This window comes from Eleutherodactylus coqui, chromosome 10 (assembly GCF_035609145.1).
Source record: "Eleutherodactylus coqui strain aEleCoq1 chromosome 10, aEleCoq1.hap1, whole genome shotgun sequence".
NCBI classification, from domain to species: Eukaryota; Metazoa; Chordata; class Amphibia; order Anura; family Eleutherodactylidae; genus Eleutherodactylus; species Eleutherodactylus coqui.
In genome coordinates this window covers 75,103,211-75,174,651 of record NC_089846.1, presented here as the reverse complement: position 1 = coordinate 75,174,651, position 71,441 = coordinate 75,103,211, and the positions used below count along the sequence as shown (strand labels likewise).

Below are 71,441 nucleotides of genomic sequence, written 5' to 3'. Positions count from 1 at the left end.
ACAGCAGTCTGACACGGCCTCCCCTGCTGCACTTACAATGGCCTGCAGTTGTCCCATACCCAGAGACCAGATGACAGGCATGGTGGAGGAGTAGGTGCTCTTCTCTCCCCGAAATGTACCTACCAGGTCATCCCCCCTGTACCCTCACTCACTTTTCCATCATTTGAAGTACATATGCTATGGCTTTTCGGCCCGCTGTCCGTGCGAGCAGCAGTTATCTACCGCCCCCCAGGTGCTCCTCGCCTGGTTTTGGACCACTTTGCTGCCTGGCTCACCCACTTCCTATCCTGCGAAATTCCAACCTTCATCTTAGGTGATTTTAACATCCCCACTAATGAACCCATCTCCTCATCTGCCGCTCAGCTTCTTTCGCTCCCCTCCTTCCTTGGTCTCTCTCAACTCACAGCCTCTCCCACTCACAGGGATGGCAACACTGTTGATCTGGTCTTCCTCCGTCTCTGCTCTGCTTCCAACTTCACTAACTCCCCTCTCCCGCTCTCAGATCATAACCTCCTCTCTTTCTATGTCACGCTCCCTAACATCTCTCCAGACCCACCTACCTACTGTACCTACAGGAACCTTAAGGCCATTCACACCCAGGACTTTGCCGAGTCCCTATGTGGTGGAAGTCCAGTATTTCTATATTTTGGATCGGTGGGCCTTGGCAGTAGACAGTTGTCAATTTAACATTCTGTATACATATTTGCTTTCTGTCTTGCTACAAATATAATGTTCATACAGTTGTGCAATAGGGACTTCCGCTCATATGAAAGTATCCGTTTTATAACTCTGCTGACATGGGCAAGCCAACATGAAACTTCTGTACTCAAAACGCTGACAAGATAATATATAGTATAAACACGTTACATTTTCCATCTGTTTCGCAATTTTGGAGGACAGTAACTCAGACATGGACAACCGCAGAAATTACCCAAGCAATTTTACTGGAAACGTATGCAAATAACATGGGAGGTTTGTGCAATTTATAGTTCATGATGTACCATCCAATCATATCGAAGGAACCCCACGTGGCTCCAAGACAACCCACTCATTTCATCCACCACCTGATGGCCAATCACAGATGACCGGAGGATGGAAGAATTGCAAGATGCTTATCCAATAATTAAACAATGCGTTGTATCTATGTAATCTTTGACCTGCCCAGATGGGCGGATTTGTTAAACTCTTAAAACAGGCTACACGCCGATCATTAAAGTTAGAATTGAGGAAGCTATGCATGCTGAACCTCGTGTCAGTGTGGAAACTTCTTATGCGCATTATCAATTCAGAAATAATATGGAAGGGTGTAAACATTCCAAATTGAGTAAGCCGTGATTCCGCAAAGGAATTCTACGACAGTGGTGGCCCGTACGGGGAGTGATCGACAGGTTCCATAGAATTCGGACAGAAGACACGGACATATGCGACCTTGGACTTGGTGGGCCCAAAATATCATCAGAACACGGTAAGATAAATTAATTATCTATACCTGTGTGGCTAAGTTCCGGCTCGCCTATGTGTCGTGTCAAGGCCGAATGATTTGGACCCGATCGACAGGTACTTCTTTAAGTCTCGATCCCTCGATAAGAACCTGTCATAAGATATAAAGGAATGTTTGCATGCCTGTTGTCTTGAGAGTACTAGTTAATTGGTGACATCAATAGCTGCCTCTAGGGAGGGCCTGTACGGGGTGTTTCCACTCCTGAGGGAGGAGGGAGCCGTTCAGGTGGCCTGTCGCAGAGACTCAACAGTCCTGAGGCCTGTTTGGAGGGCCCAGGGAGGGAGAGACTGCCAGAGAAAAGTCTGATATGGGATTTCCGCTCCTGCTAGGCCTGCTTGTAGGGTCCGGGAGAAGGGAGCTGTCAGACACGTATCCCGAGGGGCAGTGAGACTAAGCCAGCGGTACTGGTGCTCTGTCTATTTGTGTGTGTCCACAAATATTTGTTTATCGTTTAAATGTCTACGAGTAGATCCCTCCGTCTGAGGGTAAATTGATAAACTGTGTAGCGACAGAAATGCTAGAGACTCTAGGGCGGGGCATATTATGTCCGGCGTCTGAGGAGACTTTTATAATCATGAATCTGGCAGGCATGATTGAAATTGAAAGGCAGCAAACAATGTACCAAGGTGAATTCTTACACCCTCCAGAAAAGTGTGGAAGGGGTGGAGAGTCAAGTTATCATTGATTAATCAAGCAATCTTTCTGTGTGTTTAAAACGTCCTACTTGTCCTTTATATAAAGTTAGTGTGCTTGTCTGTTGTGTAGAGCTAATCCTGCTGAGTTGTTATATAGAAGTAGTATCAGCCCTGCTCAACTGTAAGAAGGGATTGTTCATTGGCTGGGTTGTAGCCAAGATAATGCACCGTACACAGCGGCGCGCTGTGGGTTTGGACTTTATAGGTTGCATTATTGGATCCCTTCTAGTAAAGGACAGACTACTAAACTGTGTTGCTTTTGAATTGTTAAACGTTAATAATAGCATAGAAGTATAGGCTTGTGCCCGTAAGTGTGTTTGGAGGAGGAAAAAAAAAGCTGCTAACTTCATTTAAAAAGAGGAAGTGGAACTCTTAATAGAAGCGGAGCAATTCTTGTGCTGTAACATTTGTTAGTTATTTAACTAATATTGGATGTTAAAACTACTAGTATGTCTTGTTATGTAATCTAATCTTTGTCATACGCCCGTCATAAATGTAAAAAGTTATATGCCACTCACATCCTGAGGGGGCTCTTAAGAATACAGACTGCGTAGCCCACCATGCCCACAAGAAAATACGTCTATGTTTGCCAAGTCCCCAGCAGCGTACATGTTGGCTTCCCCCCCAGGGGTTAGCAGTCCCCAATTCAATTGTAACCACATACAATGTTAGGTGGTCACCGATGTGACAGTAAAGATACAACATAAGATTTATGCATTAGACGTTAGAATTTCCCTGAGTGTCAGAAAAGAGGAAGAGAAGGTGGGCTGCAATGGCGTCTGTATTAATACACGCCAAAGACACCAGTTTAGTGAATAGAGAGAATTGCAGTACATTACCAATCAGATGGAGATGCCCGGCATCTAAGACTGCATCTGCCCAGTCGCCGGAAGTCTGGGACAAAACTGTTGTAAAAGTAAAAATTAGCCTTATAATCCTGTCGCTGGGCTGTCACATGAGCGAGAGACTTAAAAAGAGGAAGTTACTTGCCCTGTAGTCCCAGCACAAGTAACGTATATTCACAGACAATATAAAATAAATAAATAAACTACAGGGGGTAAGAGAAACTGTAGAGAGACGGTAGAGTAGCCAAGGAATAGGAAACAAGCAGGTAACGATAAGGCCAGGTATCCACAGGAGGAACGGGGCAGATTGACCCGTAATTTGTAAAATGTAAATTGTGTGATGCATAAGGACTGCTAACGTTGAATGAGGGAATAAGGAAGTAAGTGATTAGCCACACTCAGAGGGGTGGAGCTAGATGATGCAAGAACACGTCTCTTATCCAAGGAGGGGGTAAGAATCATAGATAGCCAGAAGAAAAAGTTTTGTTTTTTCTCCTGTCCCAAACTCAGCTTTCCACGGTTCCTGACAAATTATGGGACACCTACAAGACAGGCATAGGGAAATTGAATGTATCGACCATGATAATATATACGAGACCCAGATACACACCCCTGGGTCAAACAGTACCCCCCTAGTTAAAAAAAAAAAAAAAAAAGGGTGAAGGGTCAGCCACACATGTTAGGTGCTGTGTGCTGATGCTTTGGAAAAACTGCCAACCGGCCACAATTTCACTGTTAATTTCTCTTGCAGAAGGCTGTAAGGCCTGGAGGCCTCCAAAGACTAACCAAGTTCTGCAGGCCATACCTGTACATACACCCGTTGCCAAATTCCCCACCTTTCTGGGCCTTGTTTCATACTGCCGGCCATATGACAGTAGTGACACAAAAGCACGGAGGACAACCACAGCCATGAGGGTGGATCCAGTGACTTGAGGAGCTCCCTCATCTGCTTTTGCGGTGGCAGCAGTACAGGCAATGGTTGACAAATCTTCTAAGTTGGTATTGGACTACCCCCTAGTGGTCCACACCCCAAATGACACCCAGAACATACTCATGCAAGTGCAACCCAAGCACTTATCTCTGGCCTATTAGATCCGGCTACAATGTGCTCTTTCCATGCCTCCCCCAAGATTGCTCTGAGCTTCCCAATGTTGTAATACCTTGAATCCGGCTACTCTTCTTTTAATCAGGTATTCCTGGGGGGAGGGGAGGCATAGGTGATTTGAGTATGGCAGATCAGCTATTTTTTAAATAGCATTATTGTAGCGATGTACACACTGTTAATGATGCATATTTTGAGTTTTCTTTTGTAGATGGTATCAGGGTGAGGATTGATGATTCCGAACCAGATATGCAGAGGTCACACAACAAGATGTCCTAAACGCAGAAGCTCTGCCTCCGCATGTCTCAGGGCAAGAAGCGGAACCGGAGGCCCTCACTGAGGCGTGTGGAGTGGTAGAAGCTAAGTCGGCAACTTTTTACACTGACTCCTGGAATGCATTTGGCATAGCTCATGATTATGGCCCAATATGGAAGGCCAGACAGCTTGTTATCTCAGTAGGACAGCCAATTAAGAATGGTGCAGCGGTGCAGAGTCTCATGGAAACCCTACTACTACTACCTGGCAATGGAGAATCCACACCGATTTCTACAACGGAGAAGCGAGAGATGACACCCTCGCCGACAACACAGCAAAGGCAGCGGCCCTCAAGCCGTGGAAGAAAGAAGAATAGATACTGACAGCATGAGTCAGTGATAAGACTTTGGACTTTGATAAAACCTTTGGACTTTGATAAAACCTTTGGACTTTGATATGTCAAGGACTTTACAGTTACAAGTCAACGAGGAAAGAAAGCAGATGGGCTAAAATACGGGAGCGACAGAACAGGACGGCGTATGGCGAACAATCAACAGAACTTGCCTACAGAGGTCCCTGTTCCCCATGATGGCCCAACTGGTACACAGAATCAAAAGCAGCGATGACGGCGACACTGAACAAGAATGGGTGACACCTGGGTTCTCTGTAGCTGCTGCATCATTTGTCCAGTTAGCATGATCTTTGCCATATGCGAGTCCGGACAGAAGTAAGGTGGCCATATAACACTTGTCTTGACCACTCTACCCATTTCAGGGATTGCCAATTTGACCACATTCAGCTCACACCTGTTGGGGAGTATGAATATGTGCTTGTTGTTGCTCGAGTCTTTTTCAGGTTGGAGGCCCACCCAGATACTAAGGTAAATGAGCAGATAACCACACAGAAGCTCATGAATGAGGTAATCTGCAGATACAGGTTACCGGAAGTGAATGAGGTAAACGAAGGTACACAGGTGTTCTCTTCCAGACTCAGAGGCAGACACTGGGACACATATCTTGCAGCCTGGGGGTTGGGTGCGCATCAAGAAGTTCCCCAGGAAGCACCCTCCTGAGCCCCGATTTGATGGCCCCTACCAGGTGCTTCTGACTACTGCCACAGCTGTGAAACTAGCCGAAAGACTTACATGGATCCATCCATGCTTCATACTGTAAGAAAGCTTCAGATCCGGGAGACCAGTCTTAGTTGTGCCAAGGACATTACTCTGGATAGGGCTAGTGAGAGAGGGGGGTGGCAACTGGAATCCTTAGTCGGAAGAATATGGGGGTATGGTTACCTTCTAGTATAACTCGTTCAATGCTCAAGTAGCCGCATATTCCTTCGACTATTGTACTGTGGTCCCGTGTCTTGAACTTAGAATGTTGCTTGGTTTTAATGCGGTTTTTTCATTAACCATGGGAGATCCAAGCCCGGGGGACGGGGGGACTTACAGTCTGGGGACATACCGGTACGGGAGGACAGGTCCCTTAGGGAAGTTAAAAATAAGGGGTATGGTAGATGCAGCCGAATGGAAGCCTTCACTTAGTCCCATGCCCATAATTAACCCCCTCCGCCGTAAGATAGACCTTGACGAACATGATGATTATAGCCGACCCTACCTTTTGAGGACACCTTGACAGTAGCGACTGGCTACTCTGACCAGAATCTCTGGTTGGAGTTGATGAGGTACAATGCTAACAGGAGCAACAAGTCTAACTGTTGCGTGTGCGGTAGTGCCTGACTACACTCGGGGATGGTCCCCCTAAATCTCCCTGTAGATGCTGAAGGGTGGTCTATTGGTCTCTTCACGAACATTTCCGCTAATTACACTGTTCGTGAGAAATGGAAGAAGGAATACTCTATAACTACTTAAGTGTTTTGCACCGGAGAGAGTATTACTGACTACTGACTACCCTGGAAACTACACCTGCCAGGCAATTAGGCAGGGTAGAGGGAGATTTTTGGGGAACTCACCAATATTTCCCTTGTTTAAAAAAGATGAAGAGCCAGTTCCGATAATGCCAACCACATACGCTACCAAAGAAAAGGAGAAATGTACTAGTACTGTGCCTGCCCCAATCTCCTAAGATGGATTGTCAGTGGAATTCCCATTTGCCAAGGGATAGTGCAGAAGACCTTAGGTTCCGGCGAGGGCACACCCTGTGGGGTGTTAACTTGTACAGATAGAGGGTATGGATGCCCGGAAATGAGCCCAGGGAATCCATGGCCTCCCTCTGAGGTGAGGTAGGGATTCCCCCCCCCCTAGGAGTAGGGACTTACGGGCAGTGGGAAAACCCTGACGCAAGGGTGAGGCGACCTGGACGTGTTCACCATTAGGACTATCTCCAGGAGGGACATTGGTGTGAGTGAAGATTAGGGAGTCCCACGCCGTGCGTACCTGTGCACGCTATTAGTATTGTAACATTATGCTAGAGCGAGAAGAGAGACCCCTGGTGGTAGTTTTGATCTACACGTATACATTGACATCATAGAATAGCCAAGGGGGGTACCTGACAAGTTTTAAAAAATTAGAGACCAAGTTAAAACTAGATTCGAGTCCATTTTCCCGATCATTAGGGTAAATAAATGTTGACTGGATTAATTATGTTTATTATAATTAGCAGCGGTTTATAAATTATACTAGAGACGCCTTATAGGGACTAGTCGACCAATAGGACCTACCTCGACTATGACTTTTCAAAATAGAATGGCACTAGGTACGATTTTAGCCAAAAAAGGGAGTGTCTGTAAGATGATAGGGTTGACTTGTACCTACATCCCAGACAACACGTGACCCGCAGGTAAAGACGCAGTTGCCATTAAGAAGCTGACCGCACTAACTAAAAAGAGCTAACCTTAGTCTGTTTTCCTCAGTAAGGTACCTAACGGGAGAAGGAAAAAAATATAGAAAAATAAGTTTTAAAACATTGTGTATTTAGAACACTGTGATAGGTTTTCGCTAAAATTTTACTTTATTTTATCTGCAGTGCACTCTGCTTATGTCCACGCAACATGCCGGTGTTACAACGCCCCTGGTCCTGTTACCTTGCCGCCTCTGGAAAAGGGAAGTGGGAATAATCAGCTTGTAGCTCTTTCCTTCCAGACTAATATATATGATCATGCACTTACTAATGAGACAGGGGTTTAGTCATATTGATCAGTAATTAGATAGTCCTGATTTTGCACTCTTGTTGATGAATCGAGGTAACGTCAAGAAGGCGGGGTTCTATACAAGTTATGCAGTGTTTACCTGAGATAGTAAAAGTCGCACCTCTCCTAACCTAATTATGGTTGTCACCTTTATAGTCATTCTAATTTCTGTCTGTTGTTGCATACAGTGTATTCCGACCCTGATGACTGCCTGGTCCACCTGTCCCACTACGACGTCCAACAAAAAGCCCACGGTCAGCGCAACCGTCGTCATCATGGATCCATAATGTGATGATGTCGAACCATCCTATACCCCCATGGCAGTAATAGGCCCAGTCGTCTACAACACAATGCGAGTCTAGGGTCAGCGGTGGGGGATTGGGGTGGGACGGAGCAGGGCGAGTTTAGTGAAACAGATAGTTTCAAGGGGGGTCTGTGGTGGAAGTCCAGTATTTCTATATTTTGGATCGGTGGGCCTTGGCAGTAGACAGTTGTCAATTTAACATTCTGTATACATATTTGCTTTCTGTCTTGCTACAAATATAATGTTCATACAGTTGTGCAATAGGGACTTCCGCTCATATGAAAGTATCTGTTTTATAACTCTGCTGACATGGGGAAGCCAACATGAAACTTCTGTACTCAAAACGCTGACAAGATAATATATAGTATTGTGGGAGATATCCTATATGTTCACCATTCTGTATGTATTTTCTGTTATCAACTGTGAATATACTGTATTTTGTCTATAATGGTCTGAACTTCTAGAGGAAGTGAAGATCACCCCCCCACCACCTCCACAAGAATTTAAGGAGCAGTGCCTATTGTCCCAAATACTGGTTAAACCAGTTCTAACTGGCCAAGCCTTTTTAGGAATGTCTCTGTCCTTGGCAAACAGAGAGGAGATACAGGATGTTTCTCTCATGAAGCTAAATTCAAGAATGAACTGAGCGTGCTCACTGAAGTTCCTCCCAGATGGATGACATCACAAGCTACCTCACAAACACCTCCCTCTGAGAACGACCAATCGGCTCGCTATATACTGTAACTGTAAATTACTTCATTTCCTGTGTTAAACTTATTTAAATTTTACGCGCGCTGAAGAAAGACAGAGTTTGATTTCGGGGGCACATGATGTAGACGTGTGGTCTTTGAAAGGCTCTCCAGGCCTGCACATGTTATCTTAATTTGGAAACGCACAGTATATCGAAATAGCGAATTTTGCGCTAACAGTATAAACACGTTACATTTTCCATCTGTTTCGCAATTTTGGAGGACAGTAACTCAGACATGGACAACCGCAGAAATTACCCAAGCAATTTTACTGGAAACGTATGCAAATAACATGGGAGGTTTGTGCAATTTATAGTTCATGATGTACCATCCAATCATATCGAAGGAACCCCACGTGGCTCCAAGACAACCCACTCATTTCATCCACCACCTGATGGCCAATCACAGATGACCGGAGGATGGAAGAATTGCAAGATGCTTATCCAATAATTAAACATTGCGTTGTATCTATGTAATCTTTGACCTGCCCAGATGGGCGGATTTGTTAAACTCTTAAAACAGGCTACACGCTGATCATTAAAGTTAGAATTGAGGAAGCTATGCATGCTGAACCTCGTGTCAGTGTGGAAACTTCTTATGCGCATTATCAATTCAGAAATAATATGGAAGGGTGTAAACATTCCAAATTGAGTAAGCCGTGATTCCGCAAAGGAATTCTACGACACCTACAGTCCTCTTTGTCCCCTATCTCTCTCCTCTCCTGCCCCAACCTGGCTGCCGCTCACTACAACACCGCTCTCAAACATGCCCTGGATGAAGCGGCGCCCCCCAGAACCCGACCCATCCGATGTAGAATGCGGCAACCCTGGCTCACGCCTCAAACGCGCTTCATCCGGCGATGTTCTAGAAGTGCTGAATGGCTGTGGAGGAAGTCGCAAACGTCTGTAGACTTCCTCCACTACAAATTCATGCTCAGAACCTACAACCTTGCCCTCCACCACACCAACAAGTCTATTTCACCTCTCCAGTCTTCTCACTATCGCACAACCCTAAACGGCTCTTGGATACTTTTCACTCCCTTCTCAGCCCTAAACCGCAGCCCCCGGTGACGGATCTAAGTGCTGAAGAGCTGGCTGCTTACTTCAAAAAGAAAATTGATGACATCCGTCAGGAAATAACTTCCCAATCCCAGACTAGCCCTGACCCTTTTCTTGTCAGCACTGTATCTAGCTTCTGATCACTGTCTGTACTCAGACCAGCGACAGAGGATCAAGTCTCCAAATTGCTCCTCTGCTCGCCCCACCACCTGTGCTAGCGACCCTCTCCCCAGTGGTCATCTCCTATCTCACCACTATATTCAACCTCTCTCTGACCTCTGGCATCTTTCCCTCTTCTTTCAAACCCGCCATCATATCCCCACTGCTAAAGAATCCGACTCTTTAGCGACTGATGCTGCCAACTACCGACCCTTCTCTAATCTCCCCTTCATCTCCAAACTACTAGAACGCGTTCAGCGTGCACTTGTGAGCTGTATGCTTTATTTTATTCAATAAAGAAGGAAATTTTTAACGGTAGCAGCTCCCCTCCATCTCTATTTTCTGCTCATACTAGAACGCCTGGTTTACTCCTGCCTTGTAAGCTATCTATCAGAGCACTCTCTCCTAGACCCACTACAGTCTGGCTTTCGACCTGAACACTCGACAGAAACTGCCCTTACAAGGGTATTCAATGACCTACTGACAGCCAAATTGAGGGGCGATTACTCCCTACTGATCCTCCTCGACCTTTCCGCAGCCTTTGACACTGTTGACCCCAAACTCCTCCTCAGTATGCATCGCTCCATTGGCTTAAAGGACACAGCTCTCTCCTGGTTCTCCTCCTACTTATCTGACCGCTCTTTCAGTGTCTCCTTTGCTGGCTCTACCTCCCCTCCTCTTCCCCTTGCTGTTAGGGTCCCCCAGGGCTTGGTCCTCGGCCCCCTTTTTTCTCTATCTGCACAGCCCCTATTGGACAAACCATCAGGAGATTTGGCCTCCAATACCACCTGTATGCTGATGACACCCAGCTATATACCTCTTCCCGTGACATCTCTGCACCTTTCCTCCAAAACATCACCGACTGTCTGTCCGCTGTCTCTAACATTATGTCTAACAAACTGACTTACTAGTATTTCCACCCTCCACTAACCGACCTCATCCTGACATTTCCATCTCAGTGTTTGGCGCCACCATAACTCCTACACAACATGCCCGCTGCCTTGGGGTCATATTCGACTCTGATCTATTATTTACCCCCTACATCCAATCTCTGGCCCGAACATGTCAGCTGCACCTCAATAACATCGCAAGAATCCGCTCTTTTCTCACTAGACACGCTAAAAACGCTTACTGTTGCCCTCATCCACTCTCGGCTCGATTATTGCAACTCGTAGCTGATCGGCCTCCCCTGCACCAAACTCTACCCTCTCCAATCCATCCTGAATGCGGTAGCCAGGCTCATCTTCCTGTCCAGCCGCTATTCGGATGCCTCTGCCCTGTGCCAGTCACTGCACTGGCTGCCCGTTAAATAAAGAATTAAATTTAAACTCGCTACCTTCATCCACAAAGCCCTCCACAGCGTAGCGCCCCCTATATTGCCTCCCTCATCTCAATCCATCACCTAGCCCGGGCTCTCCGCTCTGCTAACGAAACTAGACTGAGCACCCCTCCAATTCGAACTTCTCATTCCCGCCTCCAAGACTTCTCCAGAGCAGCATCGGTCCTCTGGAACGCACTACCAAAGGCTATCCGAGCAATCCAGGACTCGCAGAACTTCAGGCGTGCTCTAAAAATGCACCTCTTCAGGGAGGCATACCGCATTCCCTAAACAAACCCCTCTGTACTCCGCCTGATAACATGCTCCCTGACCTACTGACTGCAATCCCTGTTAGCCATGATAAACCGCTCCTGCAGTCATACCGATTCTGCCGTCACACGGCTAAATGTCCGACCATTGTCTATGTGTATAGCATCACTCTCCGCCTCGCCATACCATGCACATCTCCGCCATACAGTGCGCATCTCCAGCGCCTTTACCTTCTGTATCACCCCATTACTTGTAGTATGTAAGCTCGTTGGAGCAGGACCCTCACCCCTATTGTTTCCATCAATTGATTACTAGGTAACTGTGGTTCTGAAATTTTTGTATATTGTCTTTCTGTATTCCCCCATGTCTATGTAAGCGCTGTGGAATATGTTGGCGCTATACAAATGAAGTTTTTTATATATATATATGCATTGAATGTTGTTGTCATATATGCCTGAGAAAGGCAATACTGTGATTGCCGAAACACGTCACATTTGAATAAAGAAGTATCCACGGATTTACATCATCATCATTAATCCCTATGGGTTCCTGTGCGCGGGGGATTTTTTATTGTATCCACCACATTAGAAATGTGATATTCATTAAGCAATTCATTATTAATCTGATTCTGCCTGCAATGTCTCCTCAAATTTAAGACAAACCAAAACAAAAAAAACCCTTGTCATTGTTATGTTTTTTAATCTATATATATAAAATTGAATGTATGTATGTCTGTCTGTGTGTCTGTCTGCGTGTCTGTGTGTCTGTCTGTCCTTCATGCGCTACTACACCATTCAACCGATCGCCATGAAACTTTGGGAAGTTGTTGAGTACACTCCTAGGAAGATTATAGGCATAGTACATTTATGCTTTGATAAATGGCGCGCGTGCGAGCGTCGTCAACAGTTACGCCCCCCCCTCACATAGAGCGTTCGATTTCCATCATTGCCACTAATTCACTTCCCAATGTCATAGAAACTTGAAATTTGGCACGAGCATTGATTATGTCATAAATAGGAAAAGTTAATGGGTCCCAACTCGATAATTCAATTCTAAGCGCAAAAGAATAAGCGTCCAAATTTTACGTACGGAATCTAATTCTCTCACTTCCCAATGTCCTAAAAACTTGAAATTTGGCACGAGCATTCATTATGCCTAAATAGGAAAAGTTAATGGGTCCCAACTCGATTATTCAATTCTAGCGCAAAAGAATTAGCGTCTAAATTTTACGTACAGAATCTAATTCTCTCACTTCCCGATGTCATGGAAACTTGAAATTTGGCACGAGCATTGATTATGTCATAAATAGGAAAAGTTAATGGGTCCCAACTCGATTATTAAATTCTAAGCGCAAAAGAATTAGCGTCCAAATTTAATGTACGGAATCTAATTCTCTCACTTCCCGATGTCATTAAAACTTGAAATTTGGCACGAGCATTGATTATGTCATAAATAGGAAAAGCTAATGGGTCCCAACTCAAACATTCAATTCTAAGCGCAAAAGAATTAGCGTCCAAATTTTACGTATGGAATCTAATTCTCTCACTTCCTGATGTCATCTCTATCTATAAAAGTCTGTCTGTCTGTGCTTTATGCATTACTACACCATTCATCGAATCGCCATGAAACTTTGGGAAGTTGTTGAGTACACTCCTGGGAAGATTACTGGCATAGTACAACTGTCCTACGATAGGTGGCGTGCGTGCGAGCATCGTCGACAGTTATGCCCCCCAGAAAAAGATCGTTTGATTTCCATCTCAAGCACGAAAGCAAAAGGCATTACGATCAACGGGATGAGTGTTCAACCACAAAATGATGCATCCGCCGAACGTTTCGCAAGACAATTGCTGGAAATTGAGAATGCTGAGGTAAAATGAAAGCTGTGCTGTGATTGGTTGCTATTTCTTATATTAATGAGGTTACATGAAAGCTGTGCTGTGATTTGTTGCTATTTCTTATACTACTGAGGTTACATGAAAGCTGCGCTGTGATAGGTTGTTATCTAGATATATAAAAAACGAATGTATGTCTGTCTTCGCAGCAACGCGCGACGGGTAAGCTAGTTTTATAATAAAAACATCTACAGGCTGTAACTCAGGATCAGTGCGGGATAGGTAATGTATGCACAGTGACTACAGCAGCAGAATAGTGAGCGCAGCTCTGGAGTATAATACAGGGTGTAACTCAGGATCATTGCGGGATAGGTAATGTATGCACAGTGACTACAGCAGCAGAATAGTGAGTGCAGCTTTGGAGTGTAAGGCCCCCTGCACACGGGCGGGAATTCCGTGGCGGGATTTCCCGCAGAATTTCTGCCTGTGCCCGCCTGCATAGGATTGCATTAGAAAACGCAATGCTATGCAGACGGACGCGATTTGTCCGCATGAAAACACACGCGGAAAACAAATCACGGCATATTCTATTTCTGTGCGAGTCTTGTAGAGGCCTGCACAGAAACGTCAGTGGTGACGGGGCGCCTCCGCTCTGCGCATGTGTCGGCGTATAGCAGAAAACAGAAGACGCCGCAGGTGAGCCGCAGGCCTCTGCAGCGGCATGGGTCCGCATTCCGTCTGCAGGCGGCCTAATACAGGATGTAACTCAGGAGCAGTACAGGATAAGTAATGTATGTACACAGTGACTCCACCAGCAGAATAGTGAGTGCAGCTCTGGAGTATAATACAGGATGTAACTCAGGAGCAGTAATAAGTAATGTATGTGCACAGTGACTCCATCAGCAGAATAGTGACCGCAGCTCTGGAGTATAATGCAGGATGTAACTCAGGAGCAGTAATAAGTAATGTATGTGCACAGTGACTCCATCAGCAGAATAGTGACCGCAGCTCTGGAGTATAATACAGGATGTAACTCAGGAGCAGTAATAAGTAATGTATGTACACAATGACTGCACTATGCTATAACTGGAAGCAGCAGGTGATGTCCAGGTTGCAGCACTAGTGGATGTCACCTGGGTGACCTTCCCACCTGTTTCAGGTGAGCACTGTAGGCCCCGCCCCTCAGATGTCAGACGTTACAGCTTAATTTCTACACCCTAAAGGAACACAAATAGAGCTATCCATATATGGAAACTGGAAGTTCCGCCATCTTTCTCCTCTCAGACGTCCCTGGCCTCTTGTAACCTGCTCGGCGCCATCTTTCCACACCTTTTGTCTTGAGGTCACATCAGGTCAGTTTATCACCGCATATCCCATCTTGCTACACCCGCGCTTCTCCCGTCAGGGCGCCGTCTCTCGGCTGTCGGCCGTCTCCGTCCGGGGGTCTCCGTCTGATAACTCGCTTTGTGTTCTGTTCGTCGGCTCAGTTCAGCGCTATAAGCAGCGGCCACGCCCCCAGTGTAGGGTGTCCCAAGATGGCGACACTTCCGCTTCCTCGCTATTCTGGGGCCGCGGGGGCCGCTGGGAGAGTTGGTGGCTGCGGTCCGTGCGGGGTGACCGCAGGAGACCCCGGAAACTGCGTCAGTGGCGGCGGCGCCTCATTAGTATGCGGCCTCATTAACATAATGTTGTGTGTGTAGAGAGGAGGCCGGAGCTGCGAGCGGCGACACACCGAGCTGTGCGGCCTGGACGGGATGGGGGACAGCAGGGGTGAGTGCGGCCGGGAGGAGGGGACGACACTGAGTGCTGTGACTTGTGGGGTGCATATCAGCTGGATACCCTCCATATATACCTGTGTATCCGAGCGCACTTAGTGTATATACCCGCGTATCCCACCGCTCTCCGTATATCTACCTGTGTATCCGAGCGCACTCTGTGTATATACCCGCGTATCCCACCGCTCTCCGTACGTATATACCCGCGTATCCCACCGCTCTCCGTATATATACCTGTGTATCCGAGCGCACTCTGTGTATATACCCGCGTATCCCACCGCTCTCCGTATATATACCTGCGTATCCCACCGCTCTCCGTATATATACCTGTGTATCTGAGCGCACTCTGTGTATATACCCGCATATCCCACCGCTCTCCGCATATATATATATATACCCGCGTATCCCACCCCTCTCCGTATATATATATACACCTGTGTATCCGAGCGCACTCTGTGTATATACCCGCGTATCCCACCGCTCTCCGTATATATATATATATACACATACACCTACACCTGTGTATCCGAGCGCACTCTGTGTATATACCCACGTATCCCACCGCTCTCCGTATATCTACCTGTGTATCCGAGCGCACTCTGTGTATATACCTGCGTATCCCACCGCTCTCCGTATATATATACCTGTGTATCCGAGTGCACTCTGTGTATATACCCGCGTATCCCACCGCTCTCCGTGTGTATATATACCTGTGTATCCGAGCGCACTCTGTGTATATACCCGCGTATCCCACCGCTCTCCGTATATATATACCTGTGTATCCGAGCGCGCACTGTGTATATACCCGCGTATCCCACCGCTCTCCGTATATATACCTGTGTATATACCTGCGTATCCCACCCCTCTCCGTATAGATACACCTCCTTATCCGTCTGGGTTGTGTGTACCCCCACGTATCGGACCGTGTACCCCCGCACGTTCATCTCCCACGTATTTTCACCCGCGGGTCCATCTAGATATACAAGTATCCATCTTTACATACAGGGGGCCGTGGGGAAGCCCCTCCAACTCCGCACTCTTAGCCGCCTCTGTTGCCCGTAGCAGCCAATCACAACAGTGTTCATGTTGGCCCAGGTATAAAAGTTGCGCTGATTGGTTGCAACGGCGGCGGCTTCTATGAGAGTGCAGTGTTTGGGGGGTGTGTGTATCCACATTGGGGTCCCCTCATAAATGTCTGTGGGCGGTGATCTGCTGGTGGGACCCCCATCCTGAGAGCGGGGGGCTGTGTCCGCTGATGAGTAGCTTGAGGTCTGCTGCCCCTATAGATGTGTCCTGAACGCCGGCTGACTTCCCACCAGTGCAGAAACATTTGTCAGTGTTGCAACCGTGAAAAAACTTGACTTATTTCCTTTGCCGGATGCAGCGGACCGTCTGTATCGCTGAGGCTGGTTCGCACAGGGCCGAATTTCAGTGTGGGACGTTGTCACTACCGCCGCGGCTCCAATGCCGGGATCGGCCAGCAAAGTGGACGAGAGTTTGCAAAAATCTCATCCACACGCTGTGGCCGAGCGGCACGAAAACTGACCTGCGGCCCGGCATTCAGTTCCGCAGCATCTCAATTCTTTTGTCGTTTCCACAGCGGTCGCTCTCCTCTCTATGGGGAGAGAAAGCCGCAGCGGAATGGTGACGGCGAAAATCTCTCCAAGACCCACGTCTTATCCCGAGGAAGTCTTGCATTTTTTTCGGTGCAGTTATTGCGAGATTTCAGCGGGATGTCCGTCCTGTGTGACCCCTAACCAATAAACGCGCGTGTAAAACACTATTTTGTGCTGCGGCGCTCTGCCATTTGTTGGGCAGCCTGAAGGGCTCCTGGGACTTTCATCTTGATGACCAATCATTAGTGGTTGATCAGCGGCTCACCTGGCCTCACTATCAGCCTGGACAGCGGGGGGAGCAGATGGCCATGTTGGTGCTGCGTAGCACTCAGTGGGAGCAGTGCCACCAGTTTGTGCTGATGGTAGCCCGGTCATTGGGGGTCATAAGGCTGGCCCCCTGGTGGACCATTACTAGGTCATTGATGGTAAAAGTCCTGCAGATCCCTTCATAGGGCTGATGACGAGTTATAGTATCCGCGCAGTCAGTGAATGGAAGCCGTGCGGCCCAACGGTCCTGTGTTACTTCTATCCTCTGCTTACTGGATGACTGTTGTGCTGCGCAGACACACTGTAGCAGACCCTCAGAGCTCTGCCCGCCGCTTTTGCTGCGCAGACACACTGTAGCAGACCCTCAGAGCTCTGCCCGCCGCTTGTGCTGCGCAGACGCACTGTAGCAGACCCTCAGAGCTCTGCCCGCCGCTTGTGCTGCGCAGACGCACTGTAGCAGACCCTCAGAGCTCTGCCCGCCGCTTGTGCTGCGCAGACGCACTGTAGCAGACCCTCAGAGCTCTGCCCCCCCTGCGCTGACGCACTGTAGCAGACCCTCAGAGCTCTGCCCCCCCTGCGCTGACGCACTGTAGCAGACCCTCAGAGCTCTGCCCCCCCTGCGCTGACGCACTGTAGCAGACCCTCAGAGCTCTGCCCGCTCCTTTTCCTCCTCCAGTAACACTTTTCTGTTTTGTGTGCTCCTTTCTACAGTTTGCCAGAGCCCAGACACCTCCTCGCTGAGCCCACCCTTGGGGCGTCCGCTGAGTGACACCCCTCCTCCCAGCGCCCCCCTGCACCCCTCCATGATTGGATCGGCAATGACCTCCTCGGTGAACTCTCCTCTCGGAAGTCTTGGCTCCCCTTTTCCTGTTATTAATTGTGCTGTGGGCTCCCCTGGCATCCCGGGCACCCCGTCTATTGGGTACGGCCCGGTCAGCAGCCCCCAGGTGAGTGCCCCCTCCAAATCTTATCCTTCCTTGTTCTGCCACCCCTCACTCGAGAATGGTATGGTCCACAGCGAAGGGGCTGCCTTCGTTAAGAAGCGGCTTCACATCTGTCCACAGCGGCTCACCCTATTCACTGCCATACCTGACTTGGCCTGTGGGGAGCTGTGGCACTGTGTTAGGGTGACTACCCACTGCAGTCTTTTTTCACTGCGAAATTCGCAGCATTTTTTTTCTGCATCGGTCTATGGGACTTGTAATGTTAAAATTGCGATTGCGCAAAATCGCAATTTACCGCTGCAGAAAAAAACCGCTGCGAATTTCGCAGTGGAAAAAAACCTGTAGTGGGTAGTCACCCTTGGGTAGAAAGCAGCTATAAATCTGGGCAGTCTCTTTAAAATGCCACTAGGTGATGGTGGCCATGTACAGTGAACCGCTGAGAAGGCTCTTTAGAGGTTTTATGTAAGTGTAGTGTAAAGGGATCCCGGGACGTGACTAGTCAGCGGGTGTTGGTCCTCAGCTGGTTGCCAGGCTGCTGTCAGTGTGGGCGGCGCCAGAGGCAGATAGTGCTGCAGTGGTACTAGAGGTGCGGCTCCCATTGGATGCAACCTCTACAAATGGCACTAGAGACATACACCCCGTGTATACCGGACTAGATGACCTCCTCTGTGGTCTCCTCGGGGGTCTGGCACTAGCACCATGCACTACTTACGGCCCCCCTCAGAGAATAGGGGTATTCAGAACCTCTACTGTAGATGATGTATCGGGATCCCCACTGATCAGCTGTTAGCCCTGACCCTAGCGAACAGCCATGCCAGCAGATGGCGCTGTCAACATTGCAGCAACCTAGTTTAATGCTACCGGCACAGCGTCCAGCTGCCATCTGTGCCACGATGGGCCATTGCAGTACAGACAACACCATCTGCTTCCAGCGCTGTCCACAATGACGGTGGGGGTCCCGAGACGCGGCCCCCCACGAACTACTACTGATGACTGATAGTAAACGTCCTGGGCAACCCCTTTTATGCGAGCCCCGTCAGCCATTCTAAGCACCATAAAGCAAGCTGTAGTCTGTCTGATCCTCGCCTCTGCGGAGTCCCCTAACACGGTACACGCATCTCTAGGGGAGCTGCCAGGGGACCCCGCGGGGATGGGCTGAGTAGGAGGCACTGTTCCCTGGACTCCCCTCATCTAGACTAGTCAGAACCCGATCCCTCTGTAAGCCAACTGCAGATGGAAGCAAGAAGATGTGAAAGCCGAGTATACAGTGCAGATATATTTATTTATTATAGGCTGTATGAGTGCTTGTTTTTTTTCAATGGTACTGTATAATGTACTGAAAAACCTAAAAAAAAATTCTAAGTAGAGAGAAATGGGAAAAAAATGAAATTCCATCATTTTTCGGTGCATCTTGTTTCTACGGCGCACAAACTTTATTCTATGTGTCAGTACGATTACTGCAATACCAAACTTATGTAGTTTTTTGTTTTTTGCTGTACTACTTGTAGTTTTTTTCAAAGATATTAAATTTTTTATAATTACTTTCTGTCTCCATCTTCTGCACACAATGGTTTTTATTTTTCCATCGACATAGTTGTGCGAAGACTTATTTTTTGCGGGACGTCCTGTAGTTGTGTTGGTACCATTTTTGAATACATACGGCTTTTTGATCACTTTTTTTCTTGGAGACTGGGCGACCAAAAAAGCGCACTTCTGGTATTCTTAATTTTTTTTTCTGACGACATTCATCGTTTTTTATTAGTAAGACTTTTTAGTGTTTTTTTTTTCCTTTTTTTTTTTTTTTTTTTAAACACCCCCCCCAGGGGACCACAGCATACGATGCTTTGATCGCTCCTGCAGAATGATGTAATGCCATAACATTACATTATACTGCAATTGGGCAGGCAGTGTATCACGCATACTGCCATGACAGCCCTTTCAGAAGGACCCGGGTGCCATGACATCCACACGGCTCCCTGCAATCTCATTGCAGGAGCGGTACAGGACCCCCGAAACATTGTTCGAAGGATTTAAATCTCACTGTCAGAATTGACAGTGGCATTTAAAAGGTTAACAGCTCCGATGAGCCGCGCGGCTCATCGGAGCTGTTGCCGCCAGGCATAAGAAACAATCAGCACCCGGGATGTATGAAGATAGATTGTCATGCGATCTCTCTTCATCTATAGATCGCCGATACAGGCCGTTAAAAGGCGTATGAGCAGTCACTAAGGGGTTAAAAGGATCCAATTCCTGGTTGTCTTATGGCAAGAGCGGATTGGATTATAATAGAACAGGATTGGATTTTGTCATGTAAACTAGAACTTGGATTCTGTGCTTCTAGTTGGCGGCCTGTTAACTCCATCCTCCCCATGAGACTGTGACCGGCGGTCTTGGTTCAGGTTTGCTCCTCCTCTGATGGCTGTGTACTCAGTGTATGCTGCACCCTCTTTATATGCAGGTTACTGAATTAGGAGCAGAATAATTGGCTAATTTTGCCTTAGTTAGCTCTCTTGATACTGAACGTCTGGGTTTCACTTGTCTCTCCAGCGCTTCTCTTACCAGGCGTTTGTTCAAACATGTTCGACAGCCTTTTAACGCACCCCGTCATTACAATGGTTGAGGAGCTAATAAGAGATGAAACAATACCTCTGCAGTGCCACCTGTTGGATGACAACATTCCTGCAACTTACTGTCTGACCCTTTATACAAGTATTTATAACAATGATTGGGAATTGAAAGCAAAGCCAGACTCCATGCACAGACTGTTGTTTCGGGTGTTTGCCCTTCTTGGTCTGCAGTAGGTTTTGGCTGGGCTAGCGAGAGGTCAGTGATGTTACCCCTCCCGACCCACATCACTCTTAGGCTGCCTGCAGACGGGTGGATCGGATCCGGCGGCGAGGATTTTTGCCGCGGGACCCGACCCGAGCGCCTGCAGGGCCCAACGCGTACTCGCCCGCGGCTCCAGCTGTTTAATGTGCCGGCGGCGGGTGAGTGACATTTCTCTGCGAGCCCCGCACAGAAATAGAACATGCCGCGGTTTGTTTGCCGTGCAGCCAAACCGTGGCCGTCTGCATAGGATTGCGTTTAACTTCCAGCGGTGGAAATCTCACCGCAGAATTTCCGCTCGTGTGCAGGCGCCCTTAAGGAGAGCACTTATAAGGTGAGTGAGGAGCCTTATAAGGCCATTCATACTCCTCTGGGTAATATGCAAATAGGGAGATGGAACAATACCTCTGCAGCGCCACCTATTGGAGGGCAGCATTCCTGTAAGTCAATGTTAGACTCTTTTTATACAAGCCTTGTAACAATGACTGGGAATTGAAAGCCAAGCCAGAATCCAGAAGGAGAAAAGATAGAACTGACCCATCCCAGGCCTCTCGCTAGACCAGCCAGAACCTACTGCACACCGAGGAGGGGCAAGCGCCCCCAAACAGCTGCCGGTGGATTCTTCCTTGGTTGCAGGGGGTGCTCTTCAAATATAATATCTATGTGGTGTGCCCAACCTCAGCATTCATGACCCGTGCGTGTGATGGTTGTTTACCGGCACCCGCTCACCGCAATTTGTATTTAAAATGAACCGTCAGCTGATTTTCGCTTTCCTTTCTGAGAGCGACGCATGGGAGGGGGAGAAGCCGGGCTCTGTGGTCCGGAGCAGGGGAAGTCCTGACAGGAGGGCCGGTGAATCCTGATCACCCGACCACAAGGGCTGCGCGACACCCTGCTGTGAGCGCTGTCAGTCGTGCGTGTAGCTCGGATGCACGATCTCTCCTAGGAGTTCTGACGGGTATGGACCCCACAAATGTCAATCACCAGAGGATTTTGTGCAGATATTTAAGCAGAAAAGGCTTGGATTTCAGTTCTGAAGACTGCAGAATAGTGAATTCAGCTCTGGGGTATAGGACAGGCTTTAACGGGATCAGTATAGGATAAGTAATGTATTTATCTTCTAGTTTGGCCTTATATGTAGATTCATTAGAGTTGCGTTGAAAGACAGGAAAAATGGGCAAATATGAGAATCTGAGCAACTGACAGAGCATCTCTAGCACAGCCAGCCTAGTGGGGGCGTTCCTGGTATATAGTGGTTAGTACCTACTTAAAGTGCTTCTAGGAGGGGGGAACATTGAACGAGCAACAGGGTCCTGGGCTCCCAAGGCTCATTCAGTGCTTCAGTTGCCAAGTTTAAAGTTAAAAGGGTTGTCCCGCTGCCCAAAGTGGATTTTTTTTTTCCATTAATGCCCTGTAATGTGAAAGTACATAGTGCCCACACACACTGCCCCCACATAGCACTCCCACAGTGCCACCCCCCTTCCCCAGTGACCCCTCATAACATAGTGTTCCCACATAACACAGTCCCCCAACATGGTGCTCCCACATAACATGGTGCTCCCCCAGTGACCCCACATAACATAATGATCCCACATAACACAGTGCCCCCACATGCTGCTCCCACAGTGCCCCACATGGTGCTCCTACATATTGCTCCCACAGTGCCTCCACAGTCGCCCACCCACAGTGCCCCCCGCATAACATAGTGCACTCACAGTGCACCCACATAACATAGTGCACCCACATGGCGCCCCCACAGTCCGCCACATGGTGCCCTCGCATAACATAGTGCCCCCACAGTGCCCCACATGGTGCTCCTATATAGTGCCCCCATAATAGTAGCCACCGCAGCATCAGTGCCCTCTCTATATTAGCCACAGTGGTGCCCCCAACAGGAGGAGCCACAGTGGTGCCCCCAACAGGAGGAGCCACAGTGGTGCCCCCAACAGGAGGAGCCACAGCAGGAATGGTGCCCCTGCAGGAGGAGCCACAGCAGTATTTAGTATGTTTATAGGCAGCCTCCCGGGGGTCTAAACGCCCTGTCTAGACCCCCGGGAGGCTACCTATAAACATACTGCAACTTCGAGTCCTCTTCCTCCTCCTTCAGCACTTTGCTCATCAGTTGAGAGGTCTTCCAGTACGGGTTCAGACCAACAACGCGACAAACTACCAGGGTGGAAGAGACAGTGTGACAGTCGTGTCGGAAGTGTCAAAAACTCTGTCCTGGGCCGAGGAACATCTGTTGGCTCTCTCGGCAAATCACATTCCTGGGGTGAACAACTGGGTGGCTGACGACCTCACGGTTGCCCCGGGGGAGTGGGAACTGCATCCCCAAGTATTTTGGTTGATATGCCGCACGTGGGGCAAGCCAGATGTTGATCTGGTGGCCTCCAGGTTCAACCATAGATTACCGGCCCTTGTGACCTGATCTGGGATCCCCTAGGTTGCACGGTAGACGCCCTTGTGATCCGGTGGGAGGGATTCTGGTTCCCATACGCATTCTCTTCATTCCCCTTAATACTGCGACTGCTCAAGAAAATCGGGCAGGAGGGCCTTCCAGTTATCCTTGTGGCTCCAGATTGGCCACGCAGAGCATGGTATGTGGAGCTCATCTACCTCCTAGTCGACGCTCAATGGTGCTTTCGATCAGACCTTGTCTCTCAAGGACCCCTCTGGGTTCCAATTTGTCCATGCTACATTTAACGACATGGATGTTGAGGCCACGGTCTTAAGAACTCACAGCTTTGGAAAGTTGGTCATCCAGACTATAATAAAGGCTAGGAAGCCGCCTTCATTCAATGTCTATCATCGGGTATGAAGGAGAATCTTCCTCTGGTGCCAGCAGCGGAAGGCTCATCCTATGCGTTTCTCTCTACTTCGGGTTCTATGATGAGCGGTCGGGATTGGGCCTTAGTTACTTAAAAGGACAGCGTCGTCTTGCCTCAAGGTCAGCTGTCCGCACCTCCCTATTGTTCCTCGGTACCTCCGTGGGACCTAAACTTGGTGCTGATGGCATTACAATATCACCCCTTTGAACCACTGAAGGAGGTTCCTATGTCTCTTGACATGGAAGGTTGCCTTCTTGGTGGCCATTACGTCCATTTGCAGGGTATCTTGAGTTGGCAGCTCCCTTGGCTAAACCATTGTTTACCGTCCTCCATCGTGATAGGCTGGTATTACGACTTATTTCATCGTTTCTTTCTAAGGTGGTATCAGCCTTCCACCTTAATGAGAAAATCCTCCTCCCCTCCTTTTGCACTGCCGCTGATGATCCGAGGTTACAGGCCCTGCACATGCTGGGTGTGGAGTTTTAAGATTTATCTCTCACGGTTTGCCTCTCTTAGGTGTTCCGATTTTTTTCTTTTTTTCTTTTTTTTAAGAACAACATACATGAGCAGGTCATAACAATTACAAAAAGATCTTGGTCGCATAATATACATTTCCATTACAGTAATAGATATCCAGGTAAGCTTTTTTTTTTTTTTTTCTTCCCATTATTCCCCCTCCCCTAACAATCAACAAACATAATACCATATTATAAAAACTGTAAATATTTAACTGTAGCATTTAAACTAGCCCACAGTGAATCCCCCCTGCAACCACCTCCCCTCATATAACCTTTAAGGCTCCCAGCTGATGCACGTCGTCCTGGCTGTAGTACCACGTTGTGTTGGTGAATTGGGTCATGCACTCCTTGATTTTGCTAGGGCTAAGAATACACACACCCCTACCTTGGATCAGCTTTTGAGCTCCTCTCCAGTAATTTTGGATCATAGAACAATGCCATATACCGTGTAAAAAGTCAGACTTTGGTTGGGAGCATCTAGAACAAGCTTGTAGCCTTGCTGGACCATTGGGATTCTCTGGCTTGTCAAACCCATATATAGCTCCATGAATTATCTTAAAGTAGGTTTCCCTCCATCTCTCACCACCCTCCTCACAGAAGTCCAACTCTCAATTATTCCCTTGGGTAGCTCTGGATCTTGGAGCGCTCGTGCCCATTTTTTGAATAAGCTGGCGTTGTTCTTCATCCCCCATCCCTCTCTAAATTTGGTATACAATTTTGAAATTGAGTGTTAATATGAGTAATCTTTTTACCAAGATATCTATTGGGTTGAGTATTGCTTCCCTGGCTACGCCAGCTATTCTTTCCCGGAGGAAACTGCGTACTTGTGCGAATGGTAGGAAGTGGGACACAGGTAAACCGTATTCTTCACACATTTCTCTAAAAGTCTTATATCTGGGGCGTTCTGGGTGAAACAGATGGTGAACTTTCATAATCCCTTTATGCAGCCATATTTTGAACATTTTGTTTTCCCTCCCCTCAAATTCTGGGTGTTGCCACAAGTCCATGTGTTTGGAGATTTTAAACAAAAAACCGTAAGCCTTGCGAATTTTTCCAGGCTGCTATGGTGTCTTTTGCTATAATAGTTCTTCCATTCTATTGGGAGACTAGTGTAGCTTGTATGTAGCAGGATATTTAGACTCCATGGGGTAAACAGTTCTGCTTCTAGGTCGGTATTCGATTAGTCATTTGAGCCCCATAGCCAAAGAGTGTCTTATGAGGCTATCCACATTATATAACCGAATATCTGGAAAATTAAGTCCCCTTCTACTTTTGGGTAGCATCAATTTTTTTTCAAGGCTGTGCGCGGTCTCTTACGAGACCACAAAAAGGCCACGAAAGCCGAGTGCAGTTTCCCCAGGTCTCTTCTCTGGAGTAATAGTGGTATTGCCTGCAATAGGTAGGGCAGTCTTGGACGGCTAACCATTTTTATCAGGCGGCACCGGCCCATGAAGGAGAGCAGGAGATTGCTCCACCTATCTAACTTCTTTATTATTTGGAGTATTGTTGGGGGATAGTTCAATGTGTAGAGCGACTCTGGCCTCTTGCCTATCTTTATACCCAGATATTTGCTATACTAACAGGGCAGCTGTTGAAATCTGTGGCGGTAATTTGGCTCTGGGGAAAAATAGCCAACAATTCGCATTTAGTAGTGTTTACTTTAAAACACGACAGTTTCCCGAAAGCTTCTAACAAGGCAAAAACGTGCGGCAAATCAGATTTTGGTCGGTAGAGTGCTATCAAGATATCGTTCGCCAATAACATGGTTTTTACTGTTCTATCCCGGACACTTATGCCCTCAATCCTAATATTGCTCTCTAGCTTTCGTGGTAGTGGTTCAATTGCCAGATGAAAGTGGTGTCAGCGGGGCAGCCTTGCCTACTACCTTTCTGTAAAGGGAACCTCAGGAATAGAAAACCTGGTGTATTAATTTGCACTTGTGGAGAAGAGTAAAGCTTCCACAGATAGGAGCCCATCCTGTTCATCACCTCCCCTAACCAAGACCATTAGACATTATCAAATGCCTATTCCCCATCTATCGTGAGAAGGGCCGGGGAAGGGTGAGCCGTCGTGTGTAACTTAATATCGTCAAGGATGGTCAAGATCTTCCGTATGTTTATAATGGCCAGGTGTCCTTTTGTAAATCTTGTCTGCATTGGGGAAATTATATGGGGCTTGATGGTGGCTAGGCGATCTGCCATAATTTCGGCCATCAATTTTAAGTCACTATTGATTAGAGAAATTGGTCTATATGACTTAGATTCTGAGGGGTCCTTACCGGGTTTGGGTAGCAGCTTAAAATGAGCTATATTCATGTCGGAGGGGGTTGGGTTGTCCCGCATATACCCGTTGAATAGTCTCAAGTAATGGGGTCGTCTGGTCTTTTAATATTTTAAAGAATTCCCCTGTATACCCGTCTGGTCCCAGAGCTTTATTATTTCCCTTTTTTTTGATACTCTATAATTTCCAATTGGGACACAGGTGAATTTAGTACTGTGCATTGTTCCTCAGTCAATGTGGGCCAGGATATGTCCGAAAATAGGTCTTCCCCTGAGACTGTATTCGATTGTGATTGAGAGTAGAGTTTTGGGTAGAACTCAAAGAATATATTATTAATTTTGGGGGAAATGAGATAAAAGGAAAAAAACCTCAGCGCTCGCACCGTAGAGTAGGTAGAAATAGAGTATACTGAAGAGATTAAGGTTATATCACTTACTTCAGGGAGGCGCCTTTTGGGTAGGCGCCTCCTAATCCAAATAGGCGTATCAAATATGGTGCCGATCAACAATGATGAACAGGTTCCACGATTTTAATAAAATAGAATAAAATATAATACACAACGCGTTTCGGCCGCACGGCCTTTTTCACTTTTTCCTTTTATCTCATTTATATCTTCCTCCTTCATGCCATGATCGGAGTTTCCCTCTAGCCGCTCTCTCTTATGAGATTGTTTACAGCACCTAGGAATATTCGTCTTCACCTGGCAATCAAGACCCCTCACCTACTACACTTTTCAGTATCCTTCCAGTGAGCGCCAAATCCTTATTCATCACTTATTAATTTTGGGGGGATGGGAATGCGATTTTTTTTTTTTTCTTTTTTTTTTTTTTTTTTTTTTCCCCCCTGCCGAATCCTTCAGTCATGTGATATTAGATATCTGAAAAGGCCCTATTGCTAAATTGACCTGCCTTGTTCCCATATTCTGATTTCTCTTTGTCATCTCGGAGGGTCCGAAATGCAGGCGGTACTGGTGTACTATGTCGCCACCGGAAGTAAGGGTGGCGACATAATACACCTGTCAAAAAACTGTTTCACGCCCTCACCTTCTGATTGGCTGGGGGCGGAGGACTGCGGCGAGGCTGGGAGCGTAGCCAGCGAGTGGTGTTGGGCGGAGGCTGGCAGCAGCGGCGCTGGCACGGAGGACAGCGTCAAGTTACACACGCCACAAGCAGACAGTGGGCACAGTGGAAGCGGCGTCAGCAGAGGGACAGCGCACCGCAGTTTTGAGTGAGCCGCATGCCAAACAGCTGGCAACTGGCAAGGAATACAGAGCCGGTGGCAGGGCGGCCCGCAGCGAGCACTGACTGATAGCTGCAGTGTGTGGATGTAGTTTTGTCTGCCGTTCCCGGTTAGGGTGAGGGGTTACGTTTCCGGTTAGGCTTGGCTTATTTTGCAGTAAATGATGCCATGTTCCAGCAAATAAGCTAAGGCTAATAGGAAAAATAACCCCTCACCCTAACCAGGAACGGCAGACAAAACTTCATCCACACGCTCCTACCACCTTCAAGCATTGAGCCAATAGGGGGGTGTGAGGGGCATTCCTCCTGTCAAACCCCTAGCTTCCTGTAGCGTCAAGGTACACCAGCGGGACCTCCCTTCTTTAACCTGCTGAAGCTGGGCGGGACCCCCCTCCCTGTCTTTAACCTGCTGAAGCTGGGTGGCATCCCACCCCCCTCCCCCCTGTCTTTTACATCCGCTGTACCTGGGTGGGACCCTGACGCCAGTGTGGTTCAAATAAGATCTTCAGCCTAGTGGAGGTTAAGTACCATCTTGGCTATAATCTCCGCATGTGCTCGGGCGTCGTGTACCCGCTGGGAGGAATGGAAACGCATTGGTTGTTACTGATGTGCCCCGATGACCACCACACTGCAAACTGTCTATCCTCTCCCTCAGAGTCCATGACTTTTGTTCTCCAGCTGGTGGTGGACTACAAGTCCCAGCTGTATCAGTCATCCAGAACGGATAGCTTTTCCACTGTTGGGAACTCCTTACCTGACTATCTGACCGGAGGTCACAGGATGGTGTCCTGCAGCCACTAGTACAAAAAGAAGCAGGGTCAGGCAGCAAGTTAGGTGCTTAAAGATTTTAATGCATAAGCATCAGTTATAAACACCTCATAGCCATAAAAATAGCGACGTTTCGACCCTAGACAAAACGGGTCTTTGTCAAGCCAAAGGGGCTTCTTTTTGGACTTGACACATTGGGATTTCTGTGGATTCAATCCCTTTTTCAGGTGAGCAGCTATTTCCTTTGGAAGGGTCCCCCTATATGGTTGGTGAGTGCTGCTGTATCCCTCAGTCTTCACCTGCAGCCACTAGTAGACTGACGGCCGCTGCCGGGACTGTCTGTTCTTTGCTACTGTAGTAAACTGTGACGTGGAGAGCAGCGCCGAGAGGCCGGCAGTTGTGGGAAGGTGGCCATTGCGCTAGTTGTAATTGATGGGCCTAAACTCTTCTGCTGTTTGCAGTTTCTGGGGCGCATTGGCAACCATTTTGTTCATTATCTGGGGTCTTGTCATTAACCTGCGACATCTGAAGACCTCCCGTCTGGTGCGACCCCCCCCCCCCCCCACATAGGAGCTACTTTAGGCCATGATGGGGGTCCGATCACATGAGACATCACAGCTTGCCGCAGACTGGTTAATGCCCATGCTGCCCCTTGTCTAGCAATGGTCACATGAGGGTCAGAACTTGGTCATAGGGCAATAGAAGAAGACGGTCTGGTCTGATGAATCGCGTTTTCTTTTACATCATGTGGACAGCCAGGTGTGTGCGTCACTTACCTGCAAAGAGATGGCCCCAGGATGTACTATGGGAAGAAGAGAGGCCGGTGGAGACAGTCAAGTGCTCTGGGAAGCCTTGTGGCAGCGCCCCCTCTCTGCAGAGCATTGCACCTGGCCATACTGCAAAGAATTGTTCAGGAATGGGTAAACGTGGCATAGCGTTCAAGGGGATGACTTGTCCTACAGAGTGAGCATCCCTGGGAAATGCTGGCAATGCGGGTCTGGTCCATGCAGGGTACATCAGGTAACTTACAGGGCTTAAATCTGCACTGGGAACAAGCAGACCACGTTCGCTCCCTACATTGACACTTTTGTGCTGAGAAAGTTCTCTAAGGTACTGGCCATTAGGAGGCGCCTTTCTTTTTAACTTGCTGAACTCTGCCCGTTGTAATCCCTTCACTTGACTAGTAGGGGAAGGGGTGTTGTCTCATGCTGTCTATAGAAACCTATGAAGAGGGGAAGGAGCTACTGCAGAGGGAGATGAAAGCAGAGACACTTGCACAGGTGCTGCTGCAGCTAATAGTAGTTGGCTTGTGTCACTGCTACTGGAATGACATCTACACTGCTCATTACTGCTGTATAAGGCTCTCCATGCTGCAGTTACTTATAAGTCTGTGCTTCGGAGAGAAGATGTCCCTCTCACTTATGTGCATTATGTATGGGAAACTTCCATAGCCGCTGGTCTCCACCCACCAGCTCAGGAGAGACTGGGAATTACAGCCTGTAGAGGGGAGAATTGGTGATAAATGCAGAATACAAGTCATACAGTGGGCAGATATGGGGCTAGTAATCACTGCGACACCTCAGTGTATTCTTCCGTTATCTGATTGTGTGGGCACTAGAGATGAGCGAACGTACTCATTTAGGGAGATTTCGCAATCGAGCATCGCTTTTTTTCGAGTAACTGACTACTCGGGCGAAAAGATGCGGGGGGTTGCAGAGGGGAGTGGGGGGGGGGGGAGCTCCGCACGCTTTAAAGGGGTTGTGTGAGGAAGAGTTTAACACCCAAAAGATGTGTAAAATAAATGCTTACACGCCTGTCAGCACTGCCCTGCCGAGGTCTGGAGACCGTCTCCTGCTGTAGTGGAAGTCAGGTGACCTCTTCAGCCAATCAGAGGCATCCTGAACACTTGTCATGGTGCCCAAAATATGATTGCTGATGCCAGGAGTTCAGTAGGTGACGCTGCAGCCCCTGATAGGCTGCAGTAGTCACCTGACTTCTGGCAACCATCCGCGGTGGAGGATTGGACAGCGAGAGCCCGGTGGACTGAAGACCGCTGAGTATGCGGTCTTTATATTTTATCTCCTGTCCCCCCCCGATAAATATTTTGTTCACATGCAGCACCTTTTAAAGCATCTGCTGCCAACCTGGTGTGCCAGGGGGCACCTTCACTGTTCTCGTTGACCCTTGGTGGCACGGAAGGGATCTACACCTTGTTACGCAGGGGGCTCTAGTGATATGACTGCTGGTGGCGCGCTCTGTGGTAGATAAACACTTCAGCGCTCACACTTACTTTATATACAAGTAATGTTACGTTTCCTTCTATAGATTAATTCCACAGTGAACCTCTCTGGCCTGCATCCTGTCAGCTCCTCTGAAGACGTGAAGCCTCCTCTGGGCATGAGAGTCATGAGCGGGCACCCCAACGGAGGGACGCCAAGTGGGAAGAGGCTGTGCGCCATCTGCGGAGACCGCTCCTCGGGTAAGGGCTGCTGCGTGCCATTATGAGGTGTTGTAGCACCTCTGCCCGCTTGCATCTACTGACTTCCAGTGCCGCCAGTTTGCAGTAAATCTGCCGCTATAGTAAACTATAATGTATGGCCTATTGGGGTCTGCACTATAGTCCGGGGGTCACGGGCTGACGGTGTCTTCTGTTTCCACATTAAGTGACATCAAGGACCCCACCAAATTGTCCAGAGGACGATCTGTGCACCCTAGACGCCCCCACAGCAGGCCCATGTAGCAGTAGAGTCCGCACACTGATAACTTCCATGCTCTTGCCTGCACTGGATTGGGGCTTATGCCCACAGTCAGGCTCCACCTCCCGGGGATAGTAGCAGCAGAGCCCATGTAGATTAACCTTGGTCTGCACCTTACAGGGTCTTGCATGCTTGTTATAGGGTTGGACCCATAGGAGGCTCCTAGCCCAAGTGTGGCCGCCCCGGGGATTGATGGTGGTAGCAGTTGGCTGCAGTTCTCTGGTATCTTCTGCACTGGAGTCAGTTTGTATGTCACGTTCACCCAGTGTGTTTTATTTGGGGCGTTCCTTGTAGCCTAGAGGAGTGTAAGCACCAAACCCGGCACTGGGTGCACGTGGCTGCCAATCACTGTTTCGGGAGCAGCCAACAAAGCAGGTGTAGCTCGTTAGCTGCAGGAGTGTAGCCACTTGTGGGAGAGGAGGAACGGCAAGAGACTTCCTAAGGAGATAGCTGATGCTGCCGTCTGGAAGTTGTAATCCTCCTGCTGCCAGAACACACATGCAGATTGCATTATACTGCCAATAGAAGTGTCTGCAGTTATTACTTGGCGTAGCCCATACTGGCTGGCATCGCACTCGTTGCCATTTATCACCTCGCTTGTGTCTTGCAGGGAAGCATTATGGCGTGTACAGCTGCGAGGGCTGCAAGGGGTTCTTCAAACGCACCATCCGCAAGGACCTGACCTACACCTGCCGGGACAACAAGGACTGTACGGTGGACAAGAGACAGCGGAACCGCTGCCAGTACTGCCGCTATCAGAAGTGTCTGGCCACTGGCATGAAGAGGGAGGGTACGTCTGCGCCTCATCAGTTCTGTGTCGCTGCCATACAAACAGACAATATGTTATATCACGGATTATTCAGATGGACGCTGATCCAGGGATTAGGCCTCTTTCACATGGGTGACAGCGATACCGCAGCTTTGTACACGCGATTATGTAGCGACAGTGATGTTTTTTTCTTGTGAAATAATCTCGCTGCTGCCCGTGATTTTCTCGCACGATGAAGTCTGATGATTTTATCACAAGAAAGTTTATAGGAGTTTTATAATGTTAAAATCACAAATTCATGCGATGCGCTAAGCAAGGAGGTTCCGTATCGAAACATGCGCTACAAAACCTTCAAGACCTCGCTAATGTGACAGAACCCTTTGGAAAGCATGGGCTTCACATACCTGCGTTTTGTAGCGCTGTCGCATCGCAAGAAAAATGTGCGATTTTTGTAGCCCGTGTGAAAGCGGCCTTATTCCAATTACCAGATTGTAGCTGGGACGGAATTTTTTCCCTTTTAACCCCTTGAGTGGCACGCCCGGAAATTTTCTGGGACGAGCTCCACTGCCCATAGTGATATAGCCCGGAAGATTTCCAGGCTGTGTTTCACTATGGGATCTGCAGAGCACAATGCCACAAGCTGTGGTAGTGTGCTCTGCCTGCACAGACCCACAGAGAACAAAGCAGGACTTTGAAAAACAGAAGCAAGAAGATATTGCCGATCTGCTGGCAATCTCCTGCTTCTAAAGTCCTGCTTTGTTTACAGGATGCCATAGAGCCCATCGGCTTGTCAGAAGCAAGCCGATGGTCTGTGTGGCAGGGAGAGCTGGTGCTTGGCTGTCGGCCTCGCATACTATTACTATGTTAGTACATTGTGACAAGGGGATGTCCAATGTTTCCTCTTTACGTTTCCTATCATTCCTGTAGTTCGGGGTGTCAAGGGTCACCTGTATCAATGGTGCCCATTGATGAGTACACTAGATGACTCAATAGAAACTCTTGCCGTTGTACATGATATGGCTTGACAGGAACGTATGGCGATGTACTGATGTGCGGCTTTATTTTTTTAAATGGAAACCCAGCAAGTATGTCAAAATGTGCTCTGTAGTCGTAGCGAATGGGTTTTTCCACACAGACTCTGAAACCCGGGTTGTAAAAAAAAAAAAAATATTTACGTTAACGTGGTTCAGCACCACATTTGCGCAGGAATGTGTTGCACAGCTGTAAGCAGGCTTGCTACATTGGGGCTAAATCCGTGTGCTGATTCGCATGAAAATCCACAACAAAACTGATCCTCGTCGGGAAAGTCTGACTATATTAAGCCTATGTAAACGCATCCTAAAACTGAGAAGACTCAGTCTTACAGCTTATTCAGGTGGGTAGAATTCCCGTCCGTGTGCACAACTGACTGAACACGAAATCTCACAGCGGATTCCGACCCGGTGCCCAGGCAGAGACCCATACTCGCCTGTCCAGATCCGCCGTGTCTCGGCCGGCGCGCTTTGCAGGGCATGACACGGTTTCCCACAATACTTCTGGAGTGCTCACAGCGGAAATGCTGCGGAACGGACTGCTTCCATTCACTGCAAAGGAAGCCGTTTGCGCATTTTTCTGCACTAAGTAGAACATGCTGCAATTCTCCCCCACGAGCGGAAAATCACAGTTGATTTCCACTCGTGGGCAGGGAAGAATCTTTTAACATAGCATGTCTATGGACGGACATTGCTGAAGAATTCGCGTCTGGCTGCGAATTTCACAGTAAAAACCCGTCCCTGGGCATTCAGCCTAAATGAAACTTTTTTATTTATTTTTTTCTGTACCACAAATTGATAGCTAAAGATTTTGCAACGCAGCGTTCAGGGAGACTGGGTGTAAGCTATTCTGGTCCTTACAGCAACCCACCGCTCCTTGACAAGCCAAGATGGTGGCACCGCTTCTGACTACCTGCTGCCTACTGGGGATTGGCAGTTTAAGACCCGGCATGTAGTGTCATACTACACGGTGCGCATCAGGTTGTTTTATAGCCATGACTGGATGTTCCTATTGAGTAATTGCCCTTTTTTGTACCCCTCAGCGGTGCAGGAGGAGCGTCAGCGCGGCCGGGAACGTGACGGAGAGGCGGAGTTCAGTGGGGCAATAAATGAGGATATGCCTGTGGAGAAAATTTTGGAGGCTGAACTGGCGGTGGAGCAGAAGAGTGATCAGAGCCTCGAAGGGGGTGGATCTGTGAGTACCGGTGGGCGGTGGTCCTGGGTGTGGGAATATGTAGTATCTGGTACTGGACTCTTTCTTCTCTACTATAACAAGATTTATATACTTAACCTTCCAGGTACTCGGCACCTCATAATTTGGTTTCTGTTGCGCCATTTTAATGTTGCATAGGATTTCTACTTGCTTAGGATATGTTCTTGCGCATAGCGGAAATGCTGCAACATCAAATTCCACAGCACTTCTGCAAAAGACGGTCAGAACCGGCACTGTCTGCATGGATTTGGACTTGCAGAGGCGCAGCCGATTTCATCTTATTTCAGAAGACCTTGCGCTCCCCCGCACCTCCAACGTCATCGTTTTCTCGGCTCTTCCCTCGCTGGGCACCCGTCAGGCGTCTACTGAGCGCATTTCTGCTACGCGTAAACATAGCCTTAAAGGGGTTGTCCCGCAACATGAAGTGCAGTTATACACTTCTGTATGGCCATATTAATGCACTTTGTAATGTACATCGTGCATTAAATATTGGCCATACAGAAGTTATATACTTGCCCCCTCCCGATGCTGGCGTCCCCGTCTCCATGGCGACGATCAAACTTCTTCTCTGGTCGCACGAACAGTCGCGCTTGCGCACATAGGATTTTTCTCCTGGATGGTCCGGGCTCACGAGCTGCGTCCTGGCTCCTCCCCTTTCTCAGCATCAAGTAGCTCCGCCCCATCACATGGTGCTGATCAGCCAATGAGGTAGCTGGAATCGGCAGTGGAGCACAGACAGCAGAAGAACATCCACGGTGCACCATGGGAGAAGACCCATGGTGCACTGTGGGAGAAGACCAACGGCAGCCATCTTGGACAAGATTTTTTAAAGTTGCTGAACGGGGATTCAGGTAAGGGAATTTTTTTTTTTTTTTAACACATGGCAGCGGATTTCCTTTACAGGTACTGGGTGACGGGGCAAAAAAAAATTTTTATCTTTCGGCGCGGGACAACCCCTTTAATCCTAATCCAATCAGAAAGACTATAACCAGTGGTTGGGAGACTTGGGGCTCTTGTCTTGACCTCTTCTCTTTGCCCTTTAGCCCAGTGATCCGGTGACAAACATCTGTCAAGCTGCTGATAAACAACTTTTTACCCTCGTTGAATGGGCGAAGAGGATACCGCACTTCTCTGAGCTGCTATTGGACGATCAGGTTATACTGCTTAGAGCTGGTGAGAACTACTTTACCTTCGGGTTCCAGTTAGAATATTTAGCATGCCTATAGACTTGTAGGCATTGATGTATGTTCTGTGTAGTTGATGGTTGGCTTTTCTGCCCCCCCACTGACCTTCCTCTCTCCTTCCCCTCCTTCTTAGGGTGGAATGAGCTCCTCATCGCTTCTTTCTCCCACCGCTCCATTTCTGTGAAGGACGGCATCTTGCTGGCCACAGGACTGCATGTCCACCGTAACAGTGCGCACAGCGCTGGCGTGGGGGCCATATTTGACAGGTAATGGGGAAACTGCAGTGGGATGTATGATCTCTCATGACCTACACAAGTCTAATGCTGTCTGATGCTCTCCTGTATTTTGCAGAGTTCTCACTGAACTTGTGTCCAAGATGCGAGATATGCGCATGGATAAGACTGAGCTGGGCTGTCTACGAGCAATTATATTGTTTAACCCAGGTAATGGTTTCTTTAGATGTTAACCCCTTAATGACTGAGCCTGTCTATGCCTAAATGACAAAATTTTTTTAGTGTTTTTTTTTTTTTTTTTTTATTGCGTTCCAGGAGGCATAACTTTTAAATTTTTCCATCAACATCACTATATGAGGTCTTGTTTTTTGCAGAACAGCTTGTGTTTTTTTCATGCGGTAACTTTTTTTTTTTTTTAGTTTTGGACTCCGTTTTCACGACGTTCAGAATGTAAAATAAACTACTGTGATAACATTATTCTCACGATTCGCACGATTCCCATGAGCAAGTTTTATTCAGGGTTCTGTGTTTTTTTTGTTTTTTTGTTTTTTTTTTTAAGATTTGCTTTTGTGTCTTCACACTCCAGAACATTTTCAGCTTTCCATCGACGGAGCTCTATGGGGGCTTGTTTTTTGCAGAATGAACTCCACTCTACATTTATCCAATTTTTGGGAACATATATCCTTTTGATTCAATTTTTCTGGTAAAGGCAAGATTAATAGAGGTCTTTTTTTGCAACTTTTTCATACTTCTTAAAAAAATTTTCCGTTCATCGCTGCATCCAAAGACCTCTAACTTTTTTCTTGCGGGATTAGTTGTACTTTTTAATGCTACCATTTGTTGATCCATGTAACCTTTTGATTACTTTCTATTCCGCTTTTTGAAAGGTGCGAAAGACAGAATTTGCTTTTCTCCCCACCCCCCCTCTTTTTTTTTTATTTATTTTTTTTATCTTTTTTTGCTTCATGACATCCACTGTGGGGATTAAATGTACAAACTTTTTTGTTTTTATAGGTCATTACAAATGCAGCAATACATGTGTTTTTTTTTCTTCTTAGTATTGGGGGGTAAAGGTGGGATTTTGAGGTTTCTATTTTTATTGTTCCTTTTTTCCAAACTAGGGTGCTTAATGATCAGCATCTGACCACGGCATGTAAAGGGTTAAACAGCAGTGATCTGTCATTAAAGGGGTTGTCCCGAGGCAGCAAGTGGGTCTGTACACTTCTGCATGGCCATAATAATGCACTTTGTAATGTACATTGTGCATTAATTATGAGCCATGCAGAAGTTATAAAAAGTTTTATACTTACCTGTTCCGTTGCTGGCGTCCTCGTCTCCATGGTGCCGACTAATTTTCGCCCTCCGATGGCCAAATTAGCCGCGCTTGCGCAGTCCGGGTCTTCTCCTCTTCTCTATGGGGCTCCGTGTAGCTCCGCCCCGTCACGTGCCGATTCCAGCCAATCAGGAGGCTGGAATCGGCAATGGACCGCACAGAAGAGCTGCGGTCCACGGAGGAAGAGGCCATCTTCAGCGGTGAGTAGAGAAGTCACCGGAGCGCGGGGATTCAGGTAAGCGCTCCGGTGAGCTTTCTTTACCTCCCTGCATCGGGGTTGTCTCGCGCCGAACGGGGGGGGGGTTGAAAAAAAAAAAAACCCGTTTCGGCGCGGGACAACCCCTTTAAGGGGTTAAGGGCACATGCAAGTGTATCACTCCTATGCCGCCATTGATTTATGATTTCCTGGGTCTTGGGCCGGGCACGGAGGGCATAAACATTGTCACAGGGCTTTGAGTTTTGTTTTGGAGGGTCATTGTTTTCAAGGATCTGCACATTGACTGCCCCAAAAGCTAAACTCAACGCTACTGGGAGCTGAAGAGTTAAGTTCTGGCCTTCCGGCTTGGAAACACTCTATCTGTATGCAATTCTTAGTACTGTAAGGATGTATCCCCTGTACAGGCATAACGAGGGGATCCATGGTAGGTGAATGGCAGCAGATCGTTAATATTCATGATTATAGGATGGGATTGTTGGCTTTCAGATTAAACATATTCTTATTCGTCGTCTGTGTCATCGGGGGACACAGGAGACCGGTACTGGTGTTCCTTGACAGCACCGGAAGCTAGGGGTTTGACAGGGGTTGGAATGAGGAACGCTCCTGTCACAGCTCTAGTTTCCGATTGGCTCTTGCTGTGCTTTGTGTGACAATGTAGGTCCTGGTATATGCGCGCTCCTGGGCCGACCTGTCGCAATCCCCGGCGCTGCCCTATTGCCTCTGTCTGCTCCTGCTGCTGATGTTGTGCTGTTGCCTCACACCTGAGTCCACCGACGCTGCCAAGTCTGCAGCGCACACGCCATCGTGAGGAGATGCCGAACTCTGGTGTCTACTGTCCCCTGCGCTGTAAACCCCCGACGCTGGCTGTGATGCCGAGCTGGGAGCGCACACACCACCGAGAGGCTACCTACTACTTCCAGTGGCATCAAGGTACACCAGTACCCAGGAGACCTTAGGTATAGCTGCAGCCACTAGGAGGCGACAGGAAGTACAAGAGTTGGCTCCTCCCAGCAGCCGCACCCCTCCTGCAGGCACTCTGCTCATCCGGCTTATCTCAGTGTGTACAAGCGGTGGAGCTCTGTGGACGTTCTGACTTTTTTTTTCCCCCTCCAGATGGGATCGGGGTTGATCTAACTTTCCTGATTTGTCCCCAAGTGGACGGGGGGGGGGGGGGCAGTGCTGCAGGAGATGCCATCGCCCCCTCCTCCAAGAAGACAGGGTGGCCCAGAGCGGCTCTATCATCTCTCTATCCTGCCAGCCGTGGGGTCACCTGAGAGTCCTGCTCCCCCCCCCCCCCTCCCTTCCTGTCCAGCAATCTCTCACCAGTAAGTGACCAGTCACTGAGGAGGTGAGCCTGCTGGTGCCTGGGGGCTCCGAAGCAATAAAGATGAGGTGAGTAAACGGGATGAGGCAAATATACTACCCTCACGCCCTCCTTCACACTTTCGTCACCTGTCAGCACTCCTTAAGTGTTCCCCCTCCGCATCCTCTTCTCTCAGGCCCAAGTCCATAGACAGTTTCTGGGTTGGTCTTCTCACAGTTCTGATTCCTCATCTCCCTGCACGACCGCCCACCGCGCCAGCACTACTCGTGACCCTTCGCCCCTTCTTGCTCTCATCTTGCTGGCGCACATCTGTACTGTACAAGGAGTGTCCTGTCTTCTCACAACTGTCTCTGATTGGCGCTGTTCCCGACATCTCGACCGGCCTGCGCATGTAATCTAGGCCCCAGCTTTTAGGCATTTACAAGCTGCAGTCGGAAGGCGAGACTTGACTCGGCCGGCCAAGCTTCAGGTCGGTACGCTGAGGCCTCCCTCTAATGGGCCAGCGTTCTTGACCGAGCTCCTTGCTTCTCGGTCTATAGAGGCGATTGTAGGCATGGGACCTCCAGGTGGTGCACGGCTGTGGAGGCAGGAATTTCTCTCCTGCGCTGTATGGCTATAGATCATCGGCTACCTCTGACCCTGCCCCACTACTGGGCCTAGGACCCTTCCTTGCAACGAATCCCTCCAGCAACATCGCTGCAGCCATTCTGTGGATTGCTCATTGGCTTGAACCGGGTACCATCTGCCCTGAGGGGGGGGGGGGTGCTTCACTCATATCTCACCACCTTCCCTCGTGCACAAACACTTGGAGAGCGCCCAGACTCAGACCGACAGTCACCCCCTTTGTACCCTGTTAGATTTCATCAGCTTGACTGTCTGTGACGACACCTACCTTTCTCCCCGGAGTATACTGGAACGTTCCATAGCGATAATTCCCTAGATTGCCCTTGACTATGGGCAGCATGGTCCCAGCATTGCCAAGCAATCCATAGCGTTAATCCCTTTACCACTGCCCAGAGCCACTGGGCTCTCATCCGGATCAGGTAGGCTTCCTCCTTTTATGGTATCGTACCACACGGCGGCTGTACTCATGCACTGCATGTTTTCCTGGGTGTAGTGCCAGTCTTTCCTTGGTCTCCTCTACTTTGCAGAAGTTGAACCGGGTACACAGAGGGGAATTCTCCAGCCACCCTCATGCCTCCGTGACGGAGTGGAGCTACCACATGGGAGCTGTACCCATGCAGGGGTAAGTGTTGTCCAGCAAGTCTATGCCTGATGCAACTATACAGTTCGGGCAAGCATCAACCAGCCTCATTACCCTTTCATAGGAGGCATAATGGTACGTGGCATGTCTCTCATGACTACACAGTTATGTCATCTGCTCCATTAGTCCCCTCCGGAGGAGTGGTAATGGTAGTACGGCAAGACTCCAGACTGTCCCAGAATGACATTACTGCCTTTCATGGGAGGAGGAAGTGCAGTGCAGGGAGTATTGGTATATCTTATGGCTTCTCTGTGATGACATCCATCATCTACCTAATTACCCCCTTGCATGGGAGGAGTAGTTGTAGCATAATGACACCCAATTGCTCCATGATGACTTCCTCATTTGCATCGTCATCGCCCCCTTCCATATATTACTTAGACTCTGCACAATTGTGATGAGCAGCATCTGCCTGGTGAGCGTAGTGCTGCCATACTGTCTATGCGGTTACCACTCGTATCATGGCCCCCTTCTTAGCCATTCTCTTGGAGGAGAATCCTTGGATTACAACCGGGTGCATTGTAGGACGATTGGTGAGACGGCTATGAGGTCACTATAGTAACTCCAGCTCAAGCAGTAATTCCACTACTCCTGCATCCTGCATTTCAGTGTAAACCGCCTCATTAGCGTCAATGTCTGTACCCGACCCAATGCAGCGGCTCCTAGTATCCGGTGCCTCCTCAATCCTTTCCACAGAATAAATAGTGCAGAGTTCCTTACACTCACTATCATACATGCCTTACTAGTGAATGTGCGTGTTGGGCGAATTCATATCCCCATGCGTAGGTTGAAGAATGGCGCTGCTGCTTTACTATATGGGACATGATTTAGCGGTCAGTGCAGGGCTGCTTCATTCCCCCTGTATTCGGTTACGTAGTGATAAAGCATCAATCATTTCCATCCCCCTTCCGTCATATGACAAGTAACTGGATTACTACCTGCCTCTCTACAGACACCTTCATGATGAAGTCGCTGTATTACTACACGACCGACAGTACTAGCTCCCATAGGAGACGGAATGTTTCTACTATATACCCATGTTTCCTCATCCCATTCCATGCAGGATTCTTGTATATCACTAGTCTCCCTACTTGCAGGCTTTTATGCCAATGGATACACGGATAACTCGCCTATATGCTGCTCACATATTGGCCAACCAGTATCTTCATGAGCAGGTGATGGGTTGGAACGTCAGGCATCCCATCCCCTCCTTCCACAGAACCGATCCTGCGTGGTATCACTAGTTCACGCTACCATATTGCCTCCTTTACCTCCTCTATAATGGAGTCATTACTTGTAATCGCGCAGCTTGCCTGGTCAGTCCCCCAATGGTGGCGCAGTCAGAGTAGATTGCCCTCCACTCTCACAACGTGCATTCACTACTAGTGAGCGTCGAAAACCTTGTATCCCATCTGTAGACGACATATAATTGTCCAGTCCTGAACACTCGGAGGCATCCTGAAGGAAGATGCTATCTGAACAAGGCTTCATCGCTCTTGTTTGTGCAACAAGGAGGAAGATTCTGCAACCTTTCCAGTTGGTCCATTGGCCTGGTGCATAACCAAGCTTCCGCTGCATCCCGCAACCACCATGTTAAGCTGTCCACATTAGGCAACTACTGCAACCCCTTCACCCATTGAAAGGGTAACATGCTTTTCACCATCATCAGTATCTAAAGTCCTGCTGGTTTAGAGGGGGCATCAGACAGGTACGCTGTAATGTATTCATCTCTAACTACTGCCCACATGCGTTCAGTTGTACATCACCCTCTCCTCTTCTGCTGGGCAGTTAATGCCAGGACGCCACATCCCTCCTACCTGGTGCTATTGCCCCTCTTGGGGTATTCCGGTCATGCCGTCCAATCATCTCGGAACAGATTCCACGAGAATCCTGACTTGGCATCGTCTGCTAGGTTCTTTGCAGTACTCTTCTGTCCTTCAGATGCCAGACCTACTTCGTTCGTTTTCTGCTCTAGCCCAATATGAGCAGACTGTAACCATGACCAACCTAGCTAACCGAGCATGCACAAGACGCCTTGCAATGGCAACATCCAGCGTGCTGCGGCAGACTAAGCGCTACATTACCGTTCTCCTGGTTTTCTACATACAATAGCCAACAGCAGAAGAGTTGGCCTTAACACGTCTCTCCTGACCTTCTACGTCAGTAGTACATGGGTAGCAAACCAGAGCATGCTTAGTACTTCCCTCACCTCCTACATTAACCGGTTGTCCTCGGCATTATGACTGATCGCCTCTACTGCCGGCTAGTCTGGCCAGATGTTTTCACCAGGGCATACCTCTTTTAGGCCAAGGTCATCATCACCCCTCCCTCCTTCCTTCGTTGTGCCGCCCTTCTAGTTTTGACAATCACCAGCGTCTTCTGCCTTCCTAGTGATGGGTAACGAGGAAGGATAAGTGTTCCTATAGTCCTACAAACAGCAATAATCAGCAGCCGTCAGTGGACCTGTTGCTTAACCCCTTAGTGACGAAGCTTGTTTGCGCTTTAGTGGCGGAGCCAAATTTTGGAAATCTGACGTGTCTCTAACATAGACTGACTCCGTAAAGGTTTTGTATATCCAAAGGATTCTGACATTGTTTTTTCGCCACATATTGTACTTCATTTAGGTGGTAAAAAGTAGACCAATAGAATTTGTGAATATTTATTAAAGGCACCAAAATTGGAAAAAAATTTAGTTTTTTCACATTTTCAACTGTAATATCTCAAATATGTGCAAACATACTGTATAGATTTTTGCTAAGATATATATTTCCATCTGTTTACTTTATTTTGGGCGCACATTTAAAAAACGTTGTTGTTGGTTTTTTTGTTTTTTTTGTTTTTTTTTTGTTTTTACCCATTTAGGAGACGTACAAATTTAACATTACTTTTCAGCATTTTGAGGAACACTTTTTTTTTTCCGTCACCAAGCCAAGATTGCAAACTCATGGGTGTCAAATGACCCCGTTTTAAAAACTACACCCCTTAATATATTCACTGAGGGGCGGTCAGGAGTATTTTGACTACTCATTTTTTTTTTCAGGAATTAATGTTATTTAGAGGAGAAAAAATAAAATTTCATATTTTTGCAAATAAGTCATTTTAAAGACATATATATTTTTTTTTCTATAGTGCACATGAAAATTAGGATTTGCACCCCCAAATGGATACCCCGGTTTGTCCTGTGTTCAGAAAGATACCCATTGTGGCCCTAATCTTGTGTCTCTATGCACAACGGGGCCAAAACCCAAAGGAGCAGCTGGTGGCTTTCAGAACAGACATTTGGCTTGAAGGTGTTTTAGGGCGGCCAAAATGACAGAGAACCCCCACAAAGGACCCTATTTTAAAAAATAGACCCAATAACGAATTCATCTAGGGGTGTACTGCATATTTTGACCCCACAGTTTTTGAATAAATCTAAGCAAAGCAGAAAGAAAAAAATTACGATTTTCATTTTGTTTTGGCAATCGTGTCATTTAAAAAGTTTTTTTTTTTTTTTTTGTACAGAGCACACATGAATGAGGACTTTTACCCCAAAACGGATCCCCCTGTTTGTCCCGTGTTTAGAAACATGTTGTGACCCTAATGTTCTATCTGTATGCACAACAGGGCCCGAACTGAAAGGAGCATTGAAGTTCAAATGTTTTTAACCTTTACGTGATCGCTATTATCTGTTGGATAACGGCGATCATGTGATCGGAGGCCACTCACCGCGGCCCTCGGTCACTGCTCCAGGCTCTCAACTACCTTTAGTACCCAGAAGCAAGGAGATTTTAAATTTCTTGTGCCCTCCCCAGCTTCTGCACATGCGTTCGCCATTTTGCCGACGTGTGCATGCGCCAAAATTGCGGAAAAGTCAACGGATAAAGATCCCGTCGGGAGACATCGCTAAAGGCCTTAGGCCTCCTGCACACGGGCGGGTCGGACACCAGATGCGAGATTCCCGCGGCGGAGTTCAGCCCCGTGCGCTATACTTCCGCATTGCTCGCTGTGGAAGTGCCACAGGACATGCGGCTTCCATTTACTTCAATGGAAGCAGGCTGTGCATAACCCGCACAAAATCGCACCACGCTGCGATTTATTCTCCGTGAGTGGTAAATTGCAATCCTTCCTCACGTGGAGATGAAATGGCGTTTTGCCATTGAATACTATGGGCTGTATTCGCTGCGGTGCCGGAGGTGGACGCCCGCCACGGACTCCACAATGCAAATTCACCCGTGTAGGAGGCTTTAGCTAAGTAATTTCACCTCCCCTCATGGATCGGATCCGTGACGAGAGGGGATATTTTAACAACTTCTTACTTCTACGTGATTGCAGTTATCCATTGGATAGCGGCAATCACGTGACTGGGGACTGAATACCGCAGCAACCGTGAAATCTCCAGGCTCTCGGTTACGTTTGGTAGACAGGAGCAGGGAAATTTAAACTTTGGCGGCGGACGCATGCGCAGAAGCTGTGATGAGGTCCGCGGACAAATCCAGGGGCCTTGGGTACGTAATTTCATCCTCCCTCACAGATATGATCCATTAAGGGAGATAAAACTTTTTATCTCTACTTAATATGATCACTGTTATCCATTAGATAACAGTGATCATGTGACCAGGAACCACATACAGCGGTCCCCGGTGACATCTCTCTGCTCCCAGCTACACATGCTAGCCGGGAGCAGAGGGATTTTAAATCTCCTGGGGTGCGAGGGCCTTATTGCCAGGGGACGGGGGTGAGTATTTTCACCTCCCCTCATGCATCCGATCCATGAGGGGAAATGAAGCTTTACTTTACTGTTTACAACTCTTCCCTGCTCACCGTTATCCATTGCATAGCTATGATCTCGGACCTGGGGACTGGTCACTGCGGGGTCCCCAGTGACATTTCCTGCTTCCCGGCTGCCTTCAGTAGCCGGGAAGCAGGAGATTTCAAATGTCCCGCGTCGATCTGGTCGTCTGCGCATGTCTCCTCATTTTCTTTTAGGTGCACATGCACAGAAGACGTCGGAAGGTCTGCTCCGGAACAGATCGGGGGACATCGTGGAGGATGGGAGTGAGTAGTTTTAGCCCACCTCATGTATGTGATCTGTGAGGGAAGCTGAAGCTCTGACTTTTTAAAAGTTTTTATGTACTTTATTGTGATCAGCGCTACAATCCCTGACGATTAAAGCCCACGAAGCCAGGATGTAAAAACACTATGGGGCCATCACTAAGAGGTTAATTGCCACCACTTCAAACATGCTGACCACACCTTTTTCCCACTCCTTTGGTACCACTGTAGAACGTCCTAAGGTCTCTGCGTCCCCCAATCATACAGACGAGAAAACAGGATTTTTGTTGCTTCCTGTAAAATCCCTTTCCCATTACATTCGCTGGGGTCACGGCACCCACTTAGTTATCTGCTAGCGCTGGTGGTGGTTTTTCTATCATTAAAGGGCTCCTCGGTCTGGCCTGGTTTTTACATGGAGACCGTAAGCAGAAAACAAATAATTCTATCGATCAACTTCCTGTGTTCATTCATTTTCTCCTACTGATGAGCTGAGTGCCTGCAGGAAGGGCACAGCTGCTAGGAGGGACTAACCACCTTAATTTGGTGTCGCCTCATACTGGAGGTCTGCTGTGTCCCCACTGACACGGACAAGAAAGAGCATTAAGTAACAAATATCCTCTAATTGTGTTTTGTTGTTTAGATGCCAAAGGACTGTCAAACCCCGGAGATGTGGAGGTCCTGAGAGAGAAGGTGTATGCATCATTGGAGTCGTACTGCAAGCAGAAGTATCCGGACCAGCAGGGCAGGTGGGGGCGGGCAGACTGACCAGCGGGGCAGGTGGGGGCGGGCAGACTGACTAGCGGGTCGGATTAGTGGCAGCGTCCTCTGTTAGACAACTAAGCTTTATTTCCTTCAACCCCACCAACCTGCAGGAATGGGGCAAAGTCTCATCTTTAACAGGGAAATATAAATATTTGCAGGACCAAACAAATCTCCTGCGCCAGTCTCTTTTGGCTGTGTTATTTTATTTGAAAAAAAAAAGTCCGCAGACTGGCCCATCGAAAAGAATCGCAATAAATACGAAGGCTTCCTGCTCATTCACCTTAGTGGCCTATTGCAGTGCATTAATACACACCAAAATAGGTCAGGCCGTGTATTTTTTTTTTTTCCCCCATGCGATTACACATTGTGCAACAAAATACACTGGTGAGAGAGCGCATTGAAATCAGCGGATCTTATTCATCGTGTGTCATGTACTACAGAGAGGTCGGAGCAGTGTTTCTACCCTGACCCTGGCGCTGCCTGGAAGACCCCTTTAGGCGGGCTGCTCACGGAATTTCCTTGCGGACCCTCAGCACGCAAATCTCGCAGCATCTACAGTAGCAGCAAAGTGAGGGAGAATCTCCTCCACAAGCTGCACAGAGCCCCTATGGAAATAGAAGGGTTGCAGAACATAATTCTGCAGCATGTCACTCCTATCGCTGTTTCAGTTGCGGACCTCACCTCTTCTTGATGAGGGGTGCGATCCGCACCAAAATACGTAATGAAATCCGCACAGAATTGGTTTTGAGGCAGACTATTTGTTGATGGTCGGCTGCGGACACTCCACAGCAAATCGGCCCGGTGTGGCCGCAGCTCTGGGGTATGTTTACATGTGATGGAAATGCAGCAGATTATCCACAGTGGAAAATTCTGCAGCATTTCTGCAAAAGGCAAAATCAAAATACGCACCATCGATTTGGATTTTGACTCAAAATTGTCCACCTCTGGTGAGTGTAGCTAGTCAGGTGATGCGGAAGCGGCACTATGCTCACTAGAGGTAGCTGGATGCCTGGAATATTGGAGGTTAACTCATGTTAGGCCACACCCATAGCGATACCCTCTGACCACATCCCCTTTTTGGTATTGGTTCCCAGCGGTGAAAATTATTTTCCCCAGGGATGCCTCACGGCCGAAAAGTTTGGGCTACACTGGCAGAAGGGATCTGACAGTTTCTCCTGCACACGTGCGGATTTGAATTGCAGAATCTGGGGCGAGTGTCCACCTCTGGATTCCGTAGCAAATACCGTCTATAGCACGCTGTGGAAAAGGGATTCTTCCTGCCCACCAGCAGAAATCAATTGTGGTTTCTGCTTGCGGAGGAAAAATCGCAGTATGCTGCATTTTTGCGCGAGTGGCTTCCATTGAAATCAGTGAAAGCAGTCTGATCCGCAGCCCTTCCACAATTGACATTGCGGAAAGGTCACAGATTCCATGTCATTGCTAGGCGATGACGCGGGGACGCCGCTGCTGCTGGGGCCAGATTCCGCGTGCGTTACGCGCAGAAGCCGCTGCTGCTGCTGGGGCCAGATTCCGCGTGCGTTACGCGCAGAAGCCGCTGCTGCTGCTGGGGCCAGATTCCGCGTGCGTTACGCGCAGAAGCCGCTGCTGCTGGGGCCAGATTCCGCGTGCGTTACGCGCAGAAGCCGCTGCTGCTGCTGGGGCCAGATTCCGCGTGCGTTACGCGCAGAAGCCGCTGCTGCTGCTGGGGCCAGGTTCCGCGCAGAAGCCGCTGCTGCTGCTGGGGCCAGGTTCCGCGCAGAAGCCGCTACTGCTGCTGGGGCCAGGTTCCGCGCAGAAGCCGCTGCTGCTGCTGGGGCCAGGTTCCGCGCAGAAGCCGCTGCTGCTGCTGGGGCCAGGTTCCGCGCAGAAGCCGCTGCTGCTGCTGGGGCCAGGTTCCGCGCAGAAGCCGCTGCTGCTGCTGGGGCCAGGTTCCGCGCAGAAGCCGCTGCTGCTGCTGGGGCCAGGTTCCGCGCAGAAGCCGCTGCTGCTGCTGGGGCCAGGTTCCGCGCAGAAGCCGCTGCTGCTGCTGGGGCCAGGTTCCGCGCAGAAGCCGCTGCTGCTGCTGGGGCCAGGTTCCGCGCAGAAGCCGCTGCTGCTGCTGGGGCCAGGTTCCGCGCAGAAGCCGCTGCTGCTGCTGGGGCCAGGTTCCGCGCAGAAGCCGCTGCTGCTGCTGGGGCCAGGTTCCGCGCAGAAGCCGCTGCTGCTGGGGCCAGGTTCCGCGCAGAAGCCGCTGCTGCTGCTGCTGGGGCCAGGTTCCGCGCAGAAGCCGCTGCTGCTGCTGCTGGGGCCAGGTTCCGCGCAGAAGCCGCTGCTGCTGCTGCTGGGGCCAGGTTCCGCGCAGAAGCCGCTGCTGCTGCTGGGGCCAGGTTCCGCGCAGAAGCCGCTGCTGGGGCCAGGTTCCGCGCAGAAGCCGCTGCTGGGGCCAGGTTCCGCGCAGAAGCCGCTGCTGCTGCTGGGGCCAGGTTCCGCGCAGAAGCCGCTGCTGCTGCTGGGGCCAGGTTCCGCGCAGAAGCCGCTGCTGCTGCTGGGGCCAGGTTCCGCGCAGAAGCCGCCGCTGCTGCTGCTGGGGCCAGGTTCCGCGCAGAAGCCGCCGCTGCTGCTGCTGGGGCCAGGTTCCGCGCAGAAGCCGCCGCTGCTGCTGCTGGGGCCAGGTTCCGCGCAGAAGCCGCCGCTGCTGCTGCTGGGGCCAGGTTCCGCGCAGAAGCCGCCGCTGCTGCTGCTGGGGCCAGGTTCCGCGCAGAAGCCGCCGCTGCTGCTGCTGGGGCCAGGTTCCGCGCAGAAGCCGCCGCTGCTGCTGCTGGGGCCAGGTTCCGCGCAGAAGCCGCCGCTGCTGCTGCTGGGGCCAGGTTCCGCGCAGAAGCCGCCGCTGCTGCTGCTGGGGCCAGGTTCCGCGCAGAAGCCGCCGCTGCTGCTGCTGGGGCCAGGTTCCGCGCAGAAGCCGCCGCTGCTGCTGCTGGGGCCAGGTTCCGCGCAGAAGCCGCCGCTGCTGCTGCTGGGGCCAGGTTCCGCGCAGAAGCCGCCGCTGCTGCTGCTGGGGCCAGGTTCCGCGCAGAAGCCGCCGCTGCTGCTGCTGGGGCCAGGTTCCGCGCAGAAGCCGCCGCTGCTGCTGCTGGGGCCAGGTTCCGCGCAGAAGCCGCCGCTGCTGCTGCTGGGGCCAGGTTCCGCGCAGAAGCCGCCGCTGCTGCTGCTGGGGCCAGGTTCCGCGCAGAAGCCGCCGCTGCTGCTGCTGGGGCCAGGTTCCGCGCAGAAGCCGCCGCTGCTGGGGCCAGGTTCCGCGCAGAAGCCGCCGCTGCTGGGGCCAGGTTCCGCGCAGAAGCCGCCGCTGCTGGGGCCAGGTTCCGCGCAGAAGCCGCCGCTGCTGGGGCCAGGTTCCGCGCAGAAGCCGCCGCTGCTGGGGCCAGGTTCCGCGCAGAAGCCGCCGCTGCTGGGGCCAGGTTCCGCGCAGAAGCCGCCGCTGCTGGGGCCAGGTTCCGCGCAGAAGCCGCCGCTGCTGGGGCCAGGTTCCGCGCAGAAGCCGCCGCTGCTGGGGCCAGGTTCCGCGCAGAAGCCGCCGCTGCTGGGGCCAGGTTCCGCGCAGAAGCCGCCGCCGCTGCTGCTGCTGGGGCCAGGTTCCGCGCAGAAGCCGCCGCCGCTGCTGCTGCTGGGGCCAGGTTCCGCGCAGAAGCCGCCGCCGCTGCTGCTGCTGGGGCCAGGTTCCGCGCAGAAGCCGCCGCCGCTGCTGCTGCTGGGGCCAGGTTCCGCGCAGAAGCCGCCGCCGCTGCTGCTGCTGGGGCCAGGTTCCGCGCAGAAGCCGCCGCCGCTGCTGCTGCTGGGGCCAGGTTCCGCGCAGAAGCCGCCGCCGCTGCTGCTGCTGGGGCCAGGTTCCGCGCAGAAGCCGCCGCCGCTGCTGCTGCTGGGGCCAGGTTCCGCGCAGAAGCCGCCGCCGCTGCTGCTGCTGGGGCCAGGTTCCGCGCAGAAGCCGCCGCCGCTGCTGCTGCTGGGGCCAGGTTCCGCGCAGAAGCCGCCGCCGCTGCTGCTGCTGGGGCCAGGTTCCGCGCAGAAGCCGCCGCCGCCGCTGCTGCTGCTGGGGCCAGGTTCCGCGCAGAAGCCGCCGCCGCCGCTGCTGCTGCTGGGGCCAGGTTCCGCGCAGAAGCCGCCGCCGCCGCTGCTGCTGCTGGGGCCAGGTTCCGCGCAGAAGCCGCCGCCGCCGCTGCTGCTGCTGGGGCCAGGTTCCGCGCAGAAGCCGCCGCCGCTGCTGCTGCTGCTGGGGCCAGGTTCCGCGCAGAAGCCGCCGCCGCTGCTGCTGGGGCCAGGTTCCGCGCAGAAGCCGCCGCCGCTGCTGCTGCTGCTGGGGCCAGGTTCCGCGCAGAAGCCGCCGCCGCTGCTGCTGCTGCTGGGGCCAGGTTCCGCGCAGAAGCCGCCGCCGCTGCTGCTGCTGCTGGGGCCAGGTTCCGCGCAGAAGCCGCCGCCGCTGCTGCTGCTGCTGGGGCCAGGTTCCGCGCAGAAGCCGCCGCCGCCGCTGCTGGGGCCAGGTTCCGCGCAGAAGCCGCCGCCGCTGCTGCTGCTGGGGCCAGGTTCCGCGCAGAAGCCGCCGCCGCTGCTGCTGCTGGGGCCAGGTTCCGCGCAGAAGCCGCCGCCGCTGCTGCTGCTGGGGCCAGGTTCCGCGCAGCCGCCGCCGCTGCTGCTGCTGGGGCCAGGTTCCGCGCAGAAGCCGCCGCCGCTGCTGCTGCTGGGGCCAGGTTCCGCGCAGAAGCCGCCGCCGCTGCTGCTGCTGGGGCCAGGTTCCGCGCAGAAGCCGCCGCCGCTGCTGCTGCTGGGGCCAGGTTCCGCGCAGAAGCCGCCGCCGCTGCTGCTGCTGGGGCCAGGTTCCGCGCAGAAGCCGCCGCTGCTGCTGCTGGGGCCAGGTTCCGCGCAGAAGCCGCCGCTGCTGCTGCTGGGGCCAGGTTCCGCGCAGAAGCCGCCGCCGCTGCTGCTGCTGGGGCCAGGTTCCGCGCAGAAGCCGCCGCCGCTGCTGCTGCTGGGGCCAGGTTCCGCGCAGAAGCCGCCGCCGCTGCTGCTGCTGGGGCCAGGTTCCGCGCAGAAGCCGCCGCCGCTGCTGCTGCTGGGGCCAGGTTCCGCGCAGAAGCCGCCGCCGCTGCTGCTGCTGGGGCCAGGTTCCGCGCAGAAGCCGCCGCCGCTGCTGCTGCTGGGGCCAGGTTCCGCGCAGAAGCCGCCGCCGCTGCTGGGGCCAGGTTCCGCGCAGAAGCCGCCGCCGCTGCTGGGGCCAGGTTCCGCGCAGAAGCCGCCGCCGCTGCTGCTGCTGGGGCCAGGTTCCGCGCAGAAGCCGCCGCCGCTGCTGCTGCTGGGGCCAGGTTCCGCGCAGAAGCCGCCGCCGCTGCTGCTGCTGGGGCCAGGTTCCGCGCAGAAGCCGCCGCCGCTGCTGCTGCTGGGGCCAGGTTCCGCGCAGAAGCCGCCGCCGCTGCTGCTGCTGGGGCCAGGTTCCGCGCAGAAGCCGCCGCCGCTGCTGCTGCTGGGGCCAGGTTCCGCGCAGAAGCCGCCGCCGCTGCTGGGGCCAGGTTCCGCGCAGAAGCCGCCGCCGCTGCTGGGGCCAGGTTCCGCGCAGAAGCCGCCGCCGCTGCTGGGGCCAGGTTCCGCGCAGAAGCCGCCGCCGCTGCTGGGGCCAGGTTCCGCGCAGAAGCCGCCGCCGCTGCTGGGGCCAGGTTCCGCGCAGAAGCCGCCGCTGCTGCTGCTGGGGCCAGGTTCCGCGCAGAAGCCGCCGCTGCTGCTGCTGGGGCCAGGTTCCGCGCAGAAGCCGCCGCTGCTGCTGCTGGGGCCAGGTTCCGCGCAGAAGCCGCCGCTGCTGCTGGGGCCAGGTTCCGCGCAGAAGCCGCCGCCGCCGCTGCTGCTGCTGGGGCCAGGTTCCGCGCAGAAGCCGCCGCTGCTGCTGCTGGGGCCAGGTTCCGCGCAGAAGCCGCCGCTGCTGCTGCTGGGGCCAGGTTCCGCGCAGAAGCCGCCGCTGCTGCTGGGGCCAGGTTCCGCGCAGAAGCCGCCGCTGCTGCTGGGGCCAGGTTCCGCGCAGAAGCCGCCGCCGCTGCTGGGGCCAGGTTCCGCGCAGAAGCCGCCGCCGCTGCTGCTGCTGGGGCCAGGTTCCGCGCAGAAGCCGCCGCCGCTGCTGCTGCTGGGGCCAGGTTCCGCGCAGAAGCCGCCGCCGCTGCTGCTGCTGGGGCCAGGTTCCGCGCAGAAGCCGCCGCCGCCGCTGCTGCTGCTGGGGCCAGGTTCCGCGCAGAGGCCGCCGCTGCTGCTGCTGGGGCCAGGTTCCGCGCAGAAGCCGCCGCCGCTGCTGCTGCTGGGGCCAGGTTCCGCGCAGAAGCCGCCGCCGCTGCTGCTGCTGGGGCCAGGTTCCGCGCAGAAGCCGCCGCCGCTGCTGCTGCTGGGGCCAGGTTCCGCGCAGAAGCCGCCGCCGCTGCTGCTGCTGGGGCCAGGTTCCGCGCAGAAGCCGCCGCCGCTGCTGCTGCTGGGGCCAGGTTCCGCGCAGAAGCCGCCGCCGCTGCTGCTGCTGGGGCCAGGTTCCGCGCAGAAGCCGCCGCCGCTGCTGCTGCTGGGGCCAGGTTCCGCGCAGAAGCCGCCGCCGCTGCTGCTGCTGGGGCCAGGTTCCGCGCAGAAGCCGCCGCCGCTGCTGCTGCTGGGGCCAGGTTCCGCGCAGAAGCCGCCGCTGCTGCTGCTGGGGCCAGGTTCCGCGCAGAAGCCGCCGCTGCTGCTGCTGGGGCCAGGTTCCGCGCAGAAGCCGCCGCTGCTGCTGCTGGGGCCAGGTTCCGCGCAGAAGCCGCCGCTGCTGCTGCTGGGGCCAGGTTCCGCGCAGAAGCCGCCGCTGCTGCTGCTGGGGCCAGGTTCCGCGCAGAAGCCGCCGCTGCTGCTGCTGGGGCCAGGTTCCGCGCAGAAGCCGCCGCTGCTGCTGCTGGGGCCAGGTTCCGCGCAGAAGCCGCCGCTGCTGCTGCTGGGGCCAGGTTCCGCGCAGAAGCCGCCGCTGCTGCTGCCGGGGCCAGGTTCCGCGCAGAAGCCGCCGCTGCTGCTGCCGGGGCCAGGTTCCGCGCAGAAGCCGCCGCTGCTGCTGCCGGGGCCAGGTTCCGCGCAGAAGCCGCCGCTGCTGCTGCCGGGGCCAGGTTCCGCGCAGAAGCCGCCGCTGCTGCTGCCGGGGCCAGGTTCCGCGCAGAAGCCGCCGCTGCTGCTGCCGGGGCCAGGTTCCGCGCAGAAGCCGCCGCTGCTGCTGCCGGGGCCTGGTTCCGCGCAGAAGCCGCCGCTGCTGCTGCCGGGGCCAGGTTCCGCGCAGAAGCCGCCGCTGCTGCTGCCGGGGCCAGGTTCCGCGCAGAAGCCGCCGCTGCTGCTGCCGGGGCCAGGTTCCGCGCAGAAGCCGCCGCTGCTGCTGCCGGGGCCAGGTTCCGCGCAGAAGCCGCCGCTGCTGCTGCCGGGGCCAGGTTCCGCGCAGAAGCCGCCGCTGCTGCTGCCGGGGCCAGGTTCCGCGCAGAAGCCGCCGCTGCTGCTGCCGGGGCCAGGTTCCGCGCAGAAGCCGCCGCTGCTGCTGCCGGGGCCAGGTTCCGCGCAGAAGCCGCCGCTGCTGCTGCCGGGGCCAGGTTCCGCGCAGAAGCCGCCGCTGCTGCTGCCGGGGCCAGGTTCCGCGCAGAAGCCGCCGCTGCTGCTGCCGGGGCCAGGTTCCGCGCAGAAGCCGCCGCTGCTGCTGCCGGGGCCAGGTTCCGCGCAGAAGCCGCCGCTGCTGCTGCCGGGGCCAGGTTCCGCGCAGAAGCCGCCGCTGCTGCTGCCGGGGCCAGGTTCCGCGCAGAAGCCGCCGCTGCTGCTGCCGCCGGGGCCAGGTTCCGCGCAGAAGCCGCCGCTGCTGCTGCCGCCGGGGCCAGGTTCCGCGCAGAAGCCGCCGCTGCTGCTGCCGGGGCCAGGTTCCGCGCAGAAGCCGCCGCTGCTGCTGCCGGGGCCAGGTTCCGCGCAGAAGCCGCCGCTGCTGCCGCCGGGGCCAGGTTCCGCGCAGAAGCCGCTGCTGCCGCCGGGGCCAGGTTCCGCGCAGAAGCCGCTGCTGCCGCCGGGGCCAGGTTCCGCGCAGAAGCCGCTGCTGCCGCCGGGGCCAGGTTCCGCGCAGAAGCCGCTGCTGCCGCCGGGGCCAGGTTCCGCGCAGAAGCCGCTGCTGCCGCCGGGGCCAGGTTCCGCGCAGAAGCCGCCGGGGCCAGGTTCCGCGCAGAAGCCGCCGGGGCCAGGTTCCGCGCAGAAGCCGCCGGGGCCAGGTTCCGCGCAGAAGCCGCCGGGGCCAGGTTCCGCGCAGAAGCCGCCGGGGCCAGGTTCCGCGCAGAAGCCGCCGGGGCCAGGTTCCGCGCAGAAGCCGCCGGGGCCAGGTTCCGCGCGCGTTCCGCGCAGAAGCCGCCGGGGCCAGGTTCCGCGCAGAAGCCGCCGGGGCCAGGTTCCGCGCGCGTTCCGCGCAGAAGCCGCCGGGGCCAGGTTCCGCGCGCGTTCCGCGCAGACTCCAATGCTGCCAGGGCTGGATTCTGCTTGCGGTATGTGTAGACGCCACGGCCGGACTTTGCATGCATAATCCGACCCGGTCATGTGCAGGCAGCCTACCGTAGTGATGGTCGTATTACAGTAAGAACACCCATATGATACCCTAGTAATGTTGGTCCAGTCATGTTGTACCTGCAGTATGTTCCTCATAGTTATACTAGAGGATATAACTGCACCGCTGCGTGCAGTCATGTGGTGTAAGGTGTGCCACGTCGGTCAGTAAGTCGCAGTAGGTGATTGCTGTGCCTACTGGTGCGTGGATTAGGGGATTGTGGTGACAACGCGTTGCAGGAAATCTGCTGCATTTTACACTGAGCAATGTGGGGGAAGAAACCATCAGCGCGCCGAGGAAACACCTGCGGTGTCAGCTGACCTGCGCTGCACGGCCATTTATACCACGGATCTTCATGATGGATTTCGCCCCTCCAGATAATGGATACAGGTTCGGAGGTTCGACGCGTTTCTATGTTAAATATCAACGTTTTATCAGGAACCTTATACATAACGTTACCTAATGGTCTTTGTAATGTAGGGCTAACACCTACGGAGCTGGTTTAGCATGTACCCTCATGGTGAATAAAGAGCCCTAGCTGTATTATGCAGGCTAGATACCAAAGTGTCACAATACAGCCATGCATAGAGTTATGATGAACTAAAAAATGATTTTGGAGAACTGCTTTTTCACTATAGGGTACAGTAGAGACCTTCTGTTCTAGCAGAAATAGAGATGTTCTGCAACCAGCATCTTTGCTGAATGCTAGAAAGGCCCTATCCCTAAGTTAACTCCTAAACAATGTCTGATTCAAATGACTAAGAACCCAGAAACCAGCTAACTACCTAAATAAAGGTGATATGGTGCAAGACAGAGGAGAGAGAGTGCCTCCGGCCTTGATGGTAGGTCGGAGGTTAACCATTAACCCTTTCCAATCCACTGTCTGATGTCTGAAGACATTATGATTTAAGGCTGTAAAGCTCAGATGTTGGAAGACATCCGTCGGGGTTCTCTTACTGTATATGACCAGCCTCTCTGCTGTCGGAGCCTATCCAACGTGTCACCTCATGCAGTACTGGCTTTAGCCAGCATATAGCACCATTGTATAACAGCAGAAAAAGAGTAAGCCCCCAAGGAAAACCAGGATGCAAATTGGATTGGAAAGGGTTGAGGCCGGAGGCGCTATCTCTCCTGTCTTGCACCATATCTAGCCTGCATAATACAGCTAGGGCTCTTTATTCACAACTACATGCTAAACCAGCTCCGTAGGTGTTAGCTCTACATTTACAATGACCATTAGGAAACATTATGCATAAGGTTTCTGATAAAGCGTTGATATTTAACGTAGAAGCGCATCAAACCTCTTATATTTCCACATCATTTTTTAGGGGACTGTGCTTCTATTGTGTCACAGTACTCTGACCTTATTCAGTCCTTTAGCATTGCTGAATAACTGTATTTTGCATGCATGATTTAGTAGCACAGACAGTGTCAGCTAGTCCTCTTTGAGTCCAGCAGTGGAATTTGGACACTGCCATTTATGCATCTGAGCCCTATGAATCATATGGTGGACCAATCGTTCTGCCTAATAGTTCTCAGTATGACTTACTTTTTGGCTTGTGTCCCTTTACAGGGGATTAGTCTCCTCTAATGAGACTTCACTATACTGACTCATATACATGAGGCCAGCCCCTCTAATTTTTGTTTACTGAAGCCTATTACAAATATGACCCAGTAACAATAAGCAATTGCGTGTTGTGTTTTTGTTAAGCCCTAGTCTAATTTTAATTTAATCCTAATAAATATCATTATTTTAATGTTAACCCCCCCCCCCCCCCAAAGAATTCTCCTGTGTATATCAATATCACTTACTTGTATGGCCAAAAAAGTGAAAAAAGAGTTCTTGTGGTTGTGGGGAGCGGTCTCACGGTCAGGTTTTGGGGGAAGTGGTCTCACAGCCAGGCTGTGTGCGGGAGGCGGTCTAACAGCCAGGTTGTCCATTAGAACACTATGTTGCTAGACCATTTTTGCCATGGGCAGTTACAGCACTGTTGGTGAGATGTCACTGCACGGTGTTCATAACTGGGTCGTTGGAGGCATTAAGAATGAAGAATGCTCCGTGAGTATTATAAGTATGCAATGTGCATTTCTGCATTGGTTGGAGTATCATGAGAACCATTGTGGAGTTTTCCTTTATGAGGTAAGTGACTTAAAGCTTATTGTACGGCTTGTTTCTCAACCCAATCTCTTCTGCCTTTCACCTAAGGTTTGCAAAACTGCTCCTCCGTCTCCCCGCCCTGCGCTCGATCGGACTCAAGTGTCTTGAACACCTCTTCTTTTTCAAACTCATTGGAGACACTCCAATAGACACCTTCTTGATGGAGATGCTTGAGGCTCCCCACCAGCTGTCTTGAGAAGACTGTTGACTGCTGCTCCATCGCAAAAGACAGCTAGTATCCATACTCTAATAGATCGCTTCCAACTGGAGATGTTCTAGGCGCCTCTAATGCTATCGGGAGAGAGCGCCTGCACTGGTCAGACTGCTGCTCGGTCCCCTCTCCTTCCGCTGACGGTCTTCGGTCTTCTCACTCATAGACAACATCCAAATCAGAAAGGTTGGATTAAATGCAACTAATTTGTAGGAAGCGCAAACAAAAGCTCCAAAGTAGACATAACCTTCCAGGTGCCCTGTAGAGGTACAGATGCTTCCAGAAAGTGACCTGCCAGCTAACGACCGCTGCTGAGGCTTCCACTAAAGGTGATGATACCAGCTCCATCTATGAACTTGTGTACAGTATTTTTCTTTTCTCATTGTGACACTCCTATGCAATACCCTCGATTAATCTCCCTATTTGATAACTATGCTAAGAATGGAGGTCTCAGAAGAGAGGAGACCCCCTTGATGTTGTGACACCACCAAGAGCTCTTCTGAGAGATGTGAACTCTATGAAGGAGACCAACGTCAAGCAGCAGCCATCTTTGTTCCTAACTCATTGAGCTGACGATGGACTGCTAATTGAGGAACGGACTATTACTGATGATTGGAATGGACGATGGGAGTTAACGGGGTTTCTGGGGTTCTTTATAAAATGTAATGAGTCCTGTTTAATCAGAGGAGGATTCAGAACGGATCCTCACGCCCTCTTGGTCTAGCCGATTTTTAGGTTCCCTATCTGATTACTGCACTTGTTAGGGTAGAGGGGTGACTACTTGGGTGAAGGGGACCTCTGTATTCTTTCTTGGTATCGCTCATTAACTCTTTAGGGGTGGAATATTAATAATGACTGCTCTGCTTTTTCTTGGGGTGCGTGAACGAAAACCAGAGGACGTATGCACCTTCTGAAGAAAGATCCAAGAATTTTGGCTGCCCCGCTTGGTTAAACCAGTTATTTTATGATCAATCATTTTATTTGCAAGGAAGATTATTATATTGCACATGATTTTAAGACTTTGTTTTAAAGAAGGGGTTAAAAAATGACCCGTCTCCAGATTTGTTTAGTGTTTTTTATGTATAACCAGGTGGGATTTGGGATTGTATCCACCCCCTCCCCCTTTCTCTATAATAACCTAAAGTGGATGAATTAGTTGTGAGTTGGCACCACGCAGTTATTAATCTGCCTGTGGATGAACTGTGGCCGGTGTGATGTCGTCCTCGTTCCCCCTTCCTTTACTTTCAAGGACCTTTTTGCTGCTAGCCCACGCCCACCAATGTTTCTTTCCTCCCCATAATCCTTGTACCTCCTTCACATTTTTTTTTCTTTACTCAACAATTTAAAGATCCCGAAATTTGCCTATTGTCTGTCACTCGTTCTAATATTTCTGCTAACGTTGTGTCGTTTTCTTAAACCCATCCTGCTGTCGCCTGCGGATACAGAGAGAAATGTTACACACAAACCCCCCCCCCCCCACTTTGTTATATACACTTTCTAGGAGGCAGCTCCTCGTGGGAGGGATTGGAAGGTAAGGCTCCTCCCATTGGTGGCCCTATTCTGCGCTCGTTTATTATTCCTGTTGCTTGGAATGAATATTAAAGAGAATTTAGCTCTGCCCTCCGATTCTTGCTTCTTCATCTTGCGATGCTACACTGAACCGTCAATTACTGAGATGTAAAGCAAAGAGCACAAAGAAACCAATGTGCATCATCTATAGAATAATATAGGTCTTCATTCTTGGATTTGGGTGAATTTTTCTGCAATGGCAAATCAAAAATTCATAATTTTGTCAAAATCTCATGTTCCCCCGCGGCTTTGTTGTGGTTCCCCCCCATAATTACATTTGGGGAACATCTACAGCACCGATTCATTGGTGTTAAAGTCTGCACTGTGGGTGCGTTCAGTGCGGATGTTTCATGCAGCGTGGGGCTGAGACCTTGTAGAGTCTAATCTGCTTTGCTGCTCCGGTAAAAGCTGCAGATTTACTATCTGCAATTCTGTGGCAGCAACTCTGCAGCATATTAACCACATGTGACTTACCTCACCAATGAATAGTCAGCTTTCTAAGCATCTTTAAAGAGACTCGCCATGTTTTGGCAGTCTTCTCTGAGCATGAGGGAGCCCCCATCACACTGATTACACGGATATGTCTGCTGTAGGGATCTGTGCAGGAGTTTGGGAGAAACTTACATTTTATTAGTAGATGGCATGCCCAGAAGTAGTCCTGTATATTCATAAGTTGCAGCTGCACCCACCCGCCCTCCAGCCAATCATTGGCAGCTCTTGCTCTAGGCACAGTAGTAGGCAGGCAGCTGTCAACCATTGGCTGGAGGGCGGGACTGGCCTGCAGCTTATGAATATACAGGACTACTTTAAGTAGTCCTCTGTGTATTTGCTGCCACTGAAAAAAATGCTTTTCCAAAACTTCTGCCCAGATCTACTCAACAGACACATCAGTGTAATCAGTGTGACAGCCACTATCATGTGCTGCTCTCAAACAAGGCTGCAAAAACATGGTGGCAGTCTCTAAGTTCTCAAATTGTCCTTAATGCCCCCCTCTTCTGCCGACAACTTCGTCTATTAGTGCTCTTCTGCTTCTCTGGATCCGCTGTGACTTGGCTTGCCACACGAGAAAAAGCCTCACTTTTGCTGCCTTTTCCTCTCCGCACCTCCAAGCCTGATCCTCCTCAGCAGCTCTTCTCTGTAAGCTAGCTGTAGCCTGGCTGCGCCGGAGTCGCCTGCTGTGCGCAGAGCAGTACCTTCCCCTCAAGGTCAATGGCTGTATAACGCTGCAGCAGCACAGGTTTATGAGGTGTCGCTCCTGTCACATCAACCGGATCAGCTTCTACCAGGAGGTAAGTCCTAGCAGGGACCAGGGAGTCGCCGGCTGTCATATACCCATCTGAAATACACTATATGAACAAAAGCAATTGGACCCTGAAAGTTTTTCAGAAAAAGTGCTTTATTCTATTTAAGAAAAAACACGTAATCTTGTAGATGTGAGACCTTGTACTGGCTAACAAATGCATGATGATATAGCAGCTTTTGGGTTTTTTCATAACCCTTCATCAGGCTAAAATGAAATAAGGGTTTCATTTAAGCATGAGGAAGGATCAACAGAGGATCCGGAATCCTTGCTGTAACATCATGTATTGCTGGCCGGTAAACAGTCTTCTATCTACAAGACTACGTGTTGTCTCTTACTGGGAGCAATCGCACTTTACTGGCCAACAAAAATACAAGCGCTCGCTCGGATGAAGAGTTATTACAAAATGAGCAGCCTTTTATTTTACCCATGCCCCTCCCAGCAGGCCATGCGGCAAACTCAGGGTTTGCTGAAAAGTTTGCAGTGTCCAAATACTTTTGTCCATGTAGTGTATAATGAGGGTTGGGCTGGAGGAGAGTCGTGTAAGACCTGCTGACGCCGCTGATCGCAACTGTATTGTGCAGCGCAAGAACTATAAGGCCGGCTCCCCCCAGCGGAATGTCATCGTGTACAATATACAGTGATTGGGGTCAGTGACGACATTGACTTTCATTAATTACTTGCGTATATTCATTGCATGTAAATGAGGAAGGCAGCGTGTTGTAGAGCCTTGTTCTCTGTGGGCCAGTATGAGATCGCTGCATTGCATATATGCAATGTTTTATACATGTGTTGCTAGGGGGAAAAAAAACCAACAAAACAAGGAAAGTAGTTTAATTTTTATTTTCTTCTTTGAACTAGGAAGCCAGTGGCGGACATTGTGAGATGCACAGGCATGCGTGATCAGTCGCGGTGATCACAGCTCCACACGACGGCAAAGCGCTGCATTATACCGTACGTTGGTGTGAGCCCGCCCTACAGGAAAGAGTTTTACTTCTGTAATTTATTCATCCATCTGATAGTAACACACCGAGGTGGCCACTAGAGGGCAGCGCTACCACAGCCACGGAATATGGCCGCAGCAACACGTAGGGATCAGCTGCTGTGTGTGTAATAATGTGTCAGTGGCCGCAATCACAGTAAGATATAATGACCTGTGTTTACGTATATTAGGGGGGAATCGTTGGCATGATGGACATTGTGCTTTCCCTGTTGTAGGGTCTTGTACAAATATTTGGATATATATATATATATATATATATATATATATATATATATACAGTAGCAATAAGTTTGTAGCATTTTCAGGTGCTGGGAGAAACACAAAGATCAATTTCGTGGAGAGACGCCGCGTCCGTGTTTGTATGTATAGCGGACGCTCTTTAGAAACTTTCTTGGGGTGTTTGTCTGGTCCAGGAAGTAGAAGACCAGGGTGAGGGTGCCTTCACACGGACGAGGGCGATATCACACTTGCTGCCATGGGAAACTCACATCCCTGCAGGCTGAAGGAATCCCCAGTGCGACTTTCACACCCGCAGAAGGAGGTCGCTGAGTTCTCCCATTGCATTCAATGGGGCCGATGCTGCTGCTGCCGCCGCCAGTTCCCCTGAGAACATTGGGTGATATCGCAGGAAGATAGGACGTACCGTGATTTGTTTCTCGCATCGCATTACCTCGCGGTGCCATGCAGGAAAACATCGCTCATGTGTATGACCCTGTTCAAAAGAACGGGGCTTTTATTTGTTTGTCTCGGACTGCACAAATCTTGCAAATTTTCGCCCTACGGCACCTTAAGACCGTTTTCACATGGGCGAGAAAATAGCAAATGGCAAGGGGGTCATTCACATTTGTCCACTGAAAACAGTGGGAGAACTCCGCTATCCCCGACTGTGACACCCTGAGGTGATGCAGGGCTGGTTTCACATGAAAACTCCTCACATCCACAGGGCGATATCTGCTGTGATTCACACCCCCATATTGCCCTCACCCGTGTGAAACCTGCACCATTCATCTAGGTAGTGCATCCATCTGCTGCAGCTTCACATCGCCTTGCCGTCCGCATCTAAACTCCATATTAACCTATAAGGATAGTTCTTGAGTGTGAGGAGACCCCCAACCCGGTACAACAGAGAACCTGCAACCCCCATGCAGCTCCTCATCCAGACTGTGACGGCGGTCCTGCTGCTATGGAGTAGCAGTGCGCCAGGTAAGCGCAGGCGGTTGTGGGGTAGAGCGTAGTGCGGTGCTGTCTCTGTACGGATTTGTTCCCATCAGTGGTTTTGTTTTTCATTCTGCAGTTATGTCAGCCGAGCATCAAAATGGACAAACAACGGTTCCATTTTAGGGTGTATTCAGACGGGCGCAACCTACACGGAGAAAGAGCTCATTCACATGAGCGGTTTTTCACGTGGACAGTCTGAGTTTGAAACCCCCCCCCCCCCCCCCATCCTATCCTTGTGCAAACCTCACCTGGGAACGTGTAGCGTCCTGCGTGTCAGACGACACGGGGGTCCGTGTACTGTGCGAAGCGCGTTGTGCCTAAAGATCTTCCTCGTCCATGGTCACAGCCTTCCTGTAGATTCAGTGGGATTTTCTGCACTTCAGTTGGGCGAGTTTGATGCAATCCCATCTGTGTTCCTCATTTCACGTAGGGTGGGCGAAGCCGTCCATGCGGTTGTCTTACATTCTAGTCAGCAAGGGACGGAACGACACGGAAAGGTTTCCGCTCATCTCCATTTTTATTGTCCGGCTTACGGATGTTTTCAAATGAGCAGAAGGGGAGAAAAGAAGGCAGAACTGCTGGAAACGGAGCGAGATGAAAATATACTAATAGAGAAGAAAACCCCGTCTGGCGGATCCTTCTAGAACACAATCATCGACGTCTGTTCTGTTATTTTTATTTTTTTTTAAATTAACTGTTTAAAAATGGAAGTCAAAACCTCAATGTGAGAGGCCGACTGAACCGCGCATCAGGATGTGTTCACACGGGCGGAACCAACATACTCGTTTATATGGATGCGTTCAGACCAGGGGCTTCACATGGAGAAGATCGCAGCACGTTGAGTTTGTCGTTATGGACTGATGTTACCCGTTAGCATCCAGGGGATCGCGTAAAAGCCCAGCAAATACTTACACAGATGCTGAAACCAATTGACCCGTGCGGTTTTATCTTTTTTATGTGTGCAAAAGAAATTCAAACGCAGCGAATCTGCAGATCTTTAAAGTAAAGACGCTGCATATTTAACACTGAAAGACACATCCGCCAGGGTGCATCACAAGGCTGGGAGCGAGCTGCGCCTAAGGTTCGTGGTTACAATTCACATTGCACAGCACACAAAGCTCATTGGTGTCCTGCGGGATGCGTGGTACAGACGCCATTACATGTCCTTTTCTCATGTGAAACTTACACAAGGAGTAGACATTTTTCAAAATTTGGCCAGCCGGTTCAAACGAAAAATCGTCTGTGTGCATGAACCCAGTAAAATGAATGGTTGTTTTCCTGCGCGGTCCATCCGTATCGAAATTAGAGCTCATGTAATAATATCGCCAGTGTAAATGAGCCCATTATGACCAATATTTGTGCTACATTGTAACCACTGATAACCTATGGAGCGCCTCCAGCTCACGTCACAGTGACATGATCTGGTAAGGTGCTGCGTTGTACAGCCAGGACCGCCTCCTTGTGTATTTGGGCAGGTGCACCGCATGTTCGCGCAGATCCCCATGAGCACCTCAAGAGCGGTGGTTCTTGCGCCAGACCTGCATACGCCAAAGATGCTACAGCATCTTATTTACCTGCATTGTTTTTCCTTGTGTGCAGAAACACTGGGTGACTTTTTGTCACACCGCTCCCCCTTCCCTTAGTCCCGCCTTCTAGAATTTCTCACTGCCTCTTTTTCCATAACAATTTCTCACTTTGTTCCTATTTACACCGGACGCCCCTTCTTCTCACATGGTGCGCCAACTCACAATCCGCCCGACCTGTCTAATCCCCCCGCTCCAAGGCTTTCTAGCCTCCCCCCTTACACGTTACACTAAGCCCCCCTCCTCTTCGCCGCCATCCTTTATCCCTCCATCGCTCCTGCTTCCTCCTCCCAAGAGTCTTGCGTCCGCTCCTGAGGATGTCTTATTTTCTGCTCTCCCTCCTTTTTTAAACGTTTTACTAATAAGGTTACTTAAGAAAAAAGCCGCTTCAATAACAAGCAAAATATGAAAGAGATGTGTTCATGCAGCCTCGCTGTTATTTCAGCTCTGAAGTTCTACCTAAACAGCCGGCACAGGGCGAGTTCTCAATCCCCTCTCTGTCCTCGTGCTTTTTATATCACACCAGTCCCAGAAAAAAAAAACTGGATTTTAATTTTTTTCTCGTTCTGTCAATAGCTCCTTGTTCTTTGTGCTAGGAAGGAAAGCGAACATGGCTCTCACCTCCTGCTCCCACTACCCCTCCAAGACCCTGCCGAATATCTCAAGCCCGGGCTGTCCGCACAACGCCACCCATGCCGGAATCGCATGCTCAAAACTCCCTGGAAAGAGGGCATATAAAAAACACTAGTAAAAAAAACTTCCAGTCGTTTCCATGAGACAGGGTGGAGGGCGATACCATTAATCTCTGCTTAAGACTGCGACATGTCATGTTAAAAATCAGAAATTCTTTCCCCTCTCTGGCAGCAATCTGATAATTCCACTGCAGAGGATTTAGCTCTTCTCGGTATTTTACAGCAGGACGTTGGAAAAGAACTCCCAATATTCTTCTAGTTTCCAAGTATTGATATTGGTAGCCGCATAAAAAGAAAATGTTACAGAATTTGAAAATTGTAACTTTGAAGTTTATTGTTACTTAAACATTAATACAAAACTTGTGTCTTATTAGTTACTTTCTAGGATATAAGAGGGTTTTTCTCCGGGTTTGTATTTGCTTGTTTCTGTGACATTGAAACTGAACTCTTCCTACAGGAGTAACTGGAAGCCTTGAGGACTTTTCAGATGTGACCGGTCTCTTGGAGGCAGGTTCAGGGTAGAGGGGCCTGCTTGGTATTTCAAAAGAGACCTGTGTGCGCCCAACGTGATTAAGAATCCCAAATATTTAGTAGTCTCTTGGGTCGGTCTCGTTCATCCTCACGTCTGTAACCCCTTGTGTCTGAGATGAGGTCTTCTCCGCCTCTTCTTCTCTCCATCATCAAGTTCTGCTAATAAAAGTTATTTTCATTCTTTGCCCTTTTTCCTTCATTTTCCAATTTTATGCAGAATTAGCTCAAACTAAAAATATAATATTCTGATGTTTTCCACGCCCGTCTGGGTTGTATCCTTCTATATATTCACTCCATAGTAATGGTTTATTGTAAATCGTGTCTTGTTATACAGGGTGCAGTCAAAAAACTCACCCGCCACCATATCTCACTACTGAGGTCCTACATAGAAATAACAATATTGTACTGGAAGAGGAAGGCATGGATGGTATGACACGAGCTCCTGGGGGCCCCAGAACATGGATTTAAATTTTTGTGTTGTGACCCCTGTAAGAGAGAGTAAAACCTAATTGTACAGTCAAAGATTAGGATGTGAGAATCAGCAAATCTGCTTGCTGCATCCCTCTACGTACCGTGGGACCGCTGCTAGGACTGAAGCCAACGTAGTGAAAGTGGCCCCCTGCTACAATAGGGGCCAGTCATCCAGAAAGTCGTCCGTTGTCTGCAGGAGATTCAGGTACTGATCTGAGAATCCCTGGAATAAATACAGGGCCAATAAGGCGATCACGCTAAATTGCAACCCACATGTTCACGCTAAAATCTGCACCGTCTTCTGATTGGGTCATGCTCCTCCTAGTAATCTGCACCATCTTCTGATTGGGTCGTGCTCCTCCTAGTAATCTGCACTGTCTTCTGATTGGGTCGTGCTCCTCCTAGTAATCTGCACCATCTTCTGATTGGGTCGTGCTCCTCCTAGTAATCTGCACCATCTTCTGATTGGGTCGTGCTCCTCCTAGTAATCTGCACCATCTTCTGATTGGGTCGTGCTCCTCCTAGTAATCTGCACCATCTTCTGATTGGGTCATGCTCCTACTAGTAATCTGCACTGTCTTCTGATTGGGTCGTGCTTCTCCTAGTAATCTGCACTGTCTTCTGATTGGGTCGTGCTTCTCCTAGTAATCTGCACTGTCTTCTGATTGGGTCGTGCTTCTCCTAGTAATCTGCACTGTCTTCTGAATGGGTTGTGCTCCTCCTAGTAATCTGCACTGTCTTCTGAATGGGTTGTGCTCCTCCTAGTAATCTGTACTGTCTTCTGAATGGGTTGTGCTCCTAGTAATCTGTACTGTCTTCTGATTGGGTCGTGCTCCTCCTAGTAATCGGCACTGTCTTCTGATTGGGTCGTGCTCCTCCTAGTAATCTGCACCATCTTCTGATTGGGTCGTGCTCCTTCTAGTAATCTGCACCATCTTCTGATTGGGTCATGCTCCTACTAGTAATCTGCACTGTCTTCTGATTGGGTCGTGCTCCTCCTAGTAATCTGCACCATCTTCTGATTGGGTCATGCTCCTACTAGTAATCTGCACCGTCTTCTGATTGGGTCGTGCTCCTCCTAGTAATCTGCACCGTCTTCTGAATGGGTTGTGCTCCTCCTAGTAATCTGCACTGTCTTCTGAATGGGTTGTGCTCCTCCTAGTAATCTGTACTGTCTTCTGAATGGGTTGTGCTCCTAGTAATCTGTACTGTCTTCTGATTGGGTCGTGCTCCTCCTAGTAATCTGCACCATCTTCTGATTGGGTCGTGCTCCTTCTAGTAATCTGCACCATCTTCTGATTGGGTCGTGCTCCTCCTAGTAATCTGCACCATCTTCTGATTGGGTCGTGCTCCTTCTAGTAATCTGCACCATCTTCTGATTGGGTCATGCTCCTACTAGTAATCTGCACCGTCTTCTGATTGGGTCGTGCTCCTCCTAGTAATCTGCACCGTCTTTTGAATGGGTTGTGCTCCTCCTAGTAATCTGCACTGTCTTCTGAATGGGTTGTGCTCCTCCTAGTAATCTGCACTGTCTTCTGAATGGGTCGTGCTCCTTCTAGTAATCTGCACCATCTTCTGATTGGGTCATGCTCCTACTAGTAATTTGCACTGTCTTCTGATTACTAGGAGGAGCACGACCCAATCTGCACTGTCTTCTGATTGGGTCGTGCTCCTCCTAGTAATCTGCACCATCTTCTGATTGGGTCGTGCTCCTTCTAGTAATCTGCACCATCTTCTGATTGGGTCATGCTCCTACTAGTAATCTGCACCGTCTTCTGATTGGGTCGTGCTCCTCCTAGTAATCTGCACCGTCTTTTGATTGGGTTGTGCTCCTCTTAGTAATCTGCACTGTCTTCTGAATGGGTTGTGCTCCTCCTAGTAATCTGCACTGTCTTCTGAATGGGTTGTGCTCCTCCTAGTAATCTGCACTGTCTTCTGATTATGTTGTGCTCCTTCTAGTAATCTGCACCGTCTTCTGATTGGGTCGCGCTCCTCCTAGTAATCTGCACTGTCTTCTGATTGGGTCGCGCTCCTGCTAGTAATCTGCACCATCTTCTGATTGGGTCGTGCTTCTCTTAGTAATCTGCACCGTCTTCTGATTGGGTTGTGCTCCTCCTACTAATCAGCACCGTCTTCTGATTGGGTCGTGCTCCCACTAGTAATCTACACTGGCTTCTGATTGGGTCGTGCTACTACTAGTAATCTGCACTGGCTTCAGATTGGGTCGTGCTCCCACTAGTAATCTGCACTGGCTTATGATTGGATCGTGCTCCCACTAGTAATCTGCACTGGCTTATGATTGGATCGTGCTCCCACTAGTAATCCTGCACTGGCTTCTGATTGGATCGTGCTCCTTCTAGTAATCTGCACTGGCTTCTGCTTGGGTCGTGCTCCTCCTAGTAATCTGCATTGCATCAGCGCTTCGCCGTTCACGAACACAGACCTACAATGACGGTGCCAGCAGTGGACTGCAGAGTGGAACAGCTCCATGCATGTATCGTAGCAGGAGGCCACTTTGGGTACGCTGTCAGTAATAGCAGTGGTCCCACCGGACTAAGAGAGACTGATTTTTGCTTCCCTTCAAGTTTGTAATTGGATTTTACTCTCTTACAGGGGCCACAACACAAAATTGAAATCCATGGTCCGGGCCCCCAGGAGCCTGTGTGTCATACCATCATGTAACGCATCCACGTCTTCCTTTTCTAGTACGCTATTGTTATGGTGCCGGATCGGCTTGTTGACTACACCCGGTATTCAGGTTACAGATTTCCACCTTCCAAGGTCTCATAGAGTCTCCTGTCCTTATTTCAGTATGACTGCATGTCGCTCCAGTGGTCCGGTGGGGGCTATGCACAGAGTTTTTCTGTACATACCTCACAGATATTTAACACTTGTGCTTTCATGAATTGAAGGGAGGACCGTGAGTCTATTTCCGGGCAGTCACAAAAATAAACGTGATGCGCTTGCTGTGATGGCAGATGGCAGGCAGCGCTTCTACTTCACCGATGAGGCTTAATTATTCTTCTGATTACTTTCATTGAAAGTAGATTTGTAGGTTCAGTATGATAATGGCTACTGTCTGGCTGACGACTTCATAATTACGTTCCTGGGATTATTGGGATGGTCATATGTGTGTTATTATTTCACAACCAAAAGGTTGTAAGCAGGAAATGGTGAATCGCCTCTGTAGGACCAGCGATTGCAGGGAGCTTCCTTATAAGTCAATGTCTGCCCTTTTACCAGGCCTTATAACATGACTAATACAAGCCAAACCAGAGTTTTCTGCAGAGGGAAAAGACACCAATCTGCAGGCAGAAGTTTTGGAGTTATTGCCCCTCAATGCTGTTCAGTAAGTTTCTAGTTGGCTGGAGTTTGGGTACTTTTACTGGGGCCAATAGTTGCCAAAATAATCACTAAAAGCAATTCTGGACATCAGCCGCTCCGTGTAACCATGTGACCTGACAAAGGTAGTGCATGAGAGTCACTTGTTGGAGTCGCTTGGTTTTCAGCTCACCTAAAAACAATTGTGGGCCCAGTTAATCGGATAGCCATTATACTGAATGACTGACTACCTGTATGCTGTGAATGGAGGCGGGCGACCGGAAGAGAACTCCAGCCATTCCGCCTCCATCCACTAAGCGATAATCCTCCTCTTAGAAAGCATAGGAGTAATAATCGCTGGGACGGCTGGCAGGAGCTTAAAGGGATTCTATCACCAGTTTGACTCAGAGATGAGCTGGACGGAGACAGCCATGGCAGCTTCTCCCGGCCCACATCATGCGGACTGACAGCTCTCCCCTTTTTCGTGTATAGGGACAGAGCTGTCAGTACATGCAGCGGACGGGGAGAGGCCGGCATGGCCCACCTCTGTGACTAAAAGCTCCCCTCTGAGTCAAACGCCATGAACCTGCTGCAAGAGTCCCTTTAAGTGCCCAACAGTAGCCCCGTGTAAAGGTGCCCTTAAAGGCCTATGATTTGCGTCAGGAGGGGAAATGTTTCTCCTTGTGTAGAGCAGTAATAGGCTTATAGAGACTTGTAGGACATGCCCATTGGCAAATATGTACATGTGTATCTTCTTCTGGAGAAGACTGTAGTTTGGCTTGCATCATTAGTCATATTGCAAGGCCTTTCAGAAGGTCAGACATTGAAGCTGCCCCCTAACATGTACCATCATCTATTTCCCAGAGGAGCATTGTATGCCTAGAAGTTTCCGTAAGCCTTCTTGGCGCTCTCCACAAGGAGACCATCTCATACATCTCAATAAAATTACTTTTGATGTCCAAAGTTATGGAAAACCTACCAATGAGCATACAGGTACTAACGCAGCTTTAACCCCTTAGGGCCACGGCCTTTTATTTTTTTTCCTTCATTTTTTTCTTTCCTCCCCCCTCTCAAAAAATCATAACTCTTATCTGTCCATGAACGCTGTCTGAGAGCTTGTTTTTTGTGGGATTAGTTCTATTGTTAAATGGGACTATCTCATGTACCATGTAATGTACTGAAAAATGTGAAAAAAAACTCAGTAAGTGGAGGGGAATGGGAAAAAAACCATGCAAATTTGCCATGTTTGTGAATGTCTTGTTTCTATGGCGTACACCCTGCGGCAAAAATGACATGGACTTTATTCTATGGGACAGTACGATTGCAAAAATACAAAATATGTATAGATTTTTTTTTCTGTATGGCTGGGTTCAGACAGGGCGGATTTGCCGCAGAGTTTTCCTGCGGCAAATCTGCCTGCGGCCGCTAATCCCGGGTTTAGTGTATAGTGCCTCAGGTCCCCTGGAACAGTGGAGGCCCGGTAAAACTTTACTAGTGACTTCTCCATACAATACAACAGACTTCAGTATGCAGAGTTTACAGTGCAGGAAAACTTAGTACATATTCAGCAATTACTTGACATGAAAGTCAATGGCCACAGAATGGCAGTAATAATCACCCCGCTCTCATAGAATTCAGCACACCTAGGTGTCGATAAAAGGTGTACCGCTATACCGTGATCCAGTCTTCAGATGGCTGCATAGAAATCATAAACAGACTTAATATTATCTTCAGAGGTTCGGTAGACTTCTGCACTGTTATAAGCTGTATACAAGTATAGTCACTGGAAGCGGTAGTTACTTACTACGCCTCTCTCTTGTGGTGGGACTTTATGGGGAAGACATTTAGGCTCACTCACTCCCATGCTCTTCACATACAGTCCGGCAGTCTTTCCTTTTCTTCCATCTTCAGCGACACAACGGCTGATGGTTCACTCATGCGCCTCTGTGGTAGCAAACCCTCAGATGGTAGGTGGGTGCTCCTCGGCAGTAAAGACCGAACTCCACTCAACTCAACTCCTCTCTCCCCTCGATCTCAATTACTCATACTTATAGATTCATCCACCCCACGTCGCGTGACACTGAGAAATAGATACAATCAACATGCAGCCAAGCTCACAACTAATGATTTTAATGGGGTTAACCCCTCAGACGCTGCAGCTGTGCAACATACATACAGAAAATAGACATAACAGCTTTGCACGGTGCATTCACATAAGACAGACATGTATGACAATATAGAGGGGGGGGGGGGGTCAGAATGATGTTCTGAAACACTACAGTTCCCCTCTACCTAAAAATAAGCCTACCCGGGTGCCTCTAAAACTTATTACTTTATACTAAACATTAATTAGCTATGAGTATGCAGTACTTAAAATATGTAAATTGACTTTAAGAATAATACCTTTAAGAAAAATGCCTTCAAGAGGAATGCCTTTAAGAAAAGTAACTTTAAGAGAGAGCACATTAGTATATAACTTTTTTTTTTAAACTATACACTTCTTTTACTTAAACTTCCACCAGCACATATTCTTAAACGTTGCATAACTGTATAATACTTTGCTGTCTCTGGTGCATTAGTCTTTTGCTTAAGTATGAAAAACAGGAAAAAATTTGAAAAACACACAAACGGAGCAATGTCTCTTACATAAAGAGTCTATTTTTAGAAGAGAAACCACATTTTTTCTCTCTTTACCACCGATGACACTGGGATCTCTTCATGATCCTAGTTCGTGGACCATCCGGTTGGCGACAACATACTTTGCCAAGAGCTTATGCCCAGTGAGGCCACAGAGGACAGGCTGTCCAGGTCATGACGCTATCTTTGTGCCTTTCTGGGTGGCGTAGCTGGTCGGCAGAACTCCTGAATCACTCGTGGATTGGTGCTTGGAGGCCTCAGCTTTCTCCTCTGCGGGCACAGATGCGATACCTACCTGGGCCGCTGTAGCTGTGGTGGGATGGCCGGCAGTAGCGTGGCCTCCTCTACAGGCTTAGATGTCTTCCGTGGTCTGCACGGCTGTAAGGTCCCCGGAGAAATAAATTTTCTTTTTGCTGGTGATCTCTTTCACAAGTCCTATGAGGTCCAGGTCATCACCCCAATAATAGCAGGGTTCGGCTGGTGGGTAACCCGCCGGTACTCCGCATATCACGAGGCTGTAGCGGCAGACATGATCCTTGCTCTCTGGCCGATAATGCTTTTAGTCCAGGAGTATGCAGCCATAGTTAGCTCCTCTCACTGTGGGCACCAGCAAGTCCATGAAGCAGGGGTAGTACCCCCTCCCCACTTTGCGCCAGGCCAGGGCGTTGGCTTTTTGGCGCCAATTGTGTTTGGTGGGAATTTGTTGGCGAAAGTGAACTTTGAGGGGGGCCATTATGATAGGCGCCATCTTGGTTGCGCCCAA

At 50.3% G+C, this 71,441-nt stretch overlaps 1 protein-coding gene across 2 annotated transcripts; it reads left to right on the top strand.

Moving 5' to 3' along the window:
- The first annotated feature begins 14,789 nt into the window (after window positions 1-14,789).
- On the top strand, window positions 14,790-57,971 carry RXRB (retinoid X receptor beta). 2 transcript variants are annotated; one of them, XM_066581297.1, is made up of 10 exons: window positions 14,790-15,005; window positions 17,605-17,840; window positions 30,621-30,774; window positions 31,662-31,841; window positions 33,895-34,046; window positions 35,108-35,237; window positions 35,382-35,514; window positions 35,600-35,691; window positions 45,294-45,399; window positions 56,191-57,971. In XM_066581297.1, the coding sequence occupies exons 1-10, from the start codon at window positions 14,990-14,992 to the stop codon at window positions 56,336-56,338; spliced, it is 1,347 nt and encodes a 448-aa protein (XP_066437394.1). In that variant the 5' UTR covers window positions 14,790-14,989; the 3' UTR covers window positions 56,339-57,971. The 2 variants fall into 2 exon arrangements, with proteins under 2 accessions (XP_066437394.1, XP_066437395.1); XM_066581298.1 differs by lacking the exon at window positions 17,605-17,840.
- The last annotated feature ends 13,470 nt before the right edge of the window (window positions 57,972-71,441 follow it).

What these genes read in the sequence shown, in the direction of transcription:
- RXRB (XM_066581297.1), top strand. An exon ending in GCCCGGTCAGCAGCCCCCAG is followed by an intron (nt 17,841 to 30,620) that starts GTGAGTGCCCCC and finishes TTCCTTCTATAG; the next exon opens with ATTAATTCCACAGTGAACCT. An exon ending in CTGCGGAGACCGCTCCTCGG is followed by an intron (nt 30,775 to 31,661) that starts GTAAGGGCTGCT and finishes TGTGTCTTGCAG; the next exon opens with GGAAGCATTATGGCGTGTAC.